A 69,201-nucleotide genomic window follows, 5' to 3' on the forward strand; every position below is an offset into this window, starting at 1 on the left:
AATTTTTTACATGAATCGAGGATAAAAACGTAACGCAAAACGATGATTAAAACATAAACGGATTGGTGAAATGTTTGGTTTGCTTGTTGTGCTGAGTAAACCTAAAACAGTTTGAACTTTGGACTGTTACAGACGATTTGTCCCTTAATACGCCATGGGCGAAAGCTAGTCAAATGGAGCAGTAACCAGAGACTAGAATTCCTATGTTCTAGATGAAAGATGATTTATCTCAAATACGAAACCATGGGAGAAAGCTGCTCAAATGTAACCCGAACGACTAACCGGTACATTACGAGTTCTTATCTTCTCGTTGAGAGATGACTTGGTTCTTATTCTTACCCAAATAGACCATCGGTGAAAGCTACTGACATCTAGTCACATTTCAAGATGCGGAACAATCTAGTCACATTTCAGTGACACATCTCCAGTTCACTAGCAGCGGTATATTCAGCTGACAGGACTATCCTGCCAGGAACGCAAGTCAGCAACAGTATCCCAATGTTTACGGATGGGCTAACCGATCGCACTTGCTACTCATCTGTAGCCAGCGAGCAGTTTACCAATCACCACAAAAACTTAGAACAAAACAAAATTCCGCCATCTTCAGTTAACAGAAAGTGATTCTCACACGCATTGCACACAACATAGTACTTTGCAACGAACAGCACACTGCAAACTTAAATCTGCCAGAAACAGGAAACCCACAGCTGAGCAGCCAATGATTGGGATGGAAATGGTAGCAAAATGCGTGAAACAAGTTCAGAATTCTACCGAGCTCGAATTATTGTGAAGTTTGCTCATTCAACAGAGTCCTACACCGATAGCTGGAAAATTCCTCAATGAAACATGGCAGTTCTTGAAATCCAAAATATTGCAACAACCAAAATATGAGAAGCCAGACTGTTTTTCTCCAGCTGATACCAATTTCAGCTAAGAAGGAAGTACATGCCGAGAACTTAGAAAAAAGACTTGGTAATCAATCAAGGCTTGAGGGCCACCGCAATCCCGACCTTTGAGCTCTTCTCAATGGTCTTGGTGTCAACTTCGGCAGAGATGGTCACCAGTGACTTTGGTCTCCACTCATGCTGGATCAGCGCGCTGGCCTTGCCAGAGTTGTTGAAGCGAGCCTTCACAAGGGTGAGTGGGTCCAGAGCATGTTGAGTACCGAAGGTGAGGGTGTTTTCATTGGTTGAGAAGCTGTGAGTCAGCTCTGCCCCAACAGCTGTGCTGGTCAATGGGCTGACAGTGTGGTAATAAGATGCAGTAAGGCTGTCTCCCTTGCTGTTCCTGCAAGAGAATGTTAAATCAGTTAATATCTAATTTGGCAGACACAGCACTGGAGACTGTAACTGTTCATAATATAGGACTAGTTATATCTGTCATGACAGGAAGTTAAGAGAGCTTTGGTCATCAACCAGCAAACATAGGATGAGACTCAAGTGGTTTATTGGAAAATTTACATAGGACAGTTGTTTGAGAATCTAACTGCTCAGAATCAGACAGTTTTAGAGGCGCTCTTCAATATTACCTATATTACAACCTGGTTAAAAGAATATACCCAATTTGGTATTTTGTAGCAGTAAAGTATAAGGCACTCAGCAAACTCTGTTGGTTTCAACAGTTTCATTGTGCTTGCAATAATCAATTTATTTTAATTGCACAAGAAGATGTGCGAAGCAAATTGATAATGTTGCTTTTAACATCACATTTGATAAATAAATCAGAAAATGGACCAGTAACATGATGAAAAAAATGGTGACTGATATCTTATGTTTTGACTAGTTTTTGTGCACTATATCAGCAAAAGAACGACTTGAAGTGAGACTTGCACTTACCCATGAAGATGTCACAAGCATCAAATAAGTAACAGTTGTCAAATAACAGTTGAACATAGTAATTTAAATTTATAGGATTACTAAAGTTTGAAAACTCACAGGTTCAGGGATGCGATAAGGTCTTCATTAGTGAAGCTCAGTCCAGCATTGTATTTGGTGAAGTTCCCAGTGGCAGTATCAAGTGAGACATCCGCACCAACTGCCAGAGCCTTGGTTCCAAACACACTGGAGAGGTTGACTACAGGGTTGGCTGTCAAGCCAATGCTTGCATTAACGCCAGCATAATCATGCAAGTACTGAAGCTCAAACTGCAAGCAGAAATCAAAAGACAGAATACATGTAAGCAATATGCTTCCACTTAACAAATCGCTACATGGAGCACAAGATAATTACCTTTCCAGATTTCTGATCAGGAACAGCAAAGCTCAAGATGGTCTTCAGTCCTGGCGTTGCAATCTCATCAATGGTAACTGTAGTAATAACCTGGACAAAAGATCAATGCAATCAACAGGACAATATTGAAAGTGGAGAATTCGGTAGAGCAACTAATTAGTTAGAGAGCAAATTGTTGATCAATCGCAATTAGCATGCTTGATGATAGTTTGTCAGACTGCAATTATTGACCGCAACAATATCATCAGAAATGAGCATATTACAGGTCTGCTTTGGCACATGACATGCGATTTTCAGACATAAGTATATATAGAGAGAGAAAGGGAATTACATTAGAGTTTGAGTTTGCTTTCACATCTACGGTGATATTCTTGTTCTTTATCTGTGATTGGATCTCACCGAAAATCAGATCAGCTTTCTTTGTGCTAGTAGCTGTAATTGCCTGCATCAAGAAGTAACAAAGAACATTAAAATCAAAAGAAATAATATCATAGCTATAAACACACACACATGATTCAAACAAAATAACAACTTTCACATCAAGGTGAACATTTAGACGTTGTTATTTTACATTCTACATTCATTGCACATAATTCACAATCCAAGACTATCCACCAAATGCCAAGTTGCAAAAGACAGCATGAGTTGAAGAACATGAGTACATGACTATGGTAACATCATAACTAGAGTTCAATACCATCTATTGTTTTGGATAGGGAAAAGGCTCTAGTCAGGTGCTCGGTTGCATTTATATTAGCCCCTGGCTCTATTGTTTTGGTTCAGAACAGAAGCATTTTCCTAAAATCCATCAGAATCTGCTATTGAAAAGTTGACAAACCATGTAAAGAAAGCCAGCGAACAGCCTGTGAAGACACCATCCATCAAACCCCTTAACCGCTGCGGCACTAGCCATTATTCACAGCACAAAACACTCAATAAATATAACCATCCAAACCAATGTCCTCCAACCCACATACTGCTAAGATGTGTTGCATCCCTTGAAAAATGAGCCTGATGCCAATTGGATATTAAGCATGCTGCTGTTTGACTGCGCCTCCCAAACTTCCGAACCACAACCAAGGCTAAGCCCATGATGCATCCTCATCATCCCAACCCTTGCTACGCCTACGATAATTTCTCTATCAACCCCCTTTCCATTCAAAACAAGCAGTAAAAGAGCATCACAGGCACAAGATACATTGCTAAATCCTACAGAACAAAAGGAACAAGCAGATAAACGCAAGGAACAACAGATAAGCAGGGCTACAAGCAGGGAAACAATCTAATCAATCTCCTGTGCTGCCTGTCTCACGTGCCTTCACCCCACTACAAAGCAGGCAAGCTCCACGGTCGCGCAGGAGGACTCTAATCTCTTAATCACACAGATGAATCCACAAAATCAAGAACCCCATCCCCCGCAGCTTCAATCAGATACGTTCCATTCCTACTCAATCTGGCCGGTATAACGTCGTGCATCCAAGAACCAAGAAGGGGATGGCGGCGAGGTGGAGCGGGGCACTTACAGCACCATTGGAGGTGTAGGTGGTGAGGGTGAACTTGTGGTCGGTCTGGTAGTCCCTGTTCAGCAGATCTGCGTAGAAACACGCCACACAATCAAGAGACGAAGAAGAGACGAGAACCAGGACGGAAGAAACAAGCTCAAAAAAATCACAAAAAGAAAGATGGGGAGAAGCATGGTGAGAAGAGGAGAGGAGGCGGAGATGGATGGGTACTCACCCCTGGCCTTCTTGCCGATCTCGGTGTAGAGGCCTGGCCCGACCATCTCCCCGGCGACGGATGATACGACGCGACGAGCTGGTGTGGTGGTGAGCGGCTGGCCGTGCGTGGGGGGCTGATTGGGAGGCGGCGGATACGTGGTGGAGGAGAGGAAGGGGGAGAATGAAGGCGGAGAAAAACACAGCTCAGACGCAGAGACTGCGTGTGGGCCCTGATAAACCCTAGTTTATTTCGTTCCGGTTCCAGTTCTCTACATTTTTTTACCTAATACTTAGGTGTACATGCTCATGTAACGCAGACCCACGACCGCACGTGAGAAGTAGGCTCGCGTGGGAGCAGAGCACGTGCGACAGGTAGGTCTACGCCAGAGCGGGCTTGAGACGTGCGCGGGACTGTGCTAAAAATACCGGAAACGAAACACATAAGAATAAAATAAAAATCATTACATATTTTTTAAATAGTAAAGATATATTCACACCATCACCGTATGCTCTGTGTGTTCTAGCATTATCATTTGAAGTGTCTAGGTTTCACACCCCTTAAATTTAGGATTAAGAAGTATTTGAAAGCACTTTTTATAAAGTACAAATGAATTAAGTGCAAGTTAAAAAAATGAGTGGAGTTTGCGTCTAACACCCGTTAATCATGCCATTTCTAGTGAGGGATTAGTTGTGTTTGTAAATGGCTGGACATTGTCGCAGCATGTAACGGGACATACGGAGACCACGGTGACCCCTTGGATAAGTTGAGTGTTTTGGTGGCGGAAGCAAAAGATATTGTGCAGCAAAAAAAATTAAAATTTAAAACAACCACAGTTGGGTCCAATATCCATGACACTATGATAAGCAACATGCAGTTATTTCCATAAGAAAAAGTAACTTGCGGTTATGAAGAGAAATTTTGATGTTTATAATATACTAGCATTTTTATTGATTTATACTAGTGCATCAACATTATATACACAATTATTCCAATGACTACATAGGCTATAAAAGCCGTTGTTTCTTTGCCCTTTTTATAAAAGAAAGTAAACTCTGTAATACTCCAATTGTAAGGCCCTTGAGTCAGCTTAACTGGACATATTCCGCTATCAAAAACAGAGAGAATAGGGCTTAACTCACCATGTTATATGTTGATTTCGTTGTGTCTTTAGCATTTTTCATTTGATTTGAAAAGTTGGAAGGGGTTCCCTTCATAACGAATATGAAAGGCTTATTCTTTTCTAGCGTATGGCAAAGCCTTAATGAGTCTTTTCTGTTCAGCACGATTGAGTTCTATTGTTATAAGAAACATGTAGGATCAAATATTTTGCATACATGATTGGGTTTTATTCTTACTGATATTATCTAGCTGGACAATTTTGATTCTTTTTTAAAAAATACTACGTTGTGTTTATCAATTGGCTGCTCTGTAGTGATCATCCACCCGGCGAGAGCTACCATGTGAAACAAGAGTAAAATATCATTAAAAAAACAAGAATACTGTAGCACAATACTAGTATTCTTGTTTTGGTAAAAAGAAAAGGCATATCCGAGAATGCGTACGCCATACTTTTATTTGGAATATTAATTTTGGATATATGAAAGTGACATAACTCAATTCTTAGAAACATATATTTTCATACTATTTAGTGGCCAAAGTGGCAGCTCATCACTTATAGAAGTTATCCCCACTTTTTGCTGGAGGAAGAATGCCGTTAACTTTCTTTCCATGACATATTTGCTTGTATGTTTTTCAAACTGAAATATTTTCTCGCAGAACTTTGAACTGGAATTAGTGATTCCAGGTTATCCCTAACAGAGATTTATGCCGACTGCAGACCATTTTCCACTTTAGTTTTTCTTAGATGAATTTTCCTTATTTTTAGTGAATTCTATGGCCCAAATTTTGGCTCATAACCTAGCCCGGCCCAGCCCTAACAATAACCGGCCCAATAAAATATGGTTATTGATCATGTCCAAGAAAACTATGTTATCTCCATCAGAAAATTATGTTATCATCAACTGTTTAATCATTCATGGTTTCACTAAGCATGTCACTTCCTCCAAGTTTAATTGGTTAGAACTCGGTTTCAAGTTCAAAATTTAATTATATTTTTAATTTTATCTAGACGTGTGCTTAGAAGTAATGGAAAAAAATCGCCTCGTCTATCCTATCACTGCGATAATTAACATCTCATCGCGTCAAAATCAAACCTCATTTTTTTTATTGCGATCCATAGCGAAGCGTAGACAATTCAATCCGATCCGAGAACTCATTTCAACTCAGGCGACCTCAGGGAATCAGGAGACCCATTAATCGATCAGAGAGAAGAAGAGGGAAGGAGAGATCCTCGTGGCCAGCTCAAGAAACGGATCGGCCATGGCGCCGCCGCCGCGGCGAGGGGAGGAGGAGGGGGACGGGAGGGAGTCGGCGGCGGCGCTGCGGGCGCCGGCGCACGTGATGGCGCGTGTGTTCTCGCAGCTGGACTGCGTCGACCTCCTCAGCTGCACCCTCGTCTGCAAGTGAGTGTCTCCGCCTCCCCCCCCCCCCCCCCGGTCTCTTGCGCGTCTGGTGTTCGACGGAATGCCTCCGTCCTTGGCTTCCTTGGGTGCCTGATGCTGGTAGCAGTAGCAATACCATGGTCTGACGGGATTGACGAGGAATTTAGCTCCTTGCTGGAGTTCAGGAGATGTGTCATCTGTGTGCCCTCCTGATATCGGTGCTCGAAATTGTGAGGATCCAGATGCGTGCTCTTGCTCGGTGTTCTAGTTACGGCTTTGGCTGATCTTGATCCTGTGGTTAGTGGCGTCAGCTGAACACGAGATGGTCAATTAATCAATCGATGTCTATGAGTAACCTGATCAATTAACCAAATCCATTTATTAGTCTTCCTGTTCATTTGATGTTTCTGAGTATAGGACTGCAGCCTGTTCTATTGGTAGCTGAGTTTTCGGAAGGAGCAGCAACCACTAATCAGAGCCTGGATCATAGTTTTCTTCTGCATGCTAAATATATGAATAGGTGCTGGCTTACGTCATTTCTCACTTCTGAATTAGAGAAACCTCCACACGCCAATACTTGATACAGTTCTTGAAACCTGTTGTGAATTGGATCCTGACCCATTCTTCTTTCAAGTTCGAGCAGGCATGACTAAAAAGACAGCATTCTGTTTCTTCATAAATTTACTAGCTGCACTGTAATCACGTGATAGTGTATGTCGGTATCCGATCACTGACCAAGGCCCCAAAATGTCTTTTTATTAGCAGAAGCGTAGTCTCGATGTAGAATTTCACTTACCAAATAATGCCCAGAATCCTGATATGTTCTTTTCCTTTTCCCCTGTCAAGTATGTACTAAATGTTCAGCAACACTTACTTCTGTTTTCAAATCTGCTCGTCATTTTGTGAGTCACCAGGCAATGGTACCAAGATTCTGCGGAGCTCAGAGAGGAGTGGAGAAAGGAGTACCTGGATGCTTGGAACCAGTTCGGATTGTCCGTAACGTGTGAGACGCAACCACTATGTCCTACTTGCTCAATCAGAAGCCTTCGTAATCTGTGCCCTTGACCTTGCTGCTCTCTGCACCTAGTCATCTTCATTTTAACCAGGCAGAATGGAGCACTGGATTTTATTGTTGATGGGCATTGTTACAAGGAGATCGTGTACATGGAAAGAAAATTGTTCTGTTGTAGGTGTATAATTACTAATGTGCAAATGTACATGTTTGGTGAGTGATATGTTGTGCCATATTATTCAAGAACCTCGTTTTAGGACTTGCCAGTACTAGAGAGTCTGTATACTATCATTGTTGTGTGATTTGCAGTTGTATTAAGATTTTCCTTCTTCGGAAGCGCTAAACATCAAATCCAACTTACTGCCATTTCTGTTCTAAAAATTAGAATAATGGCCTGCTGTTATCTCTACTACTTAATAAAAAGAACCAAATGAATTCGTCCGTCTGCCACAGCCGGACGGCCGACGCAGCATCGCCCGTCCGATCGCGCCCGCTAGCCCGCACGAAGCGTCGCCGTCCATCGCATAAATCATCTGCGTCGTTCGTTCGCCCGCCATCTCTTGACTCCTCTCGTTTGGCCCCCATCTCCCGACCTCCCTCGCTACTCTCTCCCGTCACGGCGCATCCGCCGGCTGCGATGCCTCTCGGCCGAGGAACGGCAGTGGGAGACGGAGACGGAGGCGCTCATCGTGCTATCTCTCGGGTTCCCCATCGACGAGCTTCGGCCAGAGGAGCGGCCCCTCCTCCCGGCCCCCATCGCCGACGCGCCCAACGACTACATTGTCGTTCGCAATCACATCCTCGCCTCCTGGCGCGCCGACCCGAGCGCGCCGCTCCCCCGCGTGCGCGTGCTCGAGACCGTGGCCGCCACCTACGACCACCTCGTCGCCGCGGCCCACGGGCTCCTCGTCCGCGAGGGCCACATCAACTTCGGCGTGTCCGCCGCCTTCCCCACCGCCCCGCCCCTGGACACCCCGCCTCAGGGCGCTGCAACAGCCTTCGTCCTCGTCGGCGGCACGGGTCGCGCCGGGATCCCTGCCGCGCGCCAGCTCCTCCGCTTCGGCCTCCGCGTGCTTGTCTTCGAGGGTCGTTCGCACCCCGGCGGCCGCGTCTACACATCCCGCCTCGGCGAGGACAAGGCCGTCGTCGAGCTCGGCGACAGCGTCATCACCGGCATCCACGCCAACCCGCTGGGTATGCTCGCGCGGCAGCTTAGCATCCCACTGCACAAGCGTGTTAAACTGGGAGGGTTATGTGTGCAACTGTGACATTTTCTTGCTTTTAAGCGGTTTCTTCTCTTGATTTCCTATTATGCTTGTAGAGGGAATGATTGATTCATCATTTCCTCTCTTTTCTTGGGAGAATTTTAGTTAGGACCTGTTTAAATAATTGGCGTGTTGTCCTAATTTTAGTTATGCTAGGACCAAACTGCTTCGACTTGATTTGAATGATCAATTTGCAATACAAGAAGTTAGGTGATGAACCGATGGTCAACGTGCTTTCAATTAACTATGTTGATTTAATGGCTAATTATGTATATTTTTCGACTTGGAAAATCCTGGGCTGGATTTGCTTAGAACTGGCACGGCATTGTTGAAGGCTAATCACAGAATATGTAATTTTCTCTTTTTTATAAGAATTTATCAAATTCCTCAAACTTAGGTTTTAGTTCAATGTCCTGTTTCTGGTTTATTAATGCAAATTTTGTTATGTACTAATTTACCACAGCCAGTATCGCAAATAGCTGTGATCCATGGAATTAATGTTTTGCAGATGAATGATGGAATGACACAGAATATTGACATATGTAGATTCCAAAAATGCAATGCTATATGGTCAGCTAACTATCTATTCATTTTAAACTCTGACATGATATGCACTCCTCATTTCACATTATTTTCTATCCCAGGTGTTTTGTTGTGCCCTTGGGCATGTCTTATCATGGCAATTGGATTATCTGCACTAATTCTAGGCTTATGGCCCATGCATCTGATTTGGACATACTACTGCATTATCAGGTACAGTGTGCATGTTCTGCATTCTATTTTTGGCAAGTTAATCAAATTACTAACCAAAGTGCTCACATTTTGCATCCTCCTTTTCTCGAAGGCAGAACTAAGCTGGTGGGACCTGTAGTAAAGCTTCTGCTTCTTATTGTTGCTACTGCAATCTTGATCCTATGGTTGATAGTTGGCATCCCAGGAAGCGTCCTTTCTGGATTAGTATATGGTTTTCTAGCGCCCATAATGGCCACATTCAGTGCAATTGGAGAAAGCAAAGAAAAGCTGTTTGTTCATTGTTTTGTGGTAGATTTTTCTTTTGATGATCAATTTATTAGTTATATGTTTATCTCCATGTTGGTTTGTTAGAATTTCTTGAAGACATTGCTTGCTATTCCTAATTGCAGGATAGAACATGGAGTACTATCACTGGAAGTTGTACTGTAGTCACGGATGTGAAAGACTTGCTTTTCCACTCCTATTTTTCAATTATGGATGACATTCGTCTTCAGAAACCTCCTGATGGGAAGCCGTATGAGATAAGGTCTGTTTCCTATTCTGTTTAGTATTTTTAAACTTTACACCTCAAGATCCTGAACTTTAATGGTTACCTTTCCTCTTTCTTCTTTTTTATCATATGGCCTTCAGCTTAATCTACAAGTAACACCTTTAATGCTTGACTTGAGAAAACACTGGCAAGAAACCTTGCATTCAGAAGTTCCTTTTGAGTGATATAATCCCCAGATGCGATGCTTTACCTTTAGATGGCATTTTTCTAATTATTTTTGCTTTGAAGAACAGTGAATAATAAACTGGCATACACAAATTACTGATTCTGAGCACGAACCTAGGTTTGTACGCTCCAAGTCTTTTGGAGGCTGTGCCTTGCTCAGATTTCTGTTGAACACCTTCTCTATGTATGGCAGCACGAACGTTGGTGATCGAAATAAGCCACCAGTCATGAGAGTTGTATCCGGAGTAGCCTCACATCGAGCAGCAAGCCATGTACTACAAATAAAATGCAGATATATATATATATATGTATATATATATATATATATACATATACATATATATATATACATATATATATATACATATATATATACATATATATATATATACATATATATATATATATTACAAAAAAGTAACGCTCAGTTCCCTTCCTCTTCTACTTGGCAGAGAAATGAATCATTGGTCTGGACCAATAATATCTTAAGACAAGTAGTGCTTTTGCATCATATATACAATGCGTCCTACCTTCCTGTACACATCTTAGTTTTATATGCTAGATATTGCATTACTTTTGACACATCCTATACTGGATGACTTGCCTGTTAAGTGTTAATGCACTATATTTTGTTGTGCTTACCCACTGATGCCCTGGTGTGTTCTGTAATTATATCCCAACTAGAAGACTGCCATTACATTAGGACTTAGATGAGGAGAGTTGGTTTGAGAAATGAGACCGGGTTGAGTCTTGTAGATGTTAGAGACCATATATGATACTTCTTGATTGTTCCAGATGGTTAAAAATGAGGCAAAGAGTGTTTGATTGTTTGTTTGATGCAACCCATCAGCTAAAATGTTCATACTCAATGCCTAATGACTAATTATAATTTTTGTTTTGGAAGATGCAACCCATCAGCTAAAATATTCATACTCAATGCCTAATGACTAATTATAATTTCTGTTTAGGAAGATATATACACTACCTCACCTGTCAGAGAAGTCAAGACGAAAGAGGACAAGGCTTGAGGATCTAGGATGCTGGTTCTAATAATGATAGATGAGTAATACAAATATAAAGACTTGCTTATATGGAGTGTATTTTGGTCATATATTATTACATCAAAATTGAAGGAAGAAAAGATTGTACTAAAAACACGGATGCTTAGCCAAGACTACTTTCATGCTATTGTAATAATAGAGTACATGTTCGAAATATGGATGTCGTAGTAATACACGGGCACCTTACTATCTTTGTTTTCTCCCAAACGTCTGATTTTGGACGAGACCCAAAGTATAGAAAAGAACTCGATGTTCAAGAGTTGGCCATATCGTTAGAAAGCTAGCCTTTTATGAACTATGATGTCTCACGTTGCAAATTTGTAAGAATGCTTCCCTTTGTCCATTGGTGCCATTGTTTTCGCTATCCTAATGTCTACCTTTTTGCAGATTCTTATGTCATTTGCACAAATTAACATATTCTTGCTTTTTGTGTTCGATCAGGATAGAACTCTGATCGTACTTGACTCAAATCCTATTCCACATTGATGTAAAGATATGCCATACAAGCAGTACACACCTAAAATAATTCATATTTCCAAGTACTATATGTTTGCCATGAGAGTAGCACGCCCTGGCTGGAACGACGATGTTTATAGATGGCAACATATACTCCACACTGGTACTCTAATGAATATATATGGGTAACTTGCTTTGAACGTCACTATAAACAATAAGTAATAAGTATGTTTATCTAACACAATTTACAATTCATTCTGCCGTAGGTATTTATCTGGTTATTTCGTTTTGCAATTCATGTACGCATGGAATGGTAAAAAGCTATACATGTTAATCTACATGGTGAGCATATTACTTTGTTGCACCATTGTATGTACATTTCAAGTTACAATACTATACTTTACATATGAGATATATTTACATTTATATATGATGCATGTGCATGATGGCCAAGCACTGAGGAGGTATTTCTTGATCAGTCTATTAACGTACGATGGGAATTCACGTCGATATGTAATATGTGCAGGTGTATGAGAATATCTTAGCTGCATCATGGGCAACACGATTTGAAAGAGATAGTTGTGAAAATAAATATATTTATATGGACTTATTTATTTGTATTCAAAGTTGAGTCATAGTTGTATTTAGAATCCAAGTTGCAAGTTCTATCTAAAAGCGATTTTGTTATTTATCATGTGGCTATATAACTAGATAGTTCCATATAAATTACTCAAGTGTGTTGGTGATTTGCTTTTTTCGGTTTAATTTTTTTGCCAATCAAATGTCCTGTTATTTGTTCTTTTTCTTCCCTCAAGCGTTACGTTCTAATAATATAACAAACCCTGTCTCTACTGTAGTAAATGATTATTTATCATATTTGTTTTGAAAAGTTAATTGTAAAATATGCATATTTTCTAGGAGAAGAAATTACCAGGCCCCGCGCGCAAGTATCAGCTTGTTTTGCATGCCTTGAGTACTTAGTCTGATGACTAGACGAGACAATACCAGCTCGCAAATTTTTGGCGTATGTGGCAACGCACGAGCAGCTAACTATGCAGACAAAAATAACAAGAATATTGTTATGTTATTTTGGAATATGTTTCGGTCATCTGTATTATCGTGATTTTTTTTATTCCTGTTGCAATACACAGGTATTTAGCTATCAAACTTATTTTTTAATCATCTGAATTCAGACAAAAAGAACAAGGACTTCGTTATGTTATTTTGGAATATGTTTCGGTCATCTGTATTATCTTGTGAAAATTTTCGATTCCCGTTGCAACGCACGGGTATTTAACTAGTAATAATATATAAATATAAGACTAATTAAACATTAACGAACTGCCAGCGCCACTTTTACAGTCCCAAAATGGAAATTGGCAGTAACACATTAACCCAACTAAACATCACTTTGGCAAATATTCTAATCTTTGCTCAAAATCTGTATTTTGGAATATTAAGCAGAGTATCCAAATGGATTTTCGACATCAAAATAGGGCATAGCAGAGTTTATGATTGACTAATCTGCACATCCAGGCTCACGCGCAAATAACTCTAATCAAGATAGTAGACTAATTCTTTTTACAGAAATATGTACTTTGAGTTGCAATCCATGAAGTCTAACGATATCATATAATTCACAACTTTATGGACGTGTACATGCATCTCAGGAAGTACTATAACTCTTTCCCTAACATTTCTCTCACACAATGTTTCTAGGATAAAATGCAGGACTTAACACTGCTTTGCAAAACAAAAGCAATCCTTCATCCCACGGTAATCTCACTGCACATTGGACTTCAGAAGACCATCTCTTATCTGCGCTGCGACATCTTTGACGGCTCCAGGACCATGGGAGATGAACACCGAAGATGACTTGGAGGAGGCCCCAGTCTCCTTCATGGTGTCGAAGTGCTGGGTAACCAGGACCATGTCCATAATATCCTTTGCAGTGGTCCCAGGGACGTTCTCTGAGAAGGCGAGCATGCTGTCTCTCAGCCCATCCACTAAAAAAAATGAGCATCAAGAGGAGGATGTCCCTCTAGAATTTCATTAAAAGAATATTGTGCTTTGAACCCGGTTCAGTGAAACCAAATTCAACTGACTGTTAGCACCGTGAGAGGCTTGACGCCCATCCACTATAGCGTGACACTGCCTTGCAATACCCACGCCAGCCAGGTACTTGGACTCTGCCTCTCCTTCGGCTTTCTTGATCTGGAGTATCTTCTCAGCCTCAGCTTTCTCGTTGGCGGCCACCCTCATTCTAGCAGCTGTTTCGTAAAATCATAAGGATGGCATATAAGATTAGTTCAGGGCACATGTTCTAGCAGATAATCATATGTAACGATATTGATATAACTTGTACATGCTGAGAAAATGTTTTATTGCCAATTTAATCTGATGCAAGCAGACTGAAAGCAAGAAATCATTGTGAAAGGTACATGCAATCAGTACTTGCCAGCATTGATCCCGTTCATTGCTCTCTTGACACGGTCGTCAGGCTCAATATCAACAATAAGTGTTTTCACAATCTCATAGCCGTACGTAGACATTGCCTACACCACGGATGCACAGACAAATCAGTCATTCAAAATATTTTCCTTGATCTTCAAGGACAACAGGTAGCGGACAAATTCCAGAAAAAAAAATGCAGGACAACCTTTTCAAGCTCCTCTTCAACAGCTCTTGCAATGTCATTCTTCTACTCAAATGCATCATTCTTCTGATGCCGATGATAAATTTGCTGATTGGTGGCACCGAGCACAATGAAGGGAGGGTAAGGACAGGAGGAAAAGACTCAACACCTTGACCATCCTTGCAGCTTGGTGGTTATGGAAGCATCGCAATGATCTCATATTCAACGCTGCCCCAAGAGTGGAGGTCGTTCTACAAGAAATATCTGTGGAGGCTCGCCTATGGATCTCGGCGGGAGCGAGGGGTCTAGCGGCTCCATGGCATGGCTAGACGCTGGAGTTCGCTCTTGGCCGGTTAGTGTGTAGCTGTGACTTGTTTTCGGTTTTTTTTTTTTTTTTTTTGTGTTCGTTTGCTATTGCTTTTAGTGACATTGTAAAGGGACCGGCTCTGTTCTTCTATCTATAATACAAAGGCGCGCTCCTGCGTGCTCTAGAAAAAAAGTGCATCATCCAAGTTCAGTTTTGGAACAGTAGCTCTAATGACAGAAGATAAAGCAATGAAGCTCTATGAGAACTGGTTTATTTGATTGTGGGGAAATATAAACATGAACTCTCTTCTCCTTTTACTGATAAAAAACTAAATAAGAACGAGTATTTGATGTTAACAAGCATAATAAAACTACTGTGAGAACTGGTTTATTTGATGTTAACAAGCATAATAAAACGAGTACAATTTATTGCGGTAAATTAACAGGCCTAAAACACAGTAAATTCACATAGGGTACACAAGGAGGACTTGAGGAGATCAAAAGCCAAATACTGGCAAGTTCAGGTAGCTGAGGATTAAAGTAGAAATACGAGTACACGATTGGACCGAGACCAGGACACAGTGAAAACACAAAGTACAATATCAAACAGATGGAACACTTACCATCAAGTACATAGGACTGGATTTGTTCCCTGGTGTTGCTTAGTTTGTAAAAGGCGTCAGATGCCTTATCAGCAAGAGCACGGTATCGCACAGATGCAACAGCAGTGACGAAGACATTATCCTGAAGAAATAAAATACAGGCAACAGAGTTCACAAAGGTTCTTTCTTATGCTGCAGCTTCCCAGAATTGTTCTTTAATTTTAGTAACTACTCCAGCAAAGCATAAAACGAAGATAATAGAGTGGTACTGGAGAAAGCCTTTGTCTTTGTTTCACAGCGGACATCCACAGTTGTCGCACAAGCAAGGAGAGGTAACCAGCAATCTGCTGTCCTATGCACCACGGTAAGAAGTGGCAACCAGGCTCCAGGACCTCGTTAAACTTGCCAAAAGTTTCTTTGATGGCTACAGTTGACTGATCAACCTGCACTAAACCCAGAATCTGACCCATGTCTCATCTGCACACGAGAAAGCCACTCATTTGTCGTCCAAGCATATCCTGCCTTCAAGAGCAATTACTTTATAGATAGCTCAGATATAGAAGCGACTATGAATGATTTCAAATATTACTTCAAGCTTACGATACAACAAGTTTTGACATCACAAATAAGGCCAAAACACGGCACACACATCAAAGAAGATGTCATTAAATAGGATAAGATCACCACCAAGACAGAATTTGTGATAAGCTAACCCGAATGGATAGAGACTAACGACCCTGTCCAATCAGAATCTCCGAACATGACGATAACTCTAAAACTCGTGGTGCACTAGTACACTTTCAAATAAGTAAACATGGGACGCCACGATTTAAACCACTATTCAATTCATTATTGACATCCACTCAACAACAGAAGTGGCAGCAGAAGAAATAAAATCAGCAAAGGCAAGCAGGACATACAAATCTAATCTATAAAGGTGCAAATGCATTTAATGTCGAGTACCTTATCCAACCCTCCGTATCTGATCCAACCCCTCTCTCTCCCTCCCACCGCGTTCTGCCCGATCTGTTTCCTGCCTCGTGCTCCCATCTAATAAAAAACTAGAAAAAACCGGACTTAAAAAACCGAGGAGTGAAAAGAACCCCGGTCTGCCACCCCCGCACCACACAACCCTAAGCCTCCCCGAGCACCACTTCCGCCGCGCCGCCACAACCTCCACGCCTCCCCTGCGCCGCTCATCGCTACCCCCGTCCCTGCCCCCGCCCCCGCCATGGACGAGCGCTTCGCTGTCACCACCACCCCTCATCTTCACCGCAGCCACAAGTCTTCCACCGCCGCCCCCGCCTCTTTACTATCACCACTCGATCCCATCGAACCCGTCGGCACGAGCGAACGATCCAGAAGCCGCCCCACCCACCCATGGCGCGAGGCAATCGGAGCGAGAGAGGAGGAGGATGGCGAGGCGAGGCGGAAGGGGGACGATGGGGAAGACACGGTGCGGATGAAGATGGTGGTGTACGCGCTGTCGCCGTTCTAGCAGAAGGTGATGCCGAGGCTGTGGAAGGACATCGCCACCAAGATCCACCATAAGGTCTCCGAGAACTGGATCTCCGTCACACTCCTCCTCACCCCTATCATCGGTACCTACAAGTAAGCCCGTACCTCCCTCCGTTCACCCACTCCCCCCACCCCCTGCTGCTCGCCGGCGGTTCCTCTGTGCCGTGCAGATCTCTGGCTAAAGCCACGCCTTTGATCCCCCAGATCCTCCTCCCCTCCTTTCCTCGCTCCAATGCGCCGCTGCCATCACTTGGATGCTAAGGATGGATGTTGGCATCGCCTCGCGGGACAGCTTGGTCTCCGCCGAGCTCGCATACAGCCTGGGCTGGATCCGGGACGGGTTCCTCAACCACGCCGATTGTCTCCCTCTACCTCATGCCCCAACGTGATCTAGATCTGTCGGCCGCTATCGTGGCGGATCTCCTCGACGCGGCCTAGGCTCGACATCCTCCAGCCGCTGCGAAGTGGCGGTGCTCGGGGTTCGACTACTACGTGATCGTCGGCAATCGCTCGGGCGGATCGGGCTACGGCCGCCGTTTGGGAGGTGGAGCACCAACGAGTAGCGGCCATGCCTGACAGGTGACCTGGTGGAGGAGCTGTGGCGGACGCGCGAGCCCATGGCGACCGCAGCGGCAAGCGATCGAGGTGGTTCTCCGTCTCCATGCTGCAACTGCCTTGGCCTTTCTCGCCGGGGCCAATTGATTGGATGTGGTTCAGGCTGCCGCCCTTCCCTCCGTTTAATTTCCCATCAAGATTACTCCCTAACCCTTAGTTTCTGTATGATTCGTAAGCCCAATTCCCATTAATTTTGTTCATATTTTTCTTAAGGCTTCGATACAAATTTGTTTACCAAATCAAGGAGTGGATGCATGGTAATTGAGGTGGTCTTGCACATGGGAGATCACGGCTGCCGTGGCATCGCTGAGCAGCAAATTAGATGTGTAGCTGCCTGACGGCAACTCTGCAGAAACAGGGGTGAATGGTGAGATGCTCTCTTTTTATACAGCCTTTCCTTTGCCATTAGTGCTATAAAATTTACCAAATCCATTATTTCTCTTGATTTCATAATTTTTGCTTTATTCCACAATCTCTTACTTCTCATACATTAATCGGTTCTTGAGTTCCTGTTAGTTCAATGTGTCAAATGTGAGTGCTTATTTCATTATTTTTCAGGATTTATTCAGTTTTTCATTGTACAACAAGATGCAAGTGCAGCCAGGGAAGAGGAAAGTGCTTCTCACTGTTTGTCTACCACCACCTATGCTGCCCACTAAGGTTGTAATTGCTCTTTGGTACTGGATGCCATGTTGTTGCTGCTGGACGTAGAATGCCAAAGCAAGCTAGAAGGTAAAACAACAAACTTTTTCCAGCTGATCAAGTTAAATAAGAGTTGCTATGTGCTACATAACATGATCTGAATAATTGATTCTATTTTAGTTCGAATTTCAAGTTGGTTGAATCATATTACTTCGCTCACAACCTGTTTGAGACAATGTCTAGCACTCTCTAGCAAGGCTACATCCTTGATAAATAGTTAATAAGTTTTGCCCTAAATTTGGATTCCTGACAGATTAATCAATGCCATTGTTATTTGGTGAAATATGTTTGTAAATTAAAAATGAGCCATGCATCCTGTTACTATCTTTCTTTGGCCTGTGAGATACTTTGGTAAAAATTAAAACTCCAAATAACAATGGGCAATCTTATTAACATTTTCCTACAAGAAATCACCTCACTCATCATGATAATCTAATTGGTTGTTACTGTTGGATTCAGTGTGATAAAGTGCCTCGCAAATGCATTCCCATGGTTGGATACTACAATTTATTTATTTATTATGAACAGCTGCTTTGCCTCAAACAATTCTCCTTACTAATCTCTGCTTTTTAGTACAACAAATTTGCATATTAGCAGGGTTTACAGATTTATACATAGCTTTCTCTTAAGGTGGAAATCGGCCACGTCAAATGATCAGGATCACGTAAGACAACAATGTTGAATTTGTTGCAGAATACTCCGAATACGATGGCCTCAGTCAGAGAGGAGCCTTGCATAGATGACGACGGCTGAGCTACCATGTTGCAGCCGTGCTCACTGTCCTCGGTGCTGATTCCTGGATTCTGCTAGCAAAATGAAAGTTTTCTCGAAATGAACTAGAACATTATTCTCTTATGTTGTGTCACATATTTTATCCTTATGGTACAAGATATTGCATTTGGTTCTTATAGTAGAGTTGTCGTGGATGTTTGTTGTGGATTAGCAAGCTTTGGTGTATTATACTCTCATGTGATGTGTTGAAATTATCCGTATCTTCAAAAGATATTAAAGAGATTCAGATAGAGTGCTCTTCAATTGTTACTCTGTTAGATAGTTTAAGTGTAAATAGAAAGGATAAACGAATCTGATTGACATGTTTAGATGGTGTAAATTTGGCTGTTTAGATAGTTTAATTTCCATTTGGCTTGCAGTGCAACATTCTGGTTGGACTGCATATCGGAGAATCATGGAAGGCATGCAGGTTCAGGAACCAGCATGTAAATTCTTCTGACAGGAACAGGAAACTGTTGATCACATTTTTGCATGCATCTACTCCAAGCAAAATTGTGTTGTGGTTCTAGGCTGGATCAGAGTACCTCTTCCTGTTGATGAGCAATCTTGCGTGGATTGGTGGTTAGCCCCTCCGAAACTGGTACCTGCAAGAACTATGAAAGGCTTTGACTTCACCATTCTTGTAGCTTGGTGAATTGGAAGAGAACATTAAAATCTATCACGACGCTTCTACATAGAGTATCGGGGTGATTTTCCAGGCTGGAGAAAGACATGTGCAGTTCTCTAGACATGTTCTAATCTCGATAGTTCAGGCGATTCAGAGTTGTTTTGGTATTTTGTTAAAGATTTATGATTTGCTTTATTTATAGGTTGATTGGATGTCTCAAACCCTGAATATATAGACCAGTCCAGCAAGTTCTTCAGGTGAGCCAGAGTTCCTTCGAGCTGAATAAAGTGTGTTTTCTTTAAAAAAAACTGTGCATGCTCTTTCTTGACATGTTTCTGTTACCTGCCTACCGACTGCCATCAATTTGATATTGCCACTTTGCCTTCTGTCAGCTTCCGCTGGTATTACTACTAGACACTAGACTACGATTATTGTGACTTATCTTATCAGTCATAAAAGTTCCATCCATATTCTCCATCGAGATAATGTTGCAAGGTGATTTTTCATTTTTTTTTAACTCTATTGCGGTTCTGATGTGCCATAACAGCATAAGATATCCCCTTCTCAAAGCACATCAATAGATAGGAAATGTTAGCCATTTCCATGCATACTGCTAGATTTTGGGTTTTCCATTGCCACCGACATATAGCTGCATCAAAATTCACATAGAATTCTTATAGTTGAAATATTGAGGTTTAATTCTTATATTTCTAACTCATGCTTATGATTTTATTATTTCATGTTGGTGTATGGTACAACAGATCTGGAGTTGGGTGTGGAATTTTTATATTTCAGCTTTTTTATATAAGCTGCATATCCTGCTTCACTTCTTGCAGTAGTGTTGTTCTATATATTGGCAAGTTCTGATCAGACATATTTGCTACTGATATCATTGTTCATTGCTTGCTTTGTTGAAATTGTATACTTGTGAATGTTTATTTGATTTTGTAGGTGAATTTTATACTTGTACTTTTAGATATGGACAATTAGGATTATGACAGAGTCACATGCAGACTATGCTTATTGAAGCGATATGCCCCCGTGTGCTGTGTGGTTTTCAGATTTCATGGCTGTCTACCATCTCAATTTAGGAATACTACATGAGAGCTGGTCTTTCAGTCCCGTAAAAAACAACACCATCTCAAACTTTCATAAATGTCAGATGAATTGTTTTTTATGTTAGACACTGAAATCAAGTTAATATTCTAGATCAGTCTCCTGCAAAATATTTTATGAATGGCGATCATCTGATCTGACCACAAGTTTTAAGAATTAGATCATAGTAAATATCTTTCAGTTCAGATATGAATTGAATTAGCCTCAGATTGAGAAGATCCATGTGAGATTTTGCAGTGGTGGAAATTTTTATAATTTCTCATATTCCAAGCCTCATCAGACTGCGAGTTTGTCTGGCTGTCTTGCTATCTGTCAATCTTGTTATCTTCCTGTGGCTGTTGATTGATGTTGGCAAATAAACAAATAAATTTCTCATCATCTTATGATCATTAGGACAATTAAAGGGCACTGCAGTGCTAATAGACATAATTGGTAACTTGAATGCTGACTTGAGCTTTTGGGCCTATTCTGTCGATCTGATCCTATCTAATTTATTCAATACTTGTTGCAGTATTTCTCAAATTGGAAAACCGTGTGAATTAGATATCCCTAAAGAAGTTAGAGATGATACGAGTTTAACATGATGCAACATAGATCATGTGGATTTTAATTTTCGACAAACCTTTTTTTCGACGAACATTTTTTTTATGAACATGAATGTATGGGTTAGAAATGGATTTTTGCATTTTTGCAGCACAAACCAATGGATGGGCCCTGCCATGATCATGACAGATCATTCCCCCGTTCTCATGTGTATCAATTAATGTATCAATTAGTTTGTATTTCATCATCCATCTTATTAGCTCTCTGCTTGCTTTTCTTTTCTTTTCTCAACCATGAGAAAAAAACTAGAACATTTCATTTGGATGAGGTTTAGTAGTGGGAATGGATAACAATTGTTGCTGGCGAAGCGCGTACTTTCGAGGTTGGTCTAAGAATCATGCTCCCACAAACCTTCCCTGGAGGAGATCGAGAAGTACAAGCACGATTCTTTGACGCAATGGTTTCAATGACTCGGTTTGGGAAGTCTGATTACTTTATCACAATGACATGTAATTCATTTTGGAAGGAGATAACAAGGCAACTATTTTCGGACTAGACATCACTGAGACAGATCAAAACTTGTTGCGAGAATACTAGATGTAGAGTATATCTACATGTGTAAAAAATTGCACGTGTGTGTCACACGTGCATGGTTACTAGTTAGATAAGACGGATAGAGAAGGGAGTGCCTTATTTAGTTATTTTCAGTGATCAGAAGTAAAGATTGCAGATTGCTATGGAGATGTCCAGGCTATGGAAACATACATGTTACATGACAACTAAGCCAACCATCGCAAGCACTAGGCGTAAGGTTTCGCAGCCAAAGGCATCTGACTGCAAATTAAATACATATAAACAAGAAATATGGGCCACTCTTCCGTTGCATCATGAACAAGAAGTCGTCGCTCTTTTCAACGCTTCTACTAGGTTCGAGGTTGGCAATCGTAATTCCACTTTTTTTTGACAGATCCCTGGATCGGTGGCAGTTCCATCAGAGCTGCGGCACCAGACTTGTTCAGATGTGTTGCCTCCTCAGCTTCGAGGACGAGGACTGTTAAGGAAGCTTTGCACAATTGGAGATGGATTAGAGACATTACTGGTCATCTATCAATACCAGCGATAGCTAATATCTTAGGTTACGGAGTCAAACTCTTAAAGCTTGAGCACCGTTGAGGACCATGTGATTTAGAAGTGGACGAATTCTGATCAATACTTAGCTAAGTTGGCATATCATTTTATGTTTCAGGTTACATCCCCCTCAAGGGTGTTAGGTTGGTGTGGAGAGCGTGGGCTCCCACGAAAGTGAAATTCTTTGGTTGGGTAAGGCTCTATGGGTGGCTCTGGACGGTAGCCGGGAGGTGAAGACATGAGCTACAATCGGACGATTCCTGGGTAAGGCTCTATGGGTGGCTCTGGACGGTAGCCCGGAGGTGAAGACATGAGCTACAATCGGACGATTCCTGCACACACTGTGAGCAAGAACCAGAAACCATAGTTTATCTTCTCCTTCACTACACTCTGGTGAGGGAGATTTGGTGACGGATTCTGAGAATTTAGGTTGCTGAGGCTACAAGTTCTTTTGTTGATTGGTGGCTTGACCTATGGTTGCACGTGGCTAGAGACCACCGTAGGGGACTGAACTCGCTAATACTTCTAGTCTGGTGGAGGATCTAGCTACCGCGAAACGACATCATCTTCAACAACCGCTGCATTACAACTGATTCTCTGACCCTCATCTGAGCGAACATGGACCTCTGGTGTCAAGCCGGGGTTAAGAATCTGTCTAGCCTCATGGAGCGACTGCGATGTTTTGGCTCTGTCGTATGACCTACTATTGGCTTCGATCCAACTAGTTGCTTCTTTCTCACGTAATAAGTTCTTGTAATTTAATGTGCTAGGTGGTTGTTTGATGCGACCTTTCTTTGGTTGTCATCGTGTAAAACTAAGGTTTTTTCTTCAGAAAAAAAAATATAAAATATGCAATTTGACATTTTACACTTTAATATAAATTATAGTCAATTATCTCATAGCGGTTCAGATGAGGGGCATGTCACATTCGCCTACAGCTGTTTCAAACTTAAAAAAAAAAGTGCCGAGCGATTCCTCCGATCCACTGGAATTGGAAATTGCCTAATTGCATAAACCCATCTGGAACTTCAATGGCAGTTGCTTGGGGAAAGCAAAGCCTCAAGCAAGGAGAATGCCATCACGACGGGGAGCCCAACGACGAAATTGATGTCCCGCATCCAGAGCGCAAACGAACGAAAAGGAAAAAAAACCCGGAGAGATTCGCAAGAAACCCATCCAAGAACCCTAAAGCAGCCACGCCTCCACCACACAAGAACGCATCCATCTAACACGAGGAAACAGCAGATCGAGCATGTGCCCGCCCATCAACTAAGCTGATACCCCGCTCAAGAAAAGCTGGTGTTGACGATCGAAATTGTGAAGAATTTCGGTTTCAGAAGTTTTCTGATTGATCGATAAATAGTACTCAGACCAGTGAACAGTATCTTTAATCCGGTGAATAATATTTTAATTAATAAATAGTAACTTTGACCAGATAAACAGTACATTCGAGCAGTGAAGAACAATACTACCAGCAATGAAGAACAGTACCTTTGATTAGTGAGCAGTAACTCCAACCAGTGAACAGTGCCCTTCTACTAGATGAGCAGTACTTCAACTAGCGAACAGTACCTGCGATCAGTAAACTGTACTTACAACTGGTGAACCATAGAGGTCGAACTGTAATAAAGAATACTCGAATAGATATATAGGAGTTCATGTGGTTAACTTAAAAAATATATGTTACTTATGAAAAGTTTGAAGATCGAAAGACAAGCTAAATCATATACGTAAATCTTGTTTGATTTAAATTAGAAGTTCTAATCTTGTACATCTAAGACCTGCTATCTTTTAAATATGAGAGGGTCATAAACGATTGAAAAAAATCAATCAATTGATCAAAACATAATCTACCTTTCGTTTTTATCTATTTCGCCTAGCTTCAGTAATCATGTTCTTTTTTTCAATTTATATTGCTATCTATTTTTTATCTCGATAACTAAGGACAAACTGCCGACCATCCACGCTTTGACAAGGTCCCTTCTGAGTGTGGTTGACGACAGGTCCAATAACACAGTACCACGATTAAAATATTCTAAATATTACTCGCTAAATTATACATATAAGATGCTCAGTATTTAACGTGACATCTTTTCGCATCAACCGTTCGCCACGCCGCAGAAAACGCTATGGAGGAAGGAGAGATTGGTGTTGCCCAAGCTGATCTTCGCGCGCCAACGAAAACGACGAGTGAGAGAAAAAAAAAATATTGGTGACTGGCATGTGGGCCCCACGGATTACTTATCTGAGCTATGTCCCTTTTGTTGAAGAAAAATGAGAAAGTTACAGAGCAACAAAAATGTACTTGGAAGATTTTCAGCTTGGAGCCCGTACATCAGAAGTGACAAGTGACCATACGAAACTTACTGCCCAAAAATCATCTGTTTTCTGTTTTCCTTATTAACCCGTCTTTTTTTGTTTCTAAAATCTTTTTTGCACGGTATAAGGGAATGCACTGTTTATATTTTATAAACCCTACTGAAAAGACTTTTTGCACACGTCAACAAATCCTGATATTTTTTGCAGTAATTTATAGAGACCTTATTTTATTGGCTACATTAACCACAAGTTTAAACGACGACGACGGCGTTGAATTCATGTTAGGAGTGCTTCTATGCGCTAGCGAACCGAGAAGCCATACAGATCCTGAACTGTTCGCAACAAAATGATATGGTGAAAGAGAAATCAGTTCTCCCAAAACCTAAGATGAGCAACTGTGCAGCCTCTCTGAGAAAAAAAGAAAAAAGATAGAAAAGGGGGGAGTAACTATCAAGAGGCACATTGTGCAAGGAAATGAGCCAAAGCTGGCTAAATTTGGAGAAAAATATATAGAAACGGTCGATCAGCATTCAGTTAAAACCTCAGCGCAAACATCCACAAGAGAAATTCTGATACCTACATCTCCTTTTCACCTATAACCTTTTGCACATGTCAATCTACAAGACAGATCAATTCAGCCCGAATCAGCCACCCCCAACAAGGTTTCATCACCAGAACCACTCCTGGGATATCAACCAGACCAGAATCATGGACGCCTCTGGTTATTTCACATTCGGCTTCGGTGAGTAGCGAAATGGGGAGGCACGGGGGCCATCGGACAGGCTTCTCATCGGTTGTTGCCCGTTCCGCGCGAAGGAGCCCTGCATCTTAAGGCCGTGGCTGTTCCTCCCGTTCATGCTGCTCGAGTGTGCCATTCTCTCGGCTTGCATTGTCTGGTAGAAGTACGAGGAGCTAGCCATGTCCTTGAGGTTGAGCAGTGGCTTGAGAACTTCCACCACCTGGCTCATCATTGGCCGTGCCTTGGGGTCTCGACTAAGGCAGGCACGAGCTAACTGTGCTGCCTTCTGGGCACCTTTGACTGAGAAGTTACCCTCCAGACGAGGGTCGATTAGCTTGTAGAAGCGCTGCCTCTCTCCTAGGTGGGGCCGTGCCCATTCAACAAGGTTGTGCTCGCCGTTAGGGCGGTTCTTGTCCATTGACCTGCGCCCAGACATCATCTCAAGAAGCACCACCCCGAAGCTATAGACATCACTCTTTGATGTCAAATGACCTGAAAAGTGGGGCAAAAAGATGAAAATGTATGACATCAAATTACAGCGAAGATCAGTTATGTAGCCAGTGGAGGAAAAGGGTGTTTAGATTTTAACAGAACAAGGTAGTCAAATAGCGTTCCACAATTTAGTGCATATAATTCCTTCAAAACTGACAAGGCATAACGAATCTAGGCAAACATAATAATGTTTCGGTAGAGTCAGTGACACAAGAATGGGATCAACTCACCGATAATATTTACATTCTACCATATGAACTACCATGTCCATTTCGACAGTTTAGATGACAGACCTCTCTCGTTTGCCCTGCCAATTTGTGTTTTCAGTTTTCACTAGTCAAAGGGCTTGGAGAACTAATCATAGAAAGGCACATAAGACTACTTGCAAACGTTGTAATAAGTATTACGGTATATTCCCATGTATATTAGGAGTTATATGGTTCTGTACAAACCCAAATATGCATCAATGCCCTATAAATTTAATAACAGCGGCAGAAACCTCCGTTTGCCCATCTTAGTTTTCCTTTACAAGTATGGGCTTACAACAAACAAATAGATATGTTAAGTATCATGACGCCCAATATAAACAAACAAACCAAATGTAACCACAACCACAACATGGAATTCTCATCATTAAACCTACAGCCACAAATCAACTAACTGACACTTCGCGCAAAAAGTAATAATAATTAAAACTTGGTATATTATCCACCAATAAGCTTGACATGTAACAACTAAGAATCAATCACAATGTCTTCCAACAAGCATAATTTCCAATCTTTAAACATCTACATTGAAGCAGCAAATGATATAAAATTTAGTAGGAGAAAAAACTTCCGCACAGGTAAGTTGTGTCGGATGATACACCCACCTGTCATGACATATTCCGGAGCCGCATACCCATAGGTTCCCATTACTCGAGTAGAGACATGAGTTTTATCACCTACAGGGCCATCTTTGGCAAGCCCAAAATCTGAGAGCTTTGCATTATACTCCTGCACAAACAATGTAAACATATGAAGCAATAGTGTGTAAATCATGTGACAAAACACTGCATAATCCTATTCATAGACATACCACATCTAGCAGTATATTAGATGTTTTAAAATCACGATAAATGACTGGTCTTTCTGCTTCTTCATGAAGGAAAGCCAGACCCTTTGCCGCTCCAAGAGCAACCTTCATTCTGATGGCCCATGGGAGAGGAAGAGACCCTATAGATGAAAGCGTAGATTTACTTAAGCTTCAATATTTTGATCTTATTAATCAAAAGTTCTCTAAACAACGCAATTAAAAATAGAAAAGCAACCGGTACCGTAATATGATTAACAGATATTTCCATAAAAGAAGAGGGATCCTAAAAAGAATGTAATGCTGTAATGGCTTGGGAACAAGCCAGTTACATACTTCTGAATAGATGGTTATCCAAACTGCCACGAGGCATGAAATCATACACCAGCAATCTTTGGTCATCTTCAACACAATATCCAATTAACCTGACCAAATTGGGATGGTGAAGGTTTCCAAGAAAATCAACTTCAGCCTGCAAAGAATTAATTAAAACAAAGTACGAGACACAATCATCATGAACTCAAATGGAAAATAAGTAGCCAATGTGATATAACAAAATTAGCTTAAAAAGGCATAACAAAAAACTTACCACCCATTCTTTATGCCCTTGAAGCCCATCATGATTGAGCGTCTTGACAGCAACTGTAAGACCTGTACCAGGTTTCACAGGTGCAGTTCCGTTCTCTTCAATCCACCCTTTAAAAACACATCCAAAACCCCCTTCTCCAAGAAGACTCTCAGGCTTGAAGTTCCGTGTGGCACATTTTAGATCATTGAATGCAAACTTGCGCAGCTGAGAGGCAACTTTTATTTCCTCTCCAACTTTAGATGCAGATGAACTGCTCTCAGCGTTACTAGTAGTTGTTGAACCTGAGACTATTAAAGCAACCGGTTGGTTCCTGCTACCATTTTCTGTTGACTTCTCTGCTGTTCTATGAAACATGTAATAGTTTAGTATGCCATATTAACAAAAGAAAGTCTTATGAACAACGATCTGAAGAAACACAGGTTCAATCTGCACAGTTTGAGGATGACTGAAAGACACATGAGAAAAAATGGGGGAAATGAAGTTTAGTTATGGGGTATTGATTATAAGTAAACATAATTTCCTCATACAATATTACTATGAATTGAAATAAATACCTAGCTGAACTCAATAGTTTTGGAAAGAAAAAAGGTGTAGTGATAGCTTTTTAAAGGGAAGAAGGATGGACGGTGTCTTATCGTTCTTCCTTGAAAGCATCTGATAAAGATCATTGAAGTCTATAAACACAAGAAGAATCAAAGTCTACACCGTGTCTTGCTGAAAATGCAAACAAAATATAGAAAAAAAAGCCACAACACACATCATTGATAATTACAACCAGACAGCACAAGCAAATAATGACTCAGGTAGCATCCAAGTAAAGCTGTACATCGTCATGCTAAAGCTAACATCTGTTGATGTCCTGGCTTATGGAAGGGACAGTATTTCATATTTTCATATAACTCTTCAGACTAAAAGATATTTAACTGCAAACTGGGATCCTTTCATCCCATCCTTCCATATTTTTTAGTTTATTATTATTTAGTTCCAAGCAATAACTATGAAAAATGCATTTCAATTGTACTAGCAGAATAATTAATTGCTGACTAGATTCCATAGAACTCTCTCTCCATATCTTTTTGTACTATTTTAGTCTCTTCATGCATACAATTGTCAAATAATCTAGTTCACATACGGAGAAGAAACTTCTATAGGTGATTTTGACCTTGAAATGAATTTCTAATTTTCTATAAGCATTTTTTTATTCTACTTTTGGGTATATTAACTAACTAATACGACCTTTTTGCTCATTAGCATGGTCTATTTTTTAGGCCCAAAACAGAAATATATCACTGAAATTAGCAAAGGCTCTGTGTAACTAACTAAGTAGGCTGCGCAACATAGTGTAGCACAGGACAGCAATAGTCAAACTGGCCTTAATTTTTCTATCTGAATCATATTGAGTGTGACAAATGGTAAATAACAACTAAAATGTAAGCCAAACTGACTTGATAAACTAGACAATGTCCACGGTCCTTGTGAATTTTTGCTTTATTAATTTGCATCTGGATACAGAAAAAACAGTCCTGACAAACATGACTTGAAAAGATAGCTACCATTTCAAACATCACACTTCCTGCAATATTACATCATCAAAATCAGAGCCAGGTGGGTGAGCTGTGAGCATATCAACAATCATTTCCAATGGAACTCCAAAATTGCTACAAGATCTAGTGCGAATTGTAATGCCACATGCTATTCTAAAAATAGACACTCAGAAAACAATTAATGCCACTGGTCCCACGCCAACTTGCTCCTTCAGAACCCAAGCTGTCATGTGTACTGTGGCTCAGCTAGAAATACACTTATTTAACAGGAATTACAACAGTATGATGATTGATGATCACTATGTATTATGTACGCTGAGTGCAGTAATTACCAGTCCATTCGCAAATTCAATGCTCAATACATGGATACATCCCAAAGAGTTGCCACTCCCAGCTGCAGCCACACATGTCACCCTACACCAGCATACTTACTACCAAACTGCACATGTCCTCAATATCTACAATCTGACAACTATAACCTCAGCAACAATCAACCATCTGCGACGCGCATTACATCATACCTAAATAACCAGAACGATATTACAGGCAAAGTCATTTACGAATCACAAATACGGCTATTCGGTTACTCCAACAAGCAAATCTCACCCCCTACACAGCAAGGAAGCACATGTAACGATATCACACATCCCACTCCAGGTGAAAGAGAGAAAGGGACGTTTACCGCCATGTGTGCTGGCGCTGCTGGTGGACGTGTCGACCTTGGACCGTGGCGGCTGCGGGCAGCTCCCGACTGGCCACAGCCGGATGCAGCATCTAGTGGCGACCATGGCGTCGTCACCACCCTTCGGGGGCACGCGCCGCCTGCTGCTACCGCGGCGGCTGCGGCGGCACCAGCCCCACCGCTCCCGCTCCTCCTCGCCGGAGCTCTCCCACCCGTCGAACTGCCCCAGCTCCGGCGGCGCGAGCCCCATCGCCTACAACCACCACCTCCTTGACGAGAAGCTCACAAGGATCCCAGCACCTCTCCTCCAAATCAGCCACACTCCCGAACAGCGAGAGCACCAGATCGGCCCCGCCTCGCCGCCTTCCACTCCAAGAAACCACCAAATCGCCGCCAAAAATCGCACTTTTTTCCGCCAAGAAGAGGAAGCAAGCACCAAATCGCCCCGCCAAAATCAAACCTTTCCGTCGAATCGAGGTGAATCACGCTCGGCTCCGGACGCCGGCCGCGCGATCCCGCCGCATCGGAAGCGTTCCTCGCAGGAATACCTCACGGTGGCCCAGTGCAAGAAGAGTACAAGACCACAGGTACCAACCGGGACACGGACACCCAAGAGCGCCTCAGTTCCTCACCGCCCTCGAGCCGAGCCGATCCACTCCCGGAGAAGATGCGCCGGCGGCGGCGGGGTGAGGGTGGGGGTGGGGGGAGCGGGGAAGGAATAATGGATTGTGTCAAAGCAGAGGAGAGAGAATGTAGAGAGTGTAGAGAGAGAGGGACAGGGCAGCGAAGGCACGGCACAAATGTTCCTCGCCCTCTTTTCTTCTTTCGGAAGCACGTGGCCGACGTGGCCGCCTTTCCCCGCGTGCGGCGGCACTGCACCATGGGGCCCGGCGGCCCGCCCGAGGCTGATGTGGCGTCCACGTGGAGGTGACGCGGTCGTGATAACTGGTAATGGCCGATGACAGAGGGTACCGATGAGGATGGTAGAATGATTACCGGAAACCTACATAGATATTTAGGTCCCAAGTTCTGAATATGATTGTTAGTCATCAGACTTACATATCACGTCGCTTTAATCAGGAGTGTGCTAACCTTACACTCTAAGCGTTTGAGGGGAGGTAGCACTTGATTTTTCTTTAGCTACCTGACTCCCTCGCTCTTGTCGCCACTTCATGTGTTGTAGTTTCATCACTCACTAGCGTCGTCTCTTTGACGAACCCTGGTCTTTGTCACGGCCTACCGACCTTTTCCCCTTTGTTTCTAGCATTTGGCGAGCTACTTCACAACGCTCCTACCCCTACCTTCCTTCCTCGTCTTCGGTGGCTTCCACTGTCATCACCCACTCCCACACTAACATTTCTTTCTTGACAATCCTACCGCTAACCACGCTCTTACCACTTGTTTAAAATGCTCGCCACACCACCGAGTCGCCGCCCTGCGGGTTTCCCTTTAAACTGCCTCCACACCCAAAAGTCAAACCTCGAACTCTAACCATAATCCTAAAAGCTCACTAGAGCTCATCAGAGTTGGAGAAGAAGGAGAAGAGAAGAGAAGACAGAAAATCGGGTGTGGATGGTGGGTAAAATACAAGTGAATTTTAGGATTTCCCGAAATCAATGACTGGATGTTCTAAAAAGAACAAAAATCAGTGACTAGATAGGAACGATGGAAGGATGGCTCGCTGACTAACCGTTCCTCATTGTTGCTAAAGAATCTAGAACTCCCCCTTGCTCACAATAAACCATTGCATGAGATATAATGTCACGCAACAATTCTTTTTACTTGATGGATGGGTAACAAAAAACAGAGAGTACAATGGTGCCACTTTAGTCATTCTAGGCGTTCGCTACACATGTCGTTTAAACGCTATAACCGCAAGAAAGGTTTGAGGCTCTCGAGCAACGTTGACATATTTTCTAGCTTATTCAAGATCGAACTTAATCCATTTGTGGCACTAACTGTACCAGCCAATCAGGGCAGATCTAACCTTGTCGGGTCACGTGACTCGACGAATTACGGGTCACGTGACCCGACGAATTTTTGCAAATTCTGTAGTAAAATATTGTCCACAAGTAAAGCTAACGTGACCCGGCGAAAATTTGCAAATCCTGCAGTAAAATATTGTTCATAGGTAAGGTGACCTGGGCCATGTAATGGAGCCGACCTCCATGGTGTTCTTGGCTAGATCAGCCCCTGCAGCGATCTTGATCCTCTCAAATGCATTGCGGTTTCTTAAACCTTGCAAATCGCATTAAGTAGGCTGTATCTGCTTCTCCAGCTCATCTTCTTTAACTAGTTAATCAATGATTGAGGCTATTCCATAATACACTCTGACTCCTGTAAACAAAGAGCAAATTCTCCTTGACATAGTATTATTCTTGCGTTGACAATGGTAACATGGATTCTCACATGCACCGGCACGAACAGTTTATATATTTGACTCGCGTGCCTCATTACATCAGGCCACTGGCCATATTATAACTTTCGTGGTAGGAGAAGATTTCAAAGGCTCACATGCAGATGATCGCCAATCACCGTCAAGGGGTTTAAAATTCAGAAAAATTTGTATAGTCATATTACACTCGTGTATTTGTACTAGATCTTGCATGTGTTGTGTCTTCACGGTTCAAATGTCAATAGCGTCGGCTAATCTCCGTCACACTAGGCTGCCAGGTCAAACGATCTTTTTTCTTTTGGGGGAAAACTGCCGGTTCAAATGATCACTTGTGCTTCTGTATTATTTTTCCTTAAGGTATTATATTCTAGAAATGTAGAAATACAGATATCATTATTCACATAAATGAAACAAGTCGATGCACAATAGGGCCTACAAAAAAATTATGGAAGCAACGCAGATAGCAGATACACTCAGTACCGAGGATTATCTACATATTTCTCTAAGCCTGAACAGCAATGAGTACAACAGCAACTTTACCAAGCAAAACAAAACTACCAACAGATGCAACTTATGAAAGATACAACATAACCTAAAGGGTGGGTCTTGGAGCCTTGGGTCCACAGTCTTCAATCATGCAAATTTCCCAAAATGAATATAAATTTCGTTTAGACTAGATAATTTGAATCTTCTCCAGATATATATAGGTAAGCATAAGCCCATATATTCAAATTTAGAAGAAGAAATATTTGAAGTAAACAACAGTTTCTATGTGTTAAATCTGAATATTATATTGAGTATAAACAGCTCGCAAGCAAATAGTGACCATGTTATGGGTTGGGGTCGAGATATAGTTTGTTGGTTAGTTGGGTTGGAATTACTGTTCATGAAGTGCACTATAGCTATACAGTACTGTAGTCTGAATTAGAGATAAGATTATATTAGTTAGATATCTTAGAGATAAGATTGTTATGAGATAAGATTTGTTAGTTAGGCCACTCCTATATAAAGGAGGACGTAACATCCATTATAGACAAGCATAAAATAGATAGAAAAGAAGGTTCAGAGTCTTAAGAGAGAGAGAACGAACTCATCTATCCATCTGCTACCCTTTCTCATAATCAACATCCATATCATGTGGTATCAGAGACCATATCTCTGATACCAAATGATATGGATGTTGATCCTGCGCCTCCAACCATTGCTCACCGCAACTGCTGGCTTGCATGCTACTGTAGCATCGTGCTACTGTAGCAACACTATCCTGCTGCGGCTATTTGATCCTCTGGAGTCCATCGTCATGGATGCTGTCTCCATGAAGTTCTTCCAGACCTACAAGGAGTTCCTCAACAATTTCTACTTCGGCACGAAGCAAAAGTTAAAGCAAACAGTGGCAAACGACGAGGTGGACCTTGACGATTTCTTCAACTGCACGGAGCTACGGATGGAGGGTGACGCCCACGATGATGGTCATGTCCAGTCCATCGGCGCAACCCTGGTGGCAGGATCCGCCACTCCACCTGCCGCATCTTCCAGGGCAGAATTGAAGGAGGAGTGCATGCAGAAGGCAACGACGGTGGCTAAGTATGCTATCCCTACTGGCCGCCCCTCTGCACCTACTCGCTCTGCTGCCCAACCTACAAGATTCCCGGTGCCATCCACACTGACGCCCTTCTTCTCCTGTTCACCGTCGCAACAGAAATCTCCGTCTCTGCACGCCCAATTGCAAGCGCCCATCTACCCGTCATGTCATCCTCAGGTCCGGCGACCCTGGTGCCCATACTTGGATCCACTGTCCTGCTGGCTTCGGCAAGATCTCCCAACCGACCTCTCCGGCTCCCCTCCCCTGCCGGATCTTTCGGCCCCGGCTACCGCAATGCCGATGTGCGCGGATCTGCAGCACCGTCTACCAACATCGTCTCTTGTTCTGTCGGGTCACCTCTCCAACCAACCGACGCCACCCCTCCAACATGTGTTGCATGCGTCGCTTAACAACAGCTGCCCTGTGCCGCACGGCTCCTCGGTGTGGATCCGCCATCTGCGGGCCCGCTAGCCTCGGCGATACTTGCTGGCTGCCCGACGCCATCTGCCCAGCCTCTCTGCGCGCCTGTGCCATTTGACATTGCCAGTGCCGCTGGATCTCCTATTCCAGTCGTGTCCAATGTAGGGCCGCTAAGCCCACGCTGGGTCTTCTGCTGCCCCCATCGGATCTCCCGGTCCCGGCCTGTGCAGCTATAACATCCTGAGTTTAACATGTTAATTAGTTGTAAATTTTACTACAAAATAAAACTTTTTGTGATTAATTAGGCTAACTAAAATCAAGGAGGTATGTATATGAATGTATATATACTAGTATGTATACATTCATATATTAAATGTATTAAGTTGATCAGGTATTCCAAAATGCACTAAGATTGTTTCCAAAATAATCTCTGCATTAAATTGGTTTATGGTTTTTATGGTTCTTTGTGTGGAGAATTGAAATTAAATGTCTCTCAATTTCAAATTTGTTCGTAGATTCTTTTCAGCTCAATTCCAATTTGAATTCAAATCTTTTGATTCAAATTATCTTCAAGATCTCAAGATCCAAATCCAAATCACGATTCAAATGTCCCCAATTAAATTTGTACTTGTAGAAGAGTTACCTTAGTCAATCATAAATGAATCAAGGTGGAGTTTGAGCCTAAATGACCTAAATTTGACCCAATGGTATGTAACTTGACTGTCCAGTCAATAGAAGATGTGACAATAGTATGTGAATACCCAGATGTATTCTTAGAGTAATTACTTGGTATGCCACTGGACCGTGACATAGAGTTCGTTATTGATCTCTTACTCAGAACATCCCCGATTGCCAAGAGACTTTATAGGATGGCAGACAATGAAGGGAGTTATTGAAGAAACAGATCAGAGAATTACAAGCAAGTGGTTTCATCAGACCTAGTTCTTTACCCTGAGGATCACTAGTTCTGTTTATAGAGAAGAAATATGAGAGTCCTTTGATGTGTGTTAATTACCACTCCTTGAATGAGATGACCATCAAGAACAAGTACCAACTACCTCGGATTGATGATCTGTTCAATCAATTAAGAGGAGCCAAGTACTTCTTTAAGATAGATTTGAAATCTGGATACTACCAATTAAAGATTAGGAAAAGTGACATTTAGAAGATCACCTTTGTAACAAGGTATGGATTTTATGAGTTTACAATTATGTCATTTGGATTGACAAATGCCCCGACATACTTTATGAATATGATGAATAAGGTGTTTATGGAAGAACTGAACCGATTTGTGATAGTGTTTATTGATGATATTCTCATCTACTCAAGGAGTGCTGAAGAGCACGAACAACATATGAGGGTGGTTATGGAAAGGCTAAGAGCACATCAGATCTACGCCAAATTCAGCAAGTGTGAGTTTTGGCTTTAAGAAGTTTTGGATAAGTCCTCACGACAAAAGGAGTATCGGTGGACCCTTCGAAAGTTGAAGCAATGGTTGAGTGGATTCAACCAATCAATATCTCAGAGATTAGAAGCTTCCTTGCATTGGCGGGTTATTACCGCAAGTTTATTGAGGGATTTTCAAAATTGGCTAAGCCAATGACCAAGCTTCTCCAAAAAGACGTCAAGTTTGGATGGGATGAAGCTTGTGAGAAGAGTTTCCACGAACTCAAGAAGAGACTGACTACCGTTCCAGTGTTAAAGTTGCTAGATATCTAGAATGACTTTGTGGTCTATTGTGATGCCTCACACCAAGGTTAGGTTGTGTATTGATGTAAGAAGGCAAGGTTGTAGCTTATGCATCTAGACAATTGAAGCCGCATGAAGAAAATTACCCAACCCATGACCTGGAGTTGGCAACGGTTGTGCATGCGCTTAAGATATGGAGACACTATCTTCTTGAAAATAAGTGCGAGATTTATACAGATCACAAGAGTCTGAAGTATATTTTCACCCAGTCAGAGTTTAATTTGAGGCAAAGAAGATGATTAGAGTTGATAAAGGATTACAATCTAAGTATCCAATATCACCCAGGCAAAGCTAATGGTGTGGCCGACGCCTTGAGCAGAAAAGTTTAATGTAGTAGTCTTCAAGTACCAGAGTTAAGACCATAACTCCTCTCAGAAATACAACATTTGAATCTGCACATAACACAAGGGCAAGTTTCCTAGTGTTACATCCAACACTGGGAAATAAAATTCGTGAAGCCCAATCAGAAGATGAAGAGGTTCTGGAAATGAAAAAGAATCTCAGTTTAGATAAAACACTAGGGTTCAAAGTGGATCAGCAAGGAACTGCATGGTACAAAGATTGTTTATGTGTATCAGATCGGGAAAACCTTAGGGAGTTAATCACGGATGAAGCCCACAACTCTCCCTACTCCATTCATCCTGGATGTACCAAGATGTACACGGACCTGAGGACCAAATCTTGGTGGACAGGAATGAAGTTTGATATAGCAGAGTTTATCGCTTGATGTGACACCTGTCAAAGGGTTAAGGCAGAGCACCAAAGACCCGCAGGATTGCTACAATAATTGCAAATCCCAACTTAGAAATAGGATGAAATTGGTATGGATTTCGCAATAGGATTACCCAGAACTCAGAAGGGTAATGATTTCATATGAGTTATAGTGAATCATCTGACTAAAGTGGCTCATTTCATACATGTTATGACAAAATTCAGTGGAGATAAGTTGGCGGACCTATATATTGACAAACTTCTGAGACTGCACAGAGTTCCTGGTAGGATCGTCTTCGACCGAGGACCGCAATTTACATCAAGATTTTGGAAAAGCCTACACACTGCACTAGGAACTAAACTAGACTTTAGTTCAGCTTACCACCAACAGACTGATGGTCAAACCGAAAGAGTAAACAAATCTTGGAAGATCTTCTGAGAGCTTGTGTGATAACCTACGGAAAAGACTAGGAAAAAAGTCTATCACTTGTAGAGTTATCGTACAACAACAGTTTCCAAGCTAGCCTGAAGATGTCGCCTTTTGAGACATTGAATGGAAAGAAATGCAAAACACCTCTACTATAGTCAGAAGTAGGAGAGTGTTCACTCTTTGGATCTACGTTAATTAGAGGCGCAAAAGATCAAGTCACCAAGATCAGAGAGAATCTAAGAGCAGCTCAAAGTAGACAGAAAGGTTATGCCTATAACCGAAGAATGAACTTCACCTTTAAGGTCAGAGACTACGTATACCTTAAAGTGTCTCCAATAAGAGGCACTCGGAGATTCCAAGTTCATGGAAAGCTGGCACCAAGGTATGTGGGGTCATACAAGATTCTTGATAAAATTGGAGCAATAGCCTACAAGTTAGCGTTTCCTAAAGAAATGTCTGATGTGCACAATGTGTTCCATGTATCACAATTAAAGAAATGTTTGAGAGTTCCAAAGGAACAAGTTCCCCTAGAAGTAATAGATCTACAACCAGATCTTCAGTATGAGGAGAGACCCATCCACATCTTAAATGTGGCAACCCGTCAAACCAGAAGGACAACAGTCAGGTTCTTCTGAGTATAGTGGAGTAATCACATAGAAGCAGAAGCTACATGGGAATGTGAAGATGATCTGATGAAGGAGTTTCCAAATCTCTTCGATGAGCTTTCCGAATCTCAAGGTTGAGATTCCATTTAAGTGTGGCAGGTTTGTAACATCGTAAGTTTAACATGTCAATTAGTTGCAAGTTTCGCTCCAAATTAAAGTTTTTTGTGATTAATTAGGCTAACTAAAATCAAGGAGGTATGTATATGAATGTATATATACTAGTATGTATACATTTATATATTAGATGTATTAAGTTGACCATGTATTCCAAAATGCACTAAAATTGTTTCCAAAATAATCTGTGCATTAAATTGGTTTATGTGAATTAGTTTATGGTTTTTATGGTTCTTTGTGTTGAGAATTGAAATTGAATGTCAATTTCAAATCTGTTCGTAGATTCTATTAAGCTCAATTCCAATTGGAATTCAAATCTTTTGATTCAAATCATCTTCAAGATCTCAAGATCCAAATCCAAATCACGATTCAAATGTCCCCAATTAAATTTATGTCAAGACCAAACTCAAATCCAAATTCAAAAACTCCCTTTTGAATTTATTCCAAAACCCTACCTCTTTTTCCTTTTCCTTTCCCCTTTTTCCTTTTCAACCATTTTCCCTAGGCTCAATCTCTCCCTCCCTTCTCTTTTTCTCAGCCCGATTGGCCTGGCCTTCCTCCTCCTCTTTTCTCCCTCATGCGGCTCACGTCCAGTTGGCCAGCCTCCTTTCCCCTCCCTCGCTCGCGTAGGCCGTCGCAGCCCCGCGTGGCCCAACCTCTGCATCGCTGACCCACTCCCTCACGCATGCTCCCAGCCTGTTACTCACTACCCCCGCACGAGCGTGGTCATCCACGCGTCGCCCATCCAAGCGCCCGCGCTGTTGCCTTATCCTTCCTCCTCCAGCGTGGCGGCCGAGGAGGGCCAATTGCCTCTCTCGCCAATCCCTCTGCGCTTGCCCTTCCCTCGCGCTCCCCCCTCTCCGCTCTCTCACACGCTCCGCTCATACTGTCTGGCACCGTGACTTTCTCGCCCACGCACACGCGCGGCTGGTGCAGTGCGCCCATGCCGTTGGAAAAATGGTGGGCACCGCCCCGTCACCTCACCGCCGCGCTACTGCTGTCGATCGCGTGGCGCAAGCGATATCACCGCCTCTCTGTAGCTCCCTTCCCCTCTATAAATAGCGCAGCCCTGACCCCTCTCCTTCCCCCTTTTTCCTATTTCACCATCGTCGTCACCATTGCACGCCACCGCAGCTCGCTGTCATCAATTAGCCATCCACATGCTGCCTAGGAGCTCGAGGAGGACGCCGCCATCCGTTCACCAGAAGCCCGACGGGAGCCTGCCCGCATCGGTAGCCGAGCCACCTCTACCTCCATCGCTCCGTCGCATCACCGGTTGCCGTCCAGCTTCTCGCCATTTCCGAGCTCGGTGAGCTTCCCGCCCCCTCGTGCAACCCCCTAGCTAGCATGTAATCGCCCCCGTGCTTCCTTCTCGCACGTAGCCACGTGCCGCCGAGCTTTTGCTCCGCCACCATGCTTTAGCTCGCCGTCAGTGTGTTTGTGCCTCTGCTTGTGGTCCGACCATCATGCCATGTAGTCCAGGGAGCCTTAGGCTCCTTTTCTTGCAGGGAGATCACACGTAGTTGAGGGGAGATGCTGCCCAATTCTGCGTCACTACTTAGACATGCTCTGACCGCCATTTGGCACCGCTCTGGCCTCAGCACGTCGCCGATAAGCCCCCAGCCGAGTCCGCCGTGTCATGTAGAAGCCCGATGTCCATTCATCATCGAGAGCCTCCGGCGAAAACCCCGTTTAGGCGAGCTCGCCGGCGCGGGTCCACCGTGATTCCTCATGGTCGGTCGATCACCTTCACCGCTCAGCTCGGCCTGGCGCGTCGCTCGGCCTGGCCAAGCAGGCCGTGGCCCAGGCCCAGTAGTAGTCGGCCTGCTAGGCAGGTCCAGCCACCAAAGGTCACGCCCCAGTGGGCCGACCTAGCTTCACAGCCCGCTAAGCCATCCAGCCCAAACCCGAGCGGGCCAGCACTGTGTAGCCCAACACTGTGGAGAACAAGCCCGAACTGGCCCATCCAGGACTGGACCTGGCCCAATTTGAGCCCATTTCAACCTAGCTGCTATTGTTCACGTGGGTCCCATCAAGTCACTATTCATGTAGGCTCATGCTACTGTTTAGTGGGTCCCACCTGTGGGCCCCACTCATAAATAGTGTATTTTCGTAATTTCTCAATTTAATTTTAGATTAAATCTTCTCTGTTCTGACTCTAATTTCAGTGATTCTTTCGCCGAAATTCATCTAAATTCAAGATCTATCTATCCATCACAGTGTGATATCCATTAGAGATTATTTGGATTTTCATTTGATGTTATTTGATTCTTCTCTACTATAGCCCGTTAATGATCGTAGTCACAATTACAGAACTGTCAGAATTCTGTGAGTGCTGCGCGGGAAACGTGTGGAGCGAGGAAAATCCTGACTACAACTAAGATCTTGTAGAAAACCTCAGAGAAGGCAAGTCCTATATCTTTGATCATATTGAACCAATGTTTTCAACTAATGTACATGATCAACTAAAACTGGGCGTATATCGCATGTGATATGTAATGCGCTTTTACAAATTACTTATAGTGGTGAATCCTATTAAACATTTGTCATACCATAAATGTTATCATCCAAAATACATATTACACTAGGATTACCTGTTGTTATCTATATTAATGATAGACGACGCCTTAATATCTAGCATGCTTAGGATTGAGTACGTCTCTCCAGGGATGTCGCTTTATGGAAATACGTCTCTTCAGAGATATTACTTCACTGTTTATCAAATTGACTCATATACCATGAATTCTTGATGGTTGTGAATTCTGTGATGATTTTGAAATCCTTGATGTCTTGTGGGATATAGTGGGGGATGTGTAAAAATAGGTGAAATCTATTTGGTGGGGGCAGGTGGAGTAGTACTCTGGATGAGGATGCTCCTACGGGTTTGAATCACCTTTGTGGTGTTCATTACCAGAAGATACCTGCCCCGACCGCTTAAGGACCGAGTCATTGCGTCGTCAGGCCTAGCCACCTCGTGCAACCATGCATCCTGAATGGGCAGGACTTGACTTCTTCTTTACCGAACTGAGTTGGGCATCATACTAGGAGGCTAACAGCAGCGAGCAGTCAAGTGACCATCTGTTTATTTGTTTGAAGGTTGTTAGTACCGACCTAAGCTTAAAAAAGAGTCTGACCTTCAGTATATGGACCCTGACACTTGAGGGTAAATCTCGTAGAAAAACCCGACAGGAAAGGTGATTTGAGTGTCTCGGTATAATTCGCTCCTCCGCTTACAATGGTTGGAGGCTGAGCATATCGTGTAGGTACAATGTACAACCTCTGCAAAGTGTAAACCTATTCAAACAGCTGTGTCTATGGTCATGGACATGCGAAAACAACAATTACGTTGACTAGACGTTGGGTGCATGTGTCTTGATGAGTAAGTGTGGGGATTAGATGTCCGTGTGATGAGGTTGCTAGCTAAATCTCCTAGGATCTCCTAGGATCTGCAGCCCCTCACAAGACCGAAAACCCCCCGAATATAGCTTGTTACCTGGTTTTGAACTATTTAAAGTTCTTTGAAGTCAATCCTAGATGATACAATTAGATATCTGCATAAACTGCTTTATGCTTAAAACTAAATCGTAAAGTCTTATCCTTGAATTACCCTCTTTATGCATCTATCAACACCTTGAAGTAGTATAAGGCTTGCTAAATACCTTTCATACTCACTCTTGCTGTCATTCAGATAAGGAAGCCGATGCCGACTTCGTCGAAGGTGAAGGCGAGGATGAAGAATAGTCTTAGAAGTCACGTTCACACCCTAGCTGTTTGTGGCTTTAGGTCTTTGCTTTCCGCTGTGTTTTGTTGGTCTCTCAGCCAGGTTTGTAATATACAGTATAGGTTGTAACCTTTTGTACTTTGAACCTTAATAGTTATATATGAAGTTTGACTATGATACTATAACTGTTATATTGTGCGTATCAGCTACTTGATTCAGGAAGTGATACAGGAGGTACAAGAGATCCCAGGGTTGGGGTCTTATAGTAGCACCAGCCTTTACTCTGTCTGGCACCACCCACTCGCTCCGCCAGATTCATCCGCCGGCGTTGCCTCCTGATTCGCCGATGCCGCCTCTTGCTCTGCCTCGCTCCGTTCGGCCTCTCCTTTGCACCATGCAGCCACATTGGCCGTGCATTGGCCATTGGAGTTGTGACACTGGCGTCCTCTCGAGATATATGGGAGTAGTTCTGTTGGAATCTCCCTTCTGCACCCTCAACTACAGGCCGCTTCTTCAGGCTCTGGCGCATGACTTGCACCACTACATGGCTCAACTACCTGACGGTTTCTGGGACGTTCAGCTGCACCGAATTCTCAGGCACCAACTGAAGCCATGCAATCCCATGCATCTTTGCTGCACATGGCTTCCACTAGGGGCAACAGACCATTCCATGCTCAGAGTCCTTTTGTATTGGACTCTATTCAAGCCAACAATTCAAGGTTCTTCGGCAGCCTACTGGGCACACACAAAGGCAACATCCGTTGCCGCCTTCTGCAACGCTTAAAGTGCCTAGAGGGGGGGGGGTGAATAGCCTTTTCTGAAAATTAAAACTAAAACAGCGGATTAAATCTGCCGGATACTCCGGTGAAAGTCGGATACTCCGGTCTATATAGGAAATCAAGGACAACTACGAATTAAAGCGAGCAGCTAGAATCTATAGTTGTAGCTAGGTCTACTAGTTATCACAGAGCTAAAATAACAATTAATACTAGTAAGATGATCACTAAGGCAATTTATATGAAAAATCACAAATTCACAAGATTGAGTAAATTGCACAAATAAGAACGCGAGAGATTATCCCAGAGTTCGGCCACCTCACAAAGAAGTGCCTACGTCTCCGTTGAGGAGCTCACAAAGAGCCGGATCTTTTCCAACCCTATCCTCTTCTAGCGACCACAAAGATCAAGCTAGAATTTCCTTACTCAATTTGAAGTTGATTACAAACTTCCCGTGGCACTCCACAAAGATTGGGTGCTCTACGGGCGACGCCTTGCCGTCTAAAAGCACGAAGCTTCAAGAGTAAAGATCACAGCGAATACTCGAGGAAGAACTCAATGCTCAAGTGGCTTAAACTCTCTCCAAACCCAAATTCACTAAATTTTGCAAACTTTGCGCTAGAGGTGGTTGTAGGGACTTTGAATGCTCTTAAAGTGCTCAAGGAGTCTAGAGTTTACCAGCAATAGCAAGCCTTTAATACCATGGGGTGTGGGAGTATTTATAGCCCTCTCTCAAAAACCAGCCGTTACTGTTCTGTCAGACCTGACCGGAGTATCCGACCCTAAATCCAAAAACGGCGTCAGAACGGTCACAGAACGTGTCAGAACTAGCCGTTACAATTCTATTAAGTTACCGGAGTCTCCGGTGAACACCGGAGTCTCCGATCCTGATTGGGCTTTCGAAATGACTAAGTCCGGAGACTTGCCGGACCCTCCGGCCTCTCCAGGTACCGGAGTATCCGGTGAACACCGGAGGCTCCGGTCTTTTTATCAAAAAGAATAAATACTAACTGAGACACCCCTGCCGGAGTCTCCCTCGGAAACTCCGGTTAAAACTTTTTCTCCTACCGGAGTATCCGGTGAACACCGGAGATTCCGGTCTTTTTCAATAAAAATAAAGACTTAACCGAGACTCTCTGGCGGAGTCTCCCTCGGAGACTCCGGCCTCAAAACCCACCAACTACCAGAGTATCCGGTGAACACCGGAGACTCCGGTCTTTTTTAACAAAAATAAATCGGAACCGAGCACCCTCTGCCGGAGTCTACCTCGGAGACTCTGGATTAAATACTGAGTACCGGAGTATCCAGTGAACACCGGAGTATCCGGACTCAGTGAACTTTGCAGAACTAACCCGGTGTCCGTGTGTGAGTGTGTCTCTCAACTTGTTGGTTCTAAGGGATATCTTGAGTATTGAGACACTAATCAAACAATCAAATGCAACCCTCTTAATAGAGCGGCTATTCTAGACTCAATTTCAAAAATAAAATAATTTAAATCCTATTGAGTACTCCTAGTTGCTTCTCCTTTCTTTTTGATGGGCGTCAAACGTCATATGTCTTCTCAACTAAGAGTTAAACATGTTCATAACTTAGATAAACATATTAGATCCTTAATCGTTTTGTCATCAATAAGCCAAAACTCATTTAGGGGGCCTAGATGCACTTTCAAACACCAAGAGCTCAGGCCACCACCATAGCTCGAAGACGAGCTGTCTTGCAGGGGTGGTATAATGTTATGGGTTGGACTTGGGCCTAAGACATGATTTGATGGTTAGTTGGGCTGGAATTATTGTTCACGACGCGCACCATAGCTGCATAGTATTGTAACCCGAATTAGAGATAAGATTATATTAGTTAGAGATAAGTCTGCGAGATACAATTGTTAAAGATAAGATTTGTTAGATAGCCAGCTCCTATATAAAGAATGGTGTAACACTCATTATAGGCAAGTAAAAAATAAATAGAAAAGAAAGTTTAAAGCCTCCACAGAGAGGACGAACTCATCTATCTATCTGCTACCCCTTTCCCATAATCAACATCCATATCAGACCACCACTTACATATTTTTTTTTCTTTCTGTCCACATTCAAGAAAAAATGCTGAACACAACTGGGTAATTATTTCTATTCTGCAATGGCATTATCAATAATATATTTCTGTACAACCACATAAAACCAGCATATAGAACAAATTTTCTACAGAAGAATTGCTCTCACAAATGAAAAGAATAGCCACCTACAAAATCACAAGATTATCTATGCAGTCACATCATGTACTATTATCTACGCAAACTCATTGAATGCTTGTGCTCCTCTGGCAACCTTGATGAAGACATCCTCCAAGGTAGTGTCAACTAGACCCCAGGCATGTATGGTGAGGTGGGTCTTCGCATTCTCAACTGCATGAAAAACTTGGGCTATTCTCACCTCCTGCTTCGGCAGCTCAAACTTCTGAGTTCCAGAGAGGTGGTAGATTTTGTTTGCACTGGGCGAGAATTGATGGACTAGCTGTTCAACCTCCTGTTCTTGGTCAGGAGATGTTGTCATTGTGAATATGTATGTGCCCCCATATCTTCCCTTTAGCTGTAGTGCATTGCATTGCAGTAACATAAAGTTTTAGGAGTGGGTTTTAAAGTAACTTATAGGATTCAAGAAGGTTATGTACCTCTTTAGGGTTTCCAAGGCAGTGGAAACTGCCATCAACAAAGATGCCAAGCCGATCACACAATACCTCTGCCTCTTCCATTGAGTGTGCTGGCAGAATCACAATTTTTATTACCCACTTATTTACTAATCAGTCTTGTTACTTTCAGATGCAATGAAGTAGGAGTCTAGGATTTAGATGCACAAGTGAACAGGAAAAGATCATTACTAGTAAGAATTATTGCACGGTTTCTCTTGGCCTCCTTCACAACATTCCACAGGTTATTTCTTGATGCTGGATCTAGTCCCGTGCTTGGCTCATCCATGAACACAACCTAAAGAATGTTAAGTTACATAACCTTATGTTTTTGGACATTTCAGGAATGACCCAAAAAATTAGAAAAAAGAACAAGAATAATACTTTAGGGTCCCCGATTAATGAGATTGCCACACTAAGCCTTCTTTTCATGCCTCCACTGTACTTCTGCACTTGCTTATCGCCAACATTACTGTGAAATAGATTTACACTCTTCAGTGAGTCGTCAACAGCCTGACAGTGGAGAAATTTGGACAAAATATGATTGTACAAGCACTGAGATAGCCGGATAATTACCAAAAAGAGCTGAAGAATAAATGACATGTCCGTTTGGATTATTCAACACCAAAATGTAAATATTATATTCAAACAGAGGTATCCAGATCGGAGGTACCTTCACTAATGCAGCGCCTTTAAGATTCTTCAACCTGCCATAAAAGAACAGATGTTCTTTTCCTGTCAATGTTTCCCAGAGCAAGCTGCATTAAAACAACACCAACTACCATGATTTCATAATTTGATCTGAGAAGGAAAACTTTTAGCCAGATAAGTACTAGTTAAGGGTAAATACTCGTGTTGTGGGCACACGCCCATATTTGTATATATGTTATCCATGTCCATATTTATATCCATTCCGTGGACATAGGCAGTACCAGATGTAGGTTTAACGAGCCCAATCATCTACGGGAAGAACAAAATGAAATTTATCAAGTTGCACTATAAGGCATAAGACTTTATGCAACTTCTGTCAAAAGAATGAAACAGCATCCATTTGTCATTTTAGTATCATACCATGTTAATGAAAGATGTTTTCCCAGCTCCGTTTGGGCCAAGCATTCCAAAGCATTGGCCCTTTTGAAGGACAAGAGATAATCCTCTAACAGCCAGCTTGTCAGGGTTTCCGTCCCTTCCAGGATAAATCTTCTTGAGGTTATCACAGATGATAGCTTGGTTTGCATTGGGATCTATCAAAAGTTGCCCAACTACTTTTCTCTGTACAAAATTTATCAATGCATGAAACTACAATCATATGCACTATAGAAACATCTTAGAGATGCCAAAGTATGAGAGGTAACCTACTTCTTGAGCAACATCTGGCTTCTCCAAATCGAGAGTGACTTTGGAATCCTGATGGACAAAGTTAGGTTCGTGCAATGATGGTGCACGCTTCTTCTGTACACATCTGAAGCAGAATAAAGGGTTTTTTCTGACACCACCACCTAACAGAGAGGCTTGATCCAAATAGAATGCTAATATGAGCAATAGTGCCCATTCTACACTCATGATGATCAACACATCACGCATTCCGTTGATGGGTTCTTTCAGACTTTCCCATGTCATTCCAGTGGCTCCCATAGAACTTCCAGACAATGCATATTGACCAAGTTCATATAGCCCCCGATAGAGGGAAAATCCTGGGACAATCTCCATGACTAATACCCAGCCATCTGGGTGGAGAACACAAAGCTTGTTACCAATAGTATGTAAGCTGAGTTATGAATCACAACTAAGCTAGCAACTTACAGGGAAAAGTTTTATCCTCAACAAAAAAGCGGAAAAGAAATGCCCCTAGTAAACCAGAGCCGAATACATACATGTAACCAATCACTGTGGCAGGAGGTGAATAAAATTTATCAGTTGTCACTTTCAAATAGCAAATCTTTGACTTGCAAGTTACAGGTTTGAGTCACTAACCTGTGGCTGTCTTGACAGACGAAAAGAAAGAAGACATAAAAAATGCAATTGCGATCTGTAAATGTATACAGATGAAGAAAAATACAAATTGTATGTTGTATTCATTGACTCTGAAAAAATTGAGACCTGCACAGAAAAGACAAATTTGAAACTGTATATTTGTTTGCTACAACAGCAGATTCATGAGTAATTGTGAAGTACAGTTACCTATCAAGGAGCCAAAAATCACAAAGAATAACATATAGATAACTGATAGAGCAAAGAAATAAGAATAAGATATCAGCCAGTAAGGCACGTCCTTCAGGCCATGCATTTTCATCATAATTTTTAGCTTCTGCTGCTTCTCGTACACTAGATATGTCAACATAACCTGGGGAGAAGAAGAGTCGGTTTGCAATCTCTGCTGATACTGATTACCAATATGTTCAACATCTTTTTTTTTTGCAGACGTACTTACGGGGATGTTACATCAATAAATATTAGCATACTCACGGGGAAAAGCAGTTCGATGATCCAGGTGAAGAATAACACACTGAGAAGAGATGACAGATCAAGCTGAAAACTCGTCCCAACTTTGGGCATATCTTTTACAAACTCAAGTAGCATTTCTACCCCAATTCCTTTGATAAATTTGAGATAAGCATTGGATACCTGTTGGAGACCAACCATAAGCTGTAGGAACAGGTGGATGTTTCATAAGAAACTGAATTACTCAGAGATAAAATTATGAAAAACAAAGAACATACTGCATTCACCAAGCGTGGAACCCGTAATGTTGCGATAAATGAATATGCAGTGTTATCGTTGTAAGTAGAGTTGTACCAAACATTTACACCAAGGCCATACTCCGTTGTGCCCAAGAAGTCATAACCTGCAGAAACAAATGCAATTATAAAGTATGCCAACGCAAAGGAGAACCACTACGTCTATGAATGATTTTTTTTTTTCTTGTGACATTTTGTAACACTAACTGATAGGTGGACCAATGGAGTTACTGATTAGATTGATGACATCCAAGGGCCCATTGGTCACTGGTGTGTCACAAAACTTTATACGAAATAGCATTGATACGTGAAGTCCTTCCAACATCAAAGAAACTGAGAAATGATAACATCAAGATACATAACCTGCAATAAATTCGTTCGTTTCTCCTCTTTGTCTATAACCCTTTAAGAATTCATTGTTGATAATTGATGCACTTTCACGCCATAACGAGACACCTTCAACACACTGTATATCTGGTTCATTTCAAAAGGTCGTCAGAGCTGCATCTTAGTTCCTAAGAAACTGCCAAAATGAAAGATAACAGAGTCTTAACTGTTGCTGTCAAGCAAACTTCAGAAATTGTCGGTATAGTGTGAACTGTATCCATATCAACACATATATACATGAATAATGCTTCTTGAACTGGCAACTAGTTGATTTGTTTCCATTTGATTTTATCAGAATTATAAAACTAACAAATCAATATGGCAAAAGGAAGGTGAAGTACAGAATAACAGATATTCACAGTGATGAGAATTTTCTACAAGTATCTAGCATAAAACTATTAAAGTCCTTCTGTCAGCGTCCAAATAAAAGGGCCATAGATTTTAACCTAATCATGATTATATCAAAGTAAGATCCCATTATATACTAGAGTAGTGACAGTTCCAGGTCAAATAAGTTCCTTCAAAATTCAAGCATTTTATTTTTTTAAATACAGAACCAGCACAGGAGCATCCTTAGATTGAAGCTACTTGACTGCAAACTAATTTAAATTTTCCAACACAAAACTAGAAATTCAACATTTCAAGGAAGGACAATTTACTTACAGAGCTGAAAGGGTATGCCCCCGGTATTATATGAAATGGTCTGTGACATGAAGGGTAGGCACTCAGACTGGATCAGATAAAAAATATGTCCAGAGAAAAACGCAGGCTCTAGCAATTGTGTGGGCCATGGCTGTGTGTCTGATCCCTAAGACAAATCAACACAATGATAACTACATAAATCAGAACAAAAACAGCAAATTCACAAGAGTGACACTCAATTGGGCATCGAGGGAACTCACAGCAACTATCTTGGAGAGGACATCAAGAAAATCGGTTGCATTCAAAGAGGGAGAAAGGGCAGGAAATAGCCCTCTTGAAATAACTGGCAATTGGAAAGTACTCGAGAATTACAAACACATTCCCCAAAATTATGAACATATCAAAGTGTGTTTAATTGTACTATGACAAGCACATACCTTCTGCGACTGCTTTGTCCTTTCCAGTGACAAGGACGGTGGCAGGGCAAGACCAGGAGTCACGGCATGATGGATCAGGCAAATCATTGAATGGCAGGGTAGATGTCCTGACAGCCCGGAAATCGGGACGGGGGACTTGAATCAGGGCCGGCCACCGTGGTGGGCTGGGAATCGAGCAGCCCCCAACCTGCTCCAGTGTCGAGTACTGGATGCCACACTCTTTCGTCGCGCACTTTCCATCTCCGCTGGTCTCAACGCAGACACAGCCGCATTGGTACTTGGGCTTGTCGAGCTCGCTGTTGATGATGTTCTGGAGCATGACGAGCAGGACGCAAATGAGGATCGGGAAGAAGGTGATGCCAATGTTTGTCTTGAGGTTCCGTTTCTGCAATGCATCTAAGATAAATCAAGTGCCACTCATGAAGCCTTCATAAGGGCATGGAACGAAGAGCAAGCTTTGGACTGATTCAGTCAGACATGAATATCTTGTGCAGCTGCGTGAAATTCGTATGAACCTTGGAACATGTGTTTCCCAATATTGCAAGGGATCATAGATAAGGAAACAAAAAAAAATCACATGAGAGCGGTGTCGTTTTCGTTTTTTCTTTTGCAAGGGCAAACCGCCAAAGAGGGCTTTATGAAGTGTTTCGTAGGGCATATTACAATCCCGGAATACTAAATGCTCAATACAAAAAGGAATTTGCTCACGCCACACAGCCAATTGACTAGCGCGTTTTGCAAACTGAGCAAAGCTCATCGGTCATATCATTCTGCCCTGTTTTCACTTTTATAACTTTAAGCTATGGCAATTGGGTGGCACATTCCAAACCATCCAGAAGAGTCTGGAGATGGTGCGATTTGTGCTCCGAGGGCTTGGGGAACAACAGACTTGCTGTCATGCTGCTGCCCTCTTTTATCTACTAGAGCAAGAAAGCCCAACACGACAAGGCTACGCCAAGGGCTCATCAAAACAACTAGGCAGTAGGCACCACAGAGGCACAGATTCAAACTAAATCAGAGCTAAAATGTCACAAATCTGTAAGCCAAATCGCATCGATCAACGACCCTTCCAGACAAAACGACTCGTCCCTCCCCCCACCCCCCGCCCCACAAAAAAAAACAAAGAAACGCGCAAGCAAATCCACAAGCACCTTGCGGGCATGACGAGCGGAGCAACAAATAAGTTATTGAGGGGGGGAGGGGGGGGGCAGGGAGGGCGCCTGGACCTGGACGCAGAGGTTCTTGCGGAGGAGGGCGTTGGCCTGCGTGGAGAAGCTCGCGGGGCCCCTCGAGGAATCCATGGTAAGATGGATGGGTAGCGAGGCAGGGGAGGAAGGAGAGTGAGGAGGCGGCGGCGTTCGGAGCTGGCGAATTGGGAGCGGAGGAAAACTTTACCGGCCTTTATATCCGTATAAGGAAACTGTTGGCTCCCGCCAAACCGGTCGAACTTATCAAAACCCAAGAAAGATTTAGGCGTGTTTGTTTCATCTGTTTCTGTCTCGTCAGTAAGGTAGAAGTCTAAATAAATAGATTTATTAAAAAATAATTTTTGAAGAAACTAAATTCTGAGAAAATAAATTAGAAACTGACAAGTTAGCTGAGAGTAATTTTTCTGAGAAATAGTGTGCTGAGAAGTAAAAAAATCATTATAAAATTCAACAGCTAAAATTAAAAACAACTTTGTAAAAAAACTAAAAGCATAGCTTTTCAAAAAAGCCTAAACAAATAGACTCTTAAACTCAGCGACGCGTTTTCTTCAAAGAACGGTATCATATGCTTTGCGTTTTTAGCGGAGCCGTGTGGCAAGCGATTTTCTATTTTTTTTTAAATCGAGGGGGGGAAATGCAATTCATGGAAGATAAAGAGATTACCAAGCTAAAGGTTTGTTTAGCATCCCATATCTATTAGTATCGAAATAAAACCGGATCCGTGAGGTTGGGCATGGATCTCCGCTGGGATTCGAGCTTCCAAACAAGGCCTAAGGAAATCCAGGGAGAGAACATATAAACACAGGCCTAAAGAGTACAACACCTGAAACAAGAAAATAAATATCCCATGAGGTTTATAATTATTATGTTACCCTATCAGCCTCATGGCTGCTCCTTATGGTTGTAATTGCGTAATAATTAACCGACAGATGTGTCATGGGGAGTTAAAACTGAAATTTCATTCCATTATTAAAATAAATAATGGAATATTCCTACCGTTCAAAAATATAAGACGTATTTTATTTTAGTTCGATCTTTAAAGTTAGACCTTAATCATTGTTTTTTCTTACAAAATATATAGTGTATAGCTACAAAATCAATATAGCACGAAGGAATTTAAATATGAATTTAGTTGTACAATTTTTATATACAAAACATACTTATAATTTAACTAATTATTGATCAATATATATATATATATTATTTTTAAAATAAAATATGTCTTGTATTTCTGAGTATAATAAAGTACGTGGTAACGGTGAGGACTGGCTGCTACCGAGTATAATAGATCTACTTTAGCCGCACTTAGATTTGGGAGGCTCAAGGGGAGGTCCAACCGATCACGCGGAACATGATAAGCAATGGAGCCACGCTGACTCGGAGCAGATCACGTGACGTCAATGCAACAAAGCAAAGAAAGCGCCACGGCCGGACCGATGAGCCATCCCAAGCCCAGATTACAGGACGAGGGAACGGGCTCTGTAGCTTACCGGGCTGGGCAAAACCTGGCCTGACTTTAGGCTCAATCCATAATCTTACTCGGCCTACGCTTGGTGGCCCAAAAGGCCGAATAGAAAAATAATTACACCACTAACCTGGATAGTAACTTAGTATGTGCTCCAATTGGTTAAACTCCCTATTTCCGTCCTCGTAAAGTTGCAAATTCAGAGGAGATACGCGCCCTAAGCACTAATCCCTCCCGTCATAAATACATATTATTTTAAATAAAATATAGCCTTAATGTTTAGCTTTGATCACTATTTTAAAAAAAAGATTTATAAAATCCATTGAATTTGTGATATTATGAAAGTTTTTTTTGATAAATCTACATATATGATTTTAAGATTTTTAAATTAAATATTTTGAAAGCTATAATCAAAGTTTTAAATTTTAACTAAATATTTTATAAAATGACATGTATTTATGATCCAAGAAAATGATATAGCAACAAGTTTTGCACATCACATCTACCGTGGAAGCTAACTAGTCTCAAAATCTCTTGCTGTACACATTATATCCAGATAATTGAGTCCCTTTGAACAACGGTTTCAAGTTCAGTTCCATAAAAAAAATAAAGTTACCTCTAGCAGATACTTCAAAATTCGTTCGCTATAATATTATTATAACATCCCTAATACTATTAGAGTACTCTCTATTTTTCATCTTCAACAGCTACTATATTTCCTATCGTATATTACTCACCCCTCCATTCGAGCCATATTTATCTTTTTGTGAATAGTGATAAGGGAGGAGAGAGTACTCCAAATTTGGAGTACGAACCCCCGGATGCTGTTGAATCATTTTGGACGATCGACATTTTTACTGTAGCACTGAAAAAGGTAGCTGTAGCAGTGGATACCGATGTTGCTGGAGTAAGGCCGACTTCAGAGGAGTCTGTTTCCAGTGCTACAGTGTAAATGCCACCCTAGTTCGTCTCGCAAAACGCCTCTAGCGGACTCCGTATCCACTGCTACAGTGATGCGGTGACGACCAGGGGAGGAGAGAGGGGCTGCATTTTTGCGGACGAAATTTAGGAGCCGCAAGACTGTTTGCTTGGCAAATCGGCAATGGCTTCCCGTTCCCGCGAACTAGGGGAAGTGAATCGGCCAGCCCCAGGCGGAAGCCAGGTGGTGAGCGTTGGAGTCCAACAGAGATGGATGCTGGGAACACTGTAAAAACTTCATGCGTCTGTCGGAGGGTTAACTCCTATCGCAGGGATCCTGAGGGACCCCTTTTTAGAGATTCGGCCGGGGGATGATCCTGAATATGTTCGCCGGAGAAATAAATGGGTATGAATGCGATGGCCGGTGGGGTGGACTGATCTAGTGCGGAACGGAGTAAATGCGCTGGTGTTTAGACAGGTTCGGGCCGCACGGAGGCGTAACACCCTACTCCTGTATGGATACTATAAATGCCCTGAGAATGTCCCTCAAGGATGTTGCTGGTTACAAGAATGTTTATCTATCTTAGAGCCTGGGGCTCCTTGTTCTTCGGTCTGCGTGTATCTGCTGGCTTTGGGTGCTCTCGATCTTCTCTTCTCTTTGCTACCTCAAAAAACCTGTCTTTGTCCGTGCTGCCGGCTGCTTTAAATACCCGCCGGCAGTAGCGTGCCCCAAGCGGGAGGGGGGGCACGAGTTCCAAGATACCATAAATGGAAAGGGCATCATCATAGCCTCTGTGCGAAGTGACCGGGGGTGGAAAATGCGTCCCACGCCCGGTCATCCGTCACCATAAATGCACTGGCAACGGGCGCCTTGGAGAGGGCCCACCGGGCAGCTGCAGAGCGGCCTGGCATGCCCACCCTGTCTTGTTCTCCTGCCACAGCAGCGCGGCAGACGGAACGCCTCGGCCCTTACGACGTTATCCCGAGACGGGCCGGATGGCACGGGATGGGACCCGAGCATTTAATGACCCCACGCCCTTCTGCCAGAATGTGACATGAACTGACATCGAGCGTGGCGGGGGCAGTTGGAGGTGACAGGCCACGCGCGCCCTTAAATGCGGCTTCGGGCCTTTGACTGGCTGACACCTCATCAGTGGGTCCCTGCTGGGGCCTCTGTTAGGGGGCTCTCTGAGTCGTCGGGGAACCGAGTGCTCGGGGGTTACTGTTCACCTCCCCGAGCACTCTCTCCCGAGAATGCCCTTTCTTGATCCTCGGGGAACCGAGTGCTCGGGGGTACTGTTCACCTCCCCGAACACTCTCTCCCGGGCACGCTTGTACGAATCCTCGGGGGATCGAGTGTTCAGGGGCCGCTGCATGCAGTCCCGAGCACTCTCTCCCGGAACTTCCTTCAGTGAGTCCTCGGAATACTTGGGTGTCCTGGGGGCCACCGCTCGTAGCCCAAGGCACACTTCTCCCGGTACTTAGCTTTCCTGGTCGTCGGGAGACTCAGGTGCTCGGGGGTCACTGTATACCTCCCCAAGCACTTTCTTCCCGGCACTTAGACTTCGCAGATCATCGGGGAACTTGGGTACTCGGGGACCACTGGCTGTGGCCCCAAGCGCCCTCTCCCGGGACTTAATCTTTTTTACCTCGCGGGGGAAACTCCGCTGGATGGCGCCACGTGGAGGACTGTTGGCCTGGCCTCGGGGTTCGGGGACCCCCGGTTCCTGATTTACCGACAGCAGCCCCCGGGCCCATTGGCAGGCGATGGCCCGGAGACTGCGGATGGGCCCTTCGTCGTCAACGAGGCCGAAGCCAGTACTGACGCCACGCGGCGCGCTCTTAGATAGTGGCCCTTCCGGTCCGGGCTTCTGGTACGGCCCAACGGGGAGTCGAACGGACGCGTGTCCAACCGACTCCCGAGGCATGTGATAATGGGACGGGCGGCGCGTGTGGCCACCGCGCAAATCGAGGAAAATACGCCTGGCAACTGCTGACACCCGCACGGCCCGAGGGAGATTCGCCTGGCGATCGCACTGGCAGAGGAAGCCGTCCCACCGAGCGCGCCGCGGCAGGCGACGTTTGAATTTCCCTGGGGTATAAAAGGAGGAGGGGAGCGAACCGCGCCCCCCTTTACGCCATCTTTGCGAACAAGCCTTCGTCTTCCTTGCGCTCCTGAGCCTTAAACCTTCTTTAGGCAATCAGAGCACCCTCTTCCCCCACTGTCCAGATCATCCCCCACCCTGACAAGATGTCGAGAGCGGGAGGAAGCCGCCGCGATAAGACTCCTGACAGCGTGCTGCCGAAGTCCCGGCTTGTGAACGAGGAGGCGGCGGACAAGGTGCAAAAGCTGATGGTGCCCGAGGGCCAGCGGGGGGCCTCGGTGGTGACGCCGGCGAGCTTCCCGCTGGTGACGAACCGGTCAGAGCGCATCGTCCTCTTCACTTCCTTCGTGGCGGCCGGGCTGGTGCAGCCATTTTCGACATTCTTCCTTCAGATCCTCGACACGTTCGGGATCCAGTTGGTGCACCTCAGCCCCAACTCCGTCGTCATCCTGGCGGTCTTCGCCCACCTCTGCGAGATGTTCGTGGGGGTGCCGCCGTCGGTGATGCTCTTCTGGCACTTCTTCGTGCTACGGTCGGCAGGGAAGAAGAGGGGCTTCTCTACCGCGGACGTCGCCGGCTGCTGCAATTTCCGGCTGTGGGACGGCCTGGGGGAGCAGTACATTCCCCAGGTGCTACGGAGCAAGTGGGAGGACTGGCGGCGCGATTGGTTCTACGTCGACGTCAGCCCCCACGACCGTCTGACCCTGCCGGAGAGGGCGGCGGAGCCCCAGAAGGCGACCTGGGAGGTGCCGCCGTAGGCGAACGGGCGGATGGAGCCGGTCCTGGAGCACATCGACTTCCTGCGCCAGGCCGGGCTAACCTCGGTGATGGTGGTGGTGGACTACCTGCACCGCTACCTGGCGCCTCTGTGGGAGCGGGCCCGGCCTTGCTGGGTGTACTCCGGCCCTCAGGACATCACCAGGACCCAGATCGACGCGGAGTGGGACCTGGACAGAGCGGCGCTGAGGGGCCTGCTCCGGGTGGTGATCGGGGTGGACGACCTGAGTCGGACGGAGCTTACCTGGAAGGAGCTAGCGCTCTGCGCCAACCCGGACCGGGTGGCGCTGCAAGCGAAGCTGCCGGAGTTCGACGCCCAGGGGCTGGTCAACTGGCCAGGGCGCCGGAACCCCGGGACTATCCAGATTCCCGGGGTGGACGAGGCGGCCAGCGAGGAGGCCGCAGGCGATCCAGCGCAGACCAGTGGCCCGGGTGCCGCAGGCGGCGGGTCGCAGGCCAGCGATGGGGCTGCTGCAGGCAGCAGCCGCCAGGCCGGAGAAGGAGGCGCCGCCGGCAGCGGGGCGGCGACAGCGTCGGGGGACAGAGGGAAGCGCCCCCGGACTTTCATTCCTACGTCGACGTCCCCGCCGTCGCTGTCACCTGGTGAGAAGGAGGGAGGCCGGGACGGCCAATCGTCCAGCGCGGGGCCGTCGACGGGGGCGGCATCGGCGGTTCTGGAACTAGACCTTGATCTGCTTGGGCCTGGTCTGGAGCCCGGAGATCGCGCGGCGGCCCCGCAGAGCCCCTCGCGGAAGAGGAGGAGGGAGGATTCTGGGCCGAGGCCGTCGGGCCCGGGGTACAAGATCCCGAGATCAAGGTGGCAATACTGGAAACCCAAACCTGCGTAAGTTTCCCCCCTTTTTTCCTGAGCATACCTTGCCCGAAGAGAGTTCGGAGATTGATCGTGTTTTTCTTTTGCAGGCTGCCTACGGGCGTCGCCGGAGACCAAGGACGGCCGAAGGCGCCGAGGCCGGCTCCAGCCCCCGAGGCGAGCGCGCCGGTGGAGCCAGAGACGCTGAGCGCGCCGGCCGAGGCAGAGCCACAGGCGTTGACCTGCCCCGAGCCGATGACGGAGGCCGCGCCCGAGCAACCGGTGCCGGCCGAGCCCGCCCCGATCGCGTTGAACGTGGGGCGGACGACCTCGTCGTGGGCGGTGCCTGCAAGGCAGTTTTCGGGGACCTCGAGCCCCTCGGAGAGGGGCTCGCAGGGGACCCAGCGCCCGGCCGTACCCAGCCGGCCTGTCGAACCCCTCCCAGACGTGCTAGGGAGCGCCCGGGAGGTGATCAGGCGGCTGAAGGCGGTCGTGGCGGGGGAGAGGACGCAGCTTGAGGCGAGCCGCGCCGCCCTTGCCGTGGAGAGGGAGCGGCTTGCAGAGGGCAGGCGCCTTTTTCAGGCCCACGTCGTCGCGGCGCGCGCTGCCAACGAGAGCGAGCAGCCTTGGAAGAGATTCACGCGGAGGCCGTGTAGGAGCAGGAGGACGCCGCCCGTCTGGCCGAGGGATCGCGGCAGCAGGCTGCCGAGGCACTTGCCAGGGAGAGGCAGGTGCAGGCGCGGGAGGAGGTGGTCCTGGCCCGCGAGGGGACTGTGGAAGCCTCCCAGGCGGACTTGGCCCGCCAGAAAGGCGAGGTTGAGCAGAGCCGCGGCGAACTCTAGCGGCAGGAGGAGGAGCTCCGGCGCCGGGAGGAGGACGTCGCGATCCGTGAAATCGACGTCAGCATTACGGCGATGGACCTGGACGCCCGGGAGGAGCTGCTGGTCCGCCGGGAGACGGAGGCTGCCGAGGCGTTGGAGGCCTCAGCTGCTCGGGAGGAGCGGGCCGCCATGTGGGAGTCAGAGCTGACCACCCGCGAGTAGGCCCTCTCTGCCCTTGCAGAGCGGGCCGAAGCCCAAGTGCCCGGTGCCGCCTCGGCCGGCGCGACCGGGGGACAGAGCCTCGAGGAGCGGCTGCGGAGCATGACGGAGGAGCTCGAGGCCGCCAAGACCGAACATGCCAACGTGAAGCTGATGATGGAAGACATCTTTCGGCAAGCACGGAGGTCTGTGAGGGTGGCCGGGCTTGGGCGAGTCCAGGTGGAGGCGAAGGGGACGGGCATCGGTCGCTTCGCCCTTGGCTTCAAAGATATCAGCCAGCGCCTCGAGGCGCTCCCCTAGGCCGTCCAGGAGCTAGCCGCCTGGGAAGGACGAGGCTTGGCCCGGGCGGTGGCCGAGCATGTCCTGGCCTGCTACCGAAGCCGGGACCCGAACTTCCCGCTGGAACCAGCTCGGGAAGGGGTGGTCGAAGCCGAAGAGGAGGCCGCCCGGGAGGCAGTTTGGAGCGTCACCGCCGAGGTGGCGGCCTGCTTCACGTGAGAGGCGCCGCCGATTCCGGACCTGGGGAGCAGCGGCGAGGAGGCCCCTCTATCCTCCGAGGGCTCCGACTTAGATTAGGCTTTTGTAATTTTCTTTTTCTTTGACTTGATGTAAATATGGGAGTGATCCCTCAGAATAGCTGTCCTTTCTTGCGAATATAATGGAAGGCTTTCTTTGGGGTCGCAACTCCAGTGTTCTTCTGAGTGCTTGATGAAGTTTCTGTTCTTTTCACTTGATGCCCCGAGGAGTACTCAGTCAGACCGGGCCCGACCTTTCCACCCCCGAGAACGAAGTCGCCCCGACCACTCATCGCCCGAGCAGTGAGGCCTTCTCGGCGCGTTTAGCCCTCGAGCCCTCGCGAGTCTGCAGCGGCTAAGTCAAAAGACAAAGGCACGAACTCCCTTACTCGGGAAATAGATCGATCCAGCACGGAGCACGCCATGACCAGTGAACACTTTCCCACTCTGCGACCACTCGAACAGGTAGACTGGAGACACGTGCGGGCGGGAATGCGACCAAGAGTCCCCACGGTTTGGTGGTGCCCGAGCTAGGATGGACCGGATTGAGCACCGTCAGCCAGCCCCCAAGGTCTAGGCTCCCGATCGCTCGAGCAGCTCGAGCGGTGAGATAACCCGAGAACCCCAGAGGCTCGGTAGTGCTCGGGGCCTTTTAAGCGGACCGAACACCACGACCACCATGAAAGATTTCGGTCAGACATTGCTGTACGTACGGTACACCTTTGTACTGTCCGTTCTGTCGTTCCGGAAAAAGCGGACACGTGGCAGGGTTTTGTGCGCGAGGAGACTGTTTCGCCGAACAGATTAGAATACGAGGGCCCCCGAGGAACACTCGGGAATAATATTTTACTGAATGTAAATTCGTGTGAATTTAACCACTCACCGGACAGCTGTCAGCTTTTCGACTAACCGATCCAGGAGAGACATGCACTCCGAGCTCGGGGTGCCCGGGAGCTTGGTTCCCACGGCTGGGGTGCCCGAGCATTGGGGGCGCATGGGGAACCCGGGGTCAGGCGATCCCGACCACTCATGCCTGAGAAGTAGGACCACCCGAGGATCCTTAGGGCCGAGCAGCGACCTGGGCACTGAGGCCCTCGCGATCGAGCTGCTTTTGCTTTTGATTGTCTATATGAGAAAAATAGAGAAATTCTTTGCTTGGTGCGCTCTGTTAGTGCGGTACTTATTATAGACTGCTCTCGTTTTCGACCCGAGACCTCTCGAATACCCAGACTGGCGGACAAAAGCAGGCAGAGGCATAACCCAGAGGTCCTATGGTTCGGTGGCGCCCGGGTATGACAGACCAGACCGAGCACCGACAGCCCGCCCCTGGGGCCTAGGCTCCGGACTACTCGAGCGATAGGATTACCCGAGAACCCCAAGGACTCGGTGATGCCCGGGAGCCTGCCACGACACCGAACACCACAGCCTACCACGACAGACGTAAGTCAGCGGCAACTGCCCGCGCGCATACCGATCGGGATTCTTTTATCGACGGGGAAAATGAGAGAGCGAACTTTTCTCGCACAATTGAGCATCTCACCAGACAGATTAAACATATGGAATCCAGAAAAATGAAATTTTGACATAAGAGCGGCACATTGATATATGTATTGTATTGACAATTTTTTTTACAAGGTTGGGTGACTTACCCAGTTAGTGGTAGCCCCCGGTCGACTTGGGCGGGGGGAAAGCCCCCGGCTTGGTTGACCTGAGCCTGCATACATGGCCATCTACGGGAAGAACTTGCGCAGGTGCTCGATGTTCCACGCGTTGGGGAGCGGCTGCCCATCTTCTGCAGCCAACCGGAAGGAGCCTTCTCGCGGGACACCGATCACGGTAAAGGGGCATTCCCACATAGGGGACAGTTGTCACACCCGGTTTTAACGGACAAAACCAGATGCGGCTTATGTGTGCCCAGGATGTTCAACACACATAAGGACGTCACAGGTGAAGTAACAAAAGCAATACTTTTATTAAATAACGTTAAACTCTTACAGCAATTGACATATATTGTCTTCTATCAAAATATCTGCAGCGGAACAGAAGCACTGGTGCCCAACAACACCGCAGGCAACTGACCGGGAGACACGCGCCTAGAACGTCACAACCTCATCTTGATAGTCTTCAACATCTTCACTCACTGAGCAGCAGCATACATGTCGCATTGTATAGGAAAAATAGCAAGTGTGAGCACATAGAGTACTCAGCAAGTGGGGGAAAGTAATGATATGCAGGCTTATACCAAGAATAGGCTAACGAATGGTATTTTTGCGTAAATGCGAGTAATGAAAACATATTTGGACTCAAAAGCATTAAGCAATTATTAAGTGAATGTAACCCATACAATTCAGCATCCAGCATACAAGGCTCCCCACCTTGCACACCATAACTTTCTAGTACTCCCTGTACTATAACCAAAACCATCTAGTACTCCATGTACCAGAACCATAACCACAATCATCTAGTACTCCCTGTACCAGAACCATAACCACAACCATCTAGTACTCCCTGTACTAGAACCATAACCCATAACCATCTAGTACTCCCTGTACCAGAACCATAACCCGTAACCACAACCCACTAATCATGTGAGCACGGCTGTTATAACAGTTTTACACTCTGCAGAGGTTGTCCAGCTTTCCCCACGAGTCAGTGAATTCCATGTTGCCGTGTTCGCGAAACACTTAACACACACCAGTGGTGTGCCGCCAAGAATCACTACATGACATTTGCCACCAACCAGAGACTGATCCAGTATGTGTCTACCCACTAGGTTTCACCGCCAGGCTTTACGCAAGCAAAGCTCCTACCCAGAAGCCCCTTTTGTGCTGACCCAACACACACTGAATAGACTCTAATCAGTATGTCACGCCTTACCCATATCAGCCTCGTGGTTGGTACGTTACTTCTTGGGTTGTCTCTCCACGAACCGGTCCTTACTTAGGTTACTTGAGCAAACATTAAACCAACATCATAACCATGACAACCATCAAAACTACTTTGCTCAAGGCCTAAGGTTCCATGTTGCTAGACCATTAACACATTAACGACCATTGTTGCATATGTTCATTAGTCAAGATTATGACACTTCTCAACATCCCAAAAGCATGGCTAAGCAATCTACCCAAAAAGGACACCTAACCATAAACCATCTAGGTTCCAGGGGATAATAAGGAAAAATCTAGTGAAAACCCTAACATAGGTGACTACCCATCATATTGACACTGCATGCAATTTTGTAAAACAAAACATTTAAAAACATAGGTTCAATATGATCAAGGACACTTGCCTTTTACCCAATGCTGCTCAGTGTTGTTGAAATCTTGGTCTTGAAGTCCCTCGAACTGCTTTGGAACGTTATCGACTAATCGCGAGAACTACCGACAAACAACACAAAGAAACACTAAGAACAACATACCAAACATCATTAAAACACTTTAAAAACACTATGGTTGGATAGGGATGATTTTAGGAACATTTAGACGCAAGGATCGTCTAAGTCGGAGTTAAGATGAAAACAGAATAACTTTCGGCAGATGGATTAGACTGAAAAGGAAAAACTAGCTTACTGGAGTTATCTTCCTATAGGAAAAGGCTTTATTGCACAATCACTGTGTCAGGCTTGACAACATCATTGCGCAAGATTCAAGAAGTGTAGGGCAGACTAGACTTTGCTGACTAGGCTAAGGAGAATGATGTGGTGCTAACTTGGCATGCTATGCAAGTAACATCTTGGATTAAAGAAAGGATACGCTGAGGTCTAGTATCGATCACCTATGATGGATCAAAAAGTGCCGAAGGTTGCACTTCTAGGTTTAGGATACTACTGGTGACTCTATATAGCGGTGGTGGTTCAGGTTTTGTCGGAGATGGCGATCAGGCTTGTGGCCACAAACATCGATGTCGGCTTCAGTGGTGTTTTAGTGAAATGAGGGGAGCATGGCATAGAACGTAGAAAGACTAACTCAGCGGTATGGTTGGTTTTGGAAGGGGTCATCCGAGGTAGCGGCAAAACAGCAATGACTGCTTCTAGATTTGGCGGTGACTGCGAACAGATGTAGGAACGAAGACACTAGCGTTCTAGAAGATTGGCTATCAAATTTGAGAAACCGTTTGAACAAAGATTCATATAACCCGAGAACACAATGCTATGGCATGGGTTTTGGTAGATCATCCACTGAGAGGAAGAACGATCAGCACAGATGAAACGGTTGATGGCTGTGACGTGCTGTGGTTGGCAATGGCGTCCTGGTCGTGTCGCTGCACAAACGGGGATGGGCTCCTAGGGTAACGTAGAAGACTCCATGGGACACGCCGTGACGTGGTTGGTGCATCCATACGGCTTTCGGATTGACGGGGGACGCGAATGAAAATCCAGTGCGCGTGCAGAACACGTCCAGAAACCGGACAGCGGGTATGTCGACCTTGATTTCGATAGTTTGGCTAATCTACTGGCCAAACCGGTTGGTGAGGGCATGGGGAACATCATGGGACATACACCGGTGAAAGAGCTTGGTGATTTGACCTCTGGTTGGTCGGGAACATCTATGCCAATCGGCTACACCGCGGCTGTCTCGCGGCTGTCGGCGACGGTGATGACCGTGGAGGCATAGATTGGGCTTTGGACGGGGCTACGGCTTGGCTAGGGACTTAGTATGATGCTAAAATAGTAGTAAGGGAGGAGAAGAAGAGATCCTCATGTTGCTTTGGTGGTCGAGGAAGAAGGATTCGCGGAGAAGACGACGTAGCGCATCACGGGCGGCGGCGGCGGCGGCGGCGGCGGCGGCGACTCCGGCGAACGGCGGCGCTCCGGCGACACACGGACAGGGCAGCAGCGACTTCTAGGGATTGAGGGCGTGGAATATGGGTAGGAGAGGGCGTGCAACTCATATATAAAGGGCTAGGGACGGCTGGTTGAGGTGGAGTCCAAACCGAACACGGCCTGGAGGGCTGTAGGCCAGTAGAAACCTTGCCGGAAGGCCTTCCCGACCAACGTGCGGAACGATGCATGGCCACCGCACTCGCCCTCATGGACCTCAGCGAGAAGCTCACCGCCTTCGGCCCGGGTGATGCATTTCAGGAGGATGCCGCCTGCGCTACGCCGGTAGAGATCCCCATCTACTATGGCATAGCGTTTGGACTGCCGAGCAACTCTTTCAGCAGAGGCCTCATCCCTGGGGAGGAACTTTTCCTTCAAGTACCCTCGGATCTCGTCCATCTACGAGGCATCTTGAGAACTGTCAGCAAGCGCAGCGCACTCACCGGACGGTGGCACCCTGTCGGGGCTTCCCACTGAGGGCGCCGCCGGGGTCCCCTGAATTGAGCTCGAGGTTTCCCCTTCGTCCTGTTCGGCAGGCAGGACGGAAGGCCGTGTGAGTCTTTCTTCAAAGACTCCGGCAGGGACGCGCGCACAGGAGGAGGCCAGGCGAGAGAGGTCATCGGTCAGAGTATTGTCGCGGCGAGAGATGTACCGCAGCTCCAGGCCGTCGATGCGCTTCTCTAGCTTCCTGACTGCCGCCACTTACACCGCCATTTGAGGATCCGTGCACTGGTATTCTTTCGATACCTGGTTGACCACCAGCTGGGAGTCTCCCTTGACCAGGAGGTGACGAATCCCGAGGCCCACCGCGGCTCAGAGGCCGGCGATGAGGCCCTCATATTCCGCCATGTTGTTAGATGCGCGGAACTGCAGCTGCACGACGTACCGGAGTTCTTCACCCGTTGGGGAGGTGAGAACCACTCCGGCCCCCGCACCTTTCAGCGTGAGGGAACCGTCGAAATGCATAATCCAGTACCCGGGTGCATCGTGCCCGGGATATGTGGAGATTTCTTCTCGGACGACCTCAGGGACGGGTGTCCACTCTGCCAGGAAGTCAGAGAGCGCTTGGCTTTTGATCGCCTGGCGGCTGACAAAGTGCAGGTCGAACTCCGCCAGCTCCACCGCCCACTTGACGACGCGCCCGGTGCCTTCTCGGTTCCGGAGGATGGGCCCCAGTGGGTACGTAGTAACCACCGAGACCTTGTGCGCCTGGAAGTAGTGGCGCAGCTTCCGGGAAGCAATGAGCACGACGTAGAGCAGCTTCTGAGCTTGGGGGTATCTTGTCTTGGCCTCCCGGAGGACTTCACTGACGAAGTACACCGGTCGCTGTACCCGGTGGGCCCGGGCTGCGGCTTCACCCGAGGGCCTGCTACGACCCTCGAGCTCAACGACGTGGTCAGGGCCGGCCGGGTGCTCGGGCTCGACTCCCTGGTCGGGAGGAGCCAAGTGCCCGGACTCGACCCCCTGCTCGGGGAGAGCCAAGTGCTCGGGTTCGACCCCTGCTTGGGGGGAGCCATGAGGACAGGGGAGTGCTCGGGGGTGGCCGGGAGCTAGGACCCAGCACCCAACCCCGTGCACTCATCGCGCTCCACCACCAGTACCATGCTCACGACCTGAGGAGTGGCCGAAACGTAGAGCAGTAGTGGCTCGCCCTCGGATGGGGCCACAAGTACGGGTGGCGAGGTGAGATACTTCTTCAGTCGAAACAACCGGTCTTCTTCAGAAGCTTGAAAAGGGGGAGTCCTCACTCCCCGAGTTTGGAGATGAAGCGCCCGAGGGCCGCCATGCAACCGGCGAGACGCTGAACCTCCTTGAGTCGAGCCGGGGGTCACATCTGCTCGATAGCCCGGATCTTCTCTGGATTGGCATCGATCCCTCGGCTGGACACCAAGAAACTGAGGAGCTTGCCCGCAGGCACCCCGCAGACGCACTTCTCGGGGTTGAGCTTTAGGCGGGTAGTGCGGAGACTGTTGAAAGTCTCGGCAAGATCTTCGAGCAGGGTGGTGCGGTCTCGGGATTTGACCACGAGATTGTCAATGTAGGCCTCGACGTTGCAGCCAACCTGCGAATCAAGGGTGATGCGGATAGCGCGCTGGAAAGAAGACCCAGCGTTGCGCAAACCAAAAGGCATCGATACATAGCAATAAGTCCCCACCGGAGTAGTAAAAGCAGTTTTTTCTTCATCCTCTATGGCCATGCGAATCTGGTGATAACCAGAATTTGCATCTAAAAAACACAAAAGATCACATCCCACGGTTGCATCTACGACCTGGGAGGCGTCTTCGCCCACCACGACCTCCTTCGTAGGAATGGAGGCGTCGGCAGCGAGTCGGGGTTTGGATGAAGAGGGTCCCGGGCCCCCTAAACGGCCTTCGACCTCGGCTCGAGCTGAGACCAAGGCCGAGTATAACTGCACGGTGCAGGAGACAGCGCTGCTGGTCTCGGCGGACACGGAGATGGGGCCTGCTGGGCCCGGTATCTTAACCGTGAGGTACGCATAGTGCGTGACCACCATGAATCGAGCGAGCGCCGGGCGCCCGAGGATGGCGTTGTAGGGGAGGCGGAGCTCCACGATGTCGAAGATGACGTTCTCCATCCGAAAGTTATCCCGGCTCCCGAATGTCACGGGCAGCTCGACCTGCCCGAGGGGTAGGGAGTGCCCGGGTGTCACCCCGTAAAACAGGAGCGACGGCTTTAGGCGCTTGGAGGGCACCTGCAGCTTCTCGAAAGCCTCCTTGGAGAGGAGGTTAAGGCCTGCGTCCCCATCGATCAGCACTCTGCTGACCTTCACATTGCAGATGGTGGGGGACACTACCAGGGGTAGTCGCCCCACGCCTGCAGTACTGGCGGGGTGGTCGGGCAAGCTGAATGTGATCGGGGCGTCCGACCACTTCAGGGGCCTTACGGCCTCTTCGCTCGGGGTCGCCGAGCACACCTCGCACCGCATGGTCTTGACACTGCGGCGGGAGGAGGGCATGTACGCACCTCCGTCGATGAAGGCGACAGTGTGCTCAGGCTCCTGGAAGCTGAGATCTGGGTTGTTGGGGGCGGCTTCGTCATCGCCACCCAGGCAGGGCTCCTCGCGGTCCCTTTGGCACTGCTCGATAAGGCCCTTGACCGTTCGGCACTCTGTGAGGTCATGCCACCTGGTCTGGTGAATCGGGTACCACTTCCCCAGCTCGGGCCCCGCAGGAGCGGGGGCCCTTGCCGGAGCGTGAGCCCTTGCGGGAGATGGAGCCCTTGCGGGAGATGGAGCCCTAGGAGAAGCTCGAGCCGGAGCCCTCGCGGGCGCGGGCCGTCTGTCGGCGGCCGCCCGGCGTGCTTGCCGTCTGTTGAGCCTACGCCGGAGCGGCGCCCGGTGCTGTCCAGACGCGGACCTGGCGGCAGGAGTTTCGGCCACCTGCTGGGGGTTGGGTGATGCACCGGCGACGGCGGCGGCGGCCTTGCTGGGCCCAGTGCCCTGGTCCCCTTGAGAGGGGAACGCCGTACGTGCAGATCGCGGCTGCTGCTGGGACGCAGCAGCGACTGGGGCCTCCTGAGCGAGGGGCTCCATTTCCCCACTGGAGCTGGAGTCGGAGCGCTGGAGACGACGACCACTGGCCATTTTTTCTGCAGAAGAAAACAAACAAACAAATTCAGGGATGCTTCCCCCTACCTGGCGCGCCAGCTGTCGGAGGGTTAACTCCTGTCGCAAGGATCCTGAGGGACCCCTTTTTAGAGATTCGGCCGGGGGGATGATCCTGAATATGTTCGCCGGAGAAATAAATGGGTATGAATGCGATGGCCAGTGGGGTGGAATGATCTAGTGCGGAACGGAGTAAATGCGCTGATGTTTAGACAGGTTTGGGCCGCACGGAGGCGTAACACCCTACTCCTGTATGGATACTATAAATGCCTTGAGAATGTCCCTCAAGGATGTTGCTGGTTACAAGAATATTTATCTATCTTAGAGCCTGGGGCTCCTTGTTCTTCGGTCTGTGTGTATCTGCTGGCTTTGGGTGCTCTTGATCTTCTCTTCGCTTTGCTACCTCAAAAAACCTATCTTTGTCCGTGCTGCCGGCTGCTTTAAATACCCGCCGGCAGTAGCGTGCCCCGAGCGGGAGGGGGGCACGAGTTCCAAGATACCATAAATGGAAAGGGCGTCATCATAGCCTCTGTGCGAAGTGACCGGGGGTGGAAAATGCGTCCTACGCCCGGTCATCCGTCACCATAAATGCACTGGCAACGGGCGCCGTGGAGAGGGCCCACCGGGCAGCCTCAGAGCGGCCCGGCATGCCCGCCCTGTCTTGTTCTCCTGCCACAGCAACGCGGCAGACGGAACGCCTCAGCCCTTACGACGTTATCCCGAGACGGGCCGGATGGCACGGGATGGGACCCGTGCATTTAATGACCCCACGCCCTTCTGCCAGAATATGGCAGGAACTGACATCGAGTGTGGCGGGGGCAGTTGGAGGTGACAGGCCACGCGCGCCCTTAAATGCGGCTTCGGCCTTTTGACTGGCTGACACCTCATCAGGGGTCCCTACGGGGGCCTCTGTTTGTGGGCTCTCTGAGTCGTCGGGGAACCGAGTGCTCGGGGGTTACTGTTCACCTCCCCGAGCACTCTCTCCCGAGAACGCCCTTTCTTGATCCTCGGGGAACCGAGTGCTCGGGGGTACTGTTCACCTCCCCGAGCACTCTCTCCCGGGCACGCTTGTACGGATCCTCGGGGGACCGAGTGCTCGGGGGCCGCTGCACGCAGTCCTGAGCACTCTCTCCCAGAACTTCCTTCAGTGAGTTCTCGGAATACTTGGGTGTCCTGGGGGCCACCGCTCGCGGCCCCGGGCACACTTCTCCCGGTACTTAGCTTTCCTGGTCGTCGGGGGACTCGGGTGCTCGGGGGTCACCATATACCACCCCAAGCACTTTCTTCTCGGCACTTAGACTTCGCAGATCATCGGGGAACTTGGGTACTCGGGGACCACTGGCTGTGGCCCCAAGCGCCCTCTCCCGGGACTTAATCTTTTTTACCTCGCGGCGGAAATTCCGCGGGATGGCGCCATGTGGCGGACTGCTGGCCTGGCCTCGGGGTTCGGGGACCCCCGGTTCCTGATTCACCGACAGCGTCGGATCCAGATCTGTCCACAGCACCACTGGAGTTGGCCTCACGTAGCGCCGCGCTACGGCCCCGACCTTTGAGCATCGTAGACAATCCTTCCTGCTTGGCCTCCCTTTGTCGTGGTGGTGGGGTGCCTACGCCGCCACTATCGCGTCCACCATCACAAGGAGCCGCTCATGGAGGTGGTAGAGTGGATGTGATCCCTGATGAACTCCGCTGCCTCGCCGCCGGCGCTGTGCACGCCCGTCGTTGTGATGCCGAAGTCGTCGTCGTGCTCCCGATCTACTGACACCGGTACGACATTCGCGGCATGCTCACGCAACGCTGAATGGTGAGGATGAGGCCGGTGAGGTGCAACAGTGGAGGGGAGGGGTGCGGTGGTGGAGGGGCAAAGGGAGGATACGGCGGAGGGAGGGGGGAGGGGGAGGGGGCGGAGGGAGGGAGCTTGATGGTGGAGGGGGGCGTAGGAAAGGACTGTGGCAGAGGGAGGGGTTGGAACGTCAGAGTGAACGAAACGGTTAAAGGAAAACCAATTTAATATAGGAGAGAAAAGATATGGTTTGATTTATAGAGTATCGGCTAGAGATAGTTGAAAAGAAAGTACAATGATAGTGATAGTGGATACTGTAATGATATTATATGATAAGAAATTTTAAGGTAGGTAATAGAGATGATCTAAACTCTTAATAAGTAGCATATCAAGAAGATAGGTACATATTATGCTGCAGACGCCGAGGGGTGAATCTATCCATGCTGATGCATGTTTCAGATTGCTAAGGGCGTGTTTGGATGGCCTGCTGAGCACATGCATGCACCGGCGGATGCAGCATCGTGCGTACAAATTGATAGAGCGCGTTGTTTGGTTGCCGTGACGCTCGCGCTCCGTTTGCACCCGCTCGTGCGCGTATACGGCCGGATGCTGCATGCACCCATGCGTCCAAATCAGCCGTAGCTCGCGTCCTGGCTCGCCAGATGCAGCGGTTTGACGCTGGGCCCACTCGTCAGCGACAGCGAACTTCCTCATGCAGCCTCAGATTCAGCCTACCAAACACAAACTCAAATTCAACCTGCATCCGCTCATCCAACCAACCAAACACTCTTCTTTTCTAAAATATAGCTCCCCCAACCTGCTTTCCCTCATCCAGTATATACGATGCAGCTATACGAAACACCATGTAGGCAACCAAACACACCCTAAACAATGCCGCTATGAAGTGAGGTCCTACAATACTGTCAGTGTGGGCTAGCTAGTTGTTGTCTGGGATATGATGGGGCTCGGGCATGCATTA

The 69,201-nt window shown here is 46.1% G+C and overlaps 6 protein-coding genes and 1 long non-coding RNA gene across 18 annotated transcripts; 3 read left to right on the forward strand and 4 right to left on the reverse strand.

Annotated features, from left to right (window-relative positions):
* Positions 1–756: 756 nt before the first annotated feature.
* Positions 757–4,215, reverse strand: LOC133901231 (mitochondrial outer membrane protein porin 1-like). Its single transcript, XM_062342521.1, has 6 exons — positions 3,966–4,215; positions 3,752–3,819; positions 2,560–2,670; positions 2,229–2,318; positions 1,935–2,143; positions 757–1,287 (listed from the first exon to the last, which is right to left on the reverse strand). The coding sequence occupies exons 1-6, from the start codon at positions 4,009–4,011 to the stop codon at positions 981–983; spliced, it is 831 nt and encodes a 276-aa protein (XP_062198505.1). The 5' UTR covers positions 4,012–4,215; the 3' UTR covers positions 757–980.
* A 1,824-nt stretch (positions 4,216–6,039) lies between these two features.
* LOC133901233 (uncharacterized) lies at positions 6,040–7,826 on the forward strand. Of its 2 annotated transcripts, none has more exons than XM_062342526.1 (2): positions 6,040–6,469; positions 7,356–7,826. In XM_062342526.1, exons 1-2 carry the CDS (start codon positions 6,327–6,329, stop codon positions 7,453–7,455), a joined length of 243 nt encoding a protein of 80 aa, XP_062198510.1. In that variant the 5' UTR covers positions 6,040–6,326; the 3' UTR covers positions 7,456–7,826. The 2 variants fall into 2 exon arrangements, with proteins under 2 accessions (XP_062198510.1, XP_062198509.1); XM_062342525.1 differs by having other exon boundaries at positions 6,104–6,469; positions 7,363–7,826.
* Positions 7,661–11,662, forward strand: LOC133901465 (uncharacterized). The gene is made up of 6 exons (XM_062342826.1): positions 7,661–7,668; positions 7,969–8,654; positions 9,370–9,478; positions 9,574–9,766; positions 9,868–10,004; positions 11,162–11,662. The coding sequence occupies exons 1-6, from the start codon at positions 7,661–7,663 to the stop codon at positions 11,241–11,243; spliced, it is 1,215 nt and encodes a 404-aa protein (XP_062198810.1). The 3' UTR covers positions 11,244–11,662.
* A 1,586-nt stretch (positions 11,663–13,248) lies between these two features.
* On the reverse strand, positions 13,249–15,748 carry LOC133901232 (hypersensitive-induced response protein-like protein 2). 4 transcript variants are annotated; one of them, XM_062342523.1, is made up of 4 exons: positions 15,533–15,748; positions 15,275–15,395; positions 14,169–14,265; positions 13,249–13,980 (listed from the first exon to the last, which is right to left on the reverse strand). In XM_062342523.1, exons 2-4 carry the CDS (start codon positions 15,284–15,286, stop codon positions 13,763–13,765), a joined length of 327 nt encoding a protein of 108 aa, XP_062198507.1. In that variant the 5' UTR covers positions 15,287–15,395; positions 15,533–15,748; the 3' UTR covers positions 13,249–13,762. The 4 variants fall into 4 exon arrangements, 2 of the variants coding, with proteins under 2 accessions (XP_062198507.1, XP_062198506.1); XM_062342522.1 differs by having other exon boundaries at positions 15,523–15,748; XR_009906690.1 differs by lacking the exon at positions 13,249–13,980 and adding an exon at positions 14,370–14,453 and having other exon boundaries at positions 14,168–14,265; positions 15,275–15,748.
* Positions 15,749–16,240: 492 nt separating this feature from the next.
* LOC133901964 (uncharacterized) lies at positions 16,241–21,751 on the forward strand. Of its 5 annotated transcripts, XR_009906813.1 has the most exons (6): positions 16,243–17,416; positions 17,600–17,753; positions 17,945–18,118; positions 18,782–19,744; positions 19,880–19,982; positions 21,298–21,312. It is a non-coding gene; the product is annotated as an uncharacterized LOC133901964 (long non-coding RNA). The 5 variants fall into 5 exon arrangements; XR_009906810.1 differs by having other exon boundaries at positions 16,241–17,416; positions 18,782–19,982; XR_009906812.1 differs by lacking the exon at positions 19,880–19,982 and having other exon boundaries at positions 16,245–17,416; positions 21,298–21,751.
* A 3,317-nt stretch (positions 21,752–25,068) lies between these two features.
* Positions 25,069–30,487, reverse strand: LOC133901963 (serine/threonine-protein kinase PBL34-like). Of its 3 annotated transcripts, none has more exons than XM_062343523.1 (6): positions 29,714–30,487; positions 27,485–27,822; positions 27,232–27,367; positions 26,902–27,038; positions 26,696–26,819; positions 25,069–25,824 (listed from the first exon to the last, which is right to left on the reverse strand). In XM_062343523.1, exons 1-6 carry the CDS (start codon positions 29,958–29,960, stop codon positions 25,316–25,318), a joined length of 1,491 nt encoding a protein of 496 aa, XP_062199507.1. In that variant the 5' UTR covers positions 29,961–30,487; the 3' UTR covers positions 25,069–25,315. The 3 variants fall into 3 exon arrangements, with proteins under 3 accessions (XP_062199507.1, XP_062199506.1, XP_062199508.1); XM_062343522.1 differs by having other exon boundaries at positions 29,711–30,486; XM_062343524.1 differs by having other exon boundaries at positions 27,485–27,827; positions 29,711–29,948.
* Positions 30,488–44,370: 13,883 nt separating this feature from the next.
* Positions 44,371–50,543, reverse strand: LOC133901716 (ABC transporter A family member 7-like). Of its 2 annotated transcripts, XM_062343171.1 has the most exons (18): positions 50,383–50,541; positions 49,157–49,541; positions 48,980–49,062; positions 48,741–48,885; positions 48,054–48,164; positions 47,673–47,797; positions 47,419–47,577; positions 47,134–47,296; positions 46,927–47,052; positions 46,756–46,839; positions 46,312–46,679; positions 46,024–46,224; positions 45,803–45,912; positions 45,626–45,710; positions 45,337–45,465; positions 45,145–45,250; positions 44,938–45,026; positions 44,371–44,855 (listed from the first exon to the last, which is right to left on the reverse strand). In XM_062343171.1, the coding sequence occupies exons 1-18, from the start codon at positions 50,455–50,457 to the stop codon at positions 44,556–44,558; spliced, it is 2,844 nt and encodes a 947-aa protein (XP_062199155.1). In that variant the 5' UTR covers positions 50,458–50,541; the 3' UTR covers positions 44,371–44,555. The 2 variants fall into 2 exon arrangements, 1 of the variants encoding a protein (XP_062199155.1); XR_009906760.1 differs by lacking the exons at positions 44,371–44,855; positions 44,938–45,026 and having other exon boundaries at positions 45,197–45,250; positions 45,337–45,424; positions 50,383–50,543.
* Positions 50,544–69,201: the final 18,658 nt, after the last annotated feature.

This window comes from Phragmites australis, chromosome 20 (assembly GCF_958298935.1).
Source record: "Phragmites australis chromosome 20, lpPhrAust1.1, whole genome shotgun sequence".
Classification (NCBI taxonomy): domain Eukaryota; kingdom Viridiplantae; phylum Streptophyta; class Magnoliopsida; order Poales; family Poaceae; genus Phragmites; species Phragmites australis.

Bases quoted from the DNA above. Each gene is read 5' to 3' on its own strand.
- LOC133901465 (XM_062342826.1), top strand. The intron at 8,655-9,369 runs GTATGCTCGCGC...TTTCTATCCCAG, and splicing joins CATCCACGCCAACCCGCTGG to GTGTTTTGTTGTGCCCTTGG. The intron at 9,479-9,573 runs GTACAGTGTGCA...TCTCGAAGGCAG, and splicing joins ACATACTACTGCATTATCAG to AACTAAGCTGGTGGGACCTG.
- LOC133901232 (XM_062342522.1), bottom strand. From the start codon at position 15,723: ATGGGTCAGATTCTGGGTTTAGTGCAGGTTGATCAGTCAACTGTAGCC. The intron at 15,396-15,522 runs GTACCACTCTAT...TTATTTCTTCAG, and splicing joins AAAGACAAAGGCTTTCTCCA to GATAATGTCTTCGTCACTGC. The intron at 14,266-15,274 runs GTAAGTGTTCCA...TCCGTGGTGTAG, and splicing joins CCAGTCCTATGTACTTGATG to GCAATGTCTACGTACGGCTA.
- LOC133901231 (XM_062342521.1), bottom strand. From the start codon at position 4,011: ATGGTCGGGCCAGGCCTCTACACCGAGATCGGCAAGAAGGCCAGGG. The intron at 3,820-3,965 runs GTGAGTACCCAT...GTTTCTACGCAG, and splicing joins GATCGGCAAGAAGGCCAGGG to ATCTGCTGAACAGGGACTAC. The intron at 1,288-1,934 runs GTGAGTTTTCAA...ATTCTCTTGCAG, and splicing joins CTTATCGCATCCCTGAACCT to GAACAGCAAGGGAGACAGCC.
- LOC133901716 (XM_062343171.1), bottom strand. From the start codon at position 50,457: ATGGATTCCTCGAGGGGCCCCGCGAGCTTCTCCACGCAGGCCAACGCC. The intron at 45,711-45,802 runs GTATTTACCCTT...GTTTTAATGCAG, and splicing joins GGCGTGTGCCCACAACACGA to CTTGCTCTGGGAAACATTGA. The intron at 45,251-45,336 runs GTATTATTCTTG...AACATTCTTTAG, and splicing joins CATTAATCGGGGACCCTAAA to GTTGTGTTCATGGATGAGCC.
- LOC133901963 (XM_062343522.1), bottom strand. From the start codon at position 29,960: ATGGGGCTCGCGCCGCCGGAGCTGGGGCAGTTCGACGGGTGGGAGAGC. The intron at 27,039-27,231 runs GTATGTAACTGG...TTTCATCTATAG, and splicing joins GGATAACCATCTATTCAGAA to GGTCTCTTCCTCTCCCATGG. The intron at 26,820-26,901 runs GTATGTCTATGA...TTGTTTGTGCAG, and splicing joins CTAATATACTGCTAGATGTG to GAGTATAATGCAAAGCTCTC.
- LOC133901233 (XM_062342525.1), top strand. From the start codon at position 6,327: ATGGCGCCGCCGCCGCGGCGAGGGGAGGAGGAGGGGGACGGGAGGGAG. The intron at 6,470-7,362 runs GTGAGTGTCTCC...GTGAGTCACCAG, and splicing joins AGCTGCACCCTCGTCTGCAA to GCAATGGTACCAAGATTCTG.